Source organism: Mauremys reevesii, linkage group 2 (assembly GCF_016161935.1).
Source record: "Mauremys reevesii isolate NIE-2019 linkage group 2, ASM1616193v1, whole genome shotgun sequence".
In the NCBI taxonomy this organism is placed as follows: domain Eukaryota; kingdom Metazoa; phylum Chordata; order Testudines; family Geoemydidae; genus Mauremys; species Mauremys reevesii.
In genome coordinates, this window is record NC_052624.1 from 58205579 (window position 1) to 58266526 (window position 60948).

At 44.3% G+C, this 60948-nt stretch overlaps 1 pseudogene; it reads left to right on the forward strand.

Moving 5' to 3' along the window:
* Nucleotides 1-28461: 28461 nt before the first annotated feature.
* Nucleotides 28462-60658, forward strand: LOC120397243 (annotated as a pseudogene).
* The last annotated feature ends 290 nt before the right edge of the window (nucleotides 60659-60948 follow it).

Genomic DNA, 60948 nt, shown 5'->3' on the forward strand with positions numbered 1-60948 from the left:
AGAACGGATGTTTCTTGAATGCCAGCAATCACCGGGACCATACGCAGCTATGCTTTGTCATGCAGTGATACCCGATTACTTGCTACATGCATGGCGTGGTAAAGTGTCCTACCATGGTGGACGGGACAAGGCTGCCTTGCCCAGAAACCTTCTGCAAAGGCTTTTGGAGTACTTCCAGGAGAGCTTCATGGAGATGTCCCTGGAGGATTTTCGCTCAATCCCCAGACATGTTAACAAACTTTTCTAAGTAACTTTACTGGCCGCGAATGCATCCCAAGTCCTCAGGGCAAACCAATCATTAAAAAATGCTTGCTTTTAAACCACGTTTTATATTTACAAAGGTACACTCACCAGAGGTCCCTTCCATGGCTTCATTGTCTGGGATAGTGGCTTGGGAGGGCTGGGAGGGTAATTCCGTCTGGGTCAGAAAAAGCTCCTGGCTGTTGGGCCTAACGGAGTGCTGTGTGCTCTCTGCAAGGTCGTCCTCCTCACCTTCTTCATCGTCATCTTCCCTGTCCGCATAATCCTCAGCCATGGCAGAGATTACAACCCCCACCTCGGAATCCACGGGCAGGGGTGGGGTAGTTGTGGCGCAGCCCCCTAAAATTGCATGCAGCTCAGCGTAGAAGCGGCATGTTTTTGGCCCTGCACCGGACCTTCCGTTTGCTTCTTTGGTTTTCTGGTAGGCTTGTCTGAGCTCCTTAACTTTCACTCTGCACTGCACTGAGTCCCTGCTGTGGCTTTTTTCCATCATAGCCTTGGAAATTCTTTCAAATACTTTTTCATTTCGTCTTTTGGAATGCAGTTCTGTTAGCACTGAATCCTCTCCCCATATAGCGATCAGATCCAGTACCTCCCGTGCAGTCCATGCTGGAGCTCTTTTTCGATTCTCAGGGGACTGCATTGTTAACTGCTGATGAGCTCTGCGTGGTCACCTGTGCTGATGAGCTCTCCACACTGGGCAAGCAGGAAATGAAATTCAAAAGTTCGCGGGGCTTTTCCTGTGTACCTGGCCAGTACATCCGAGTTCTGATTGCTGTCCAGAGCGGTCAGTGGTGCACTGTGGGAAACCGCCCGGAGGCCAATACCGTCGATTTGCGGCCACACTAACCCTAATCTGATATGGTAATACCGATATTAGCGCTACTCCTCTCGTTGGGGAGGAGTACAGAAACCGGTTTAAAGAGCCCTTTATATCGATATAAAGGGCCTCTTAGTGTGGATGGGTGTGGTGTTAAATCGGTTTAACATTCCTAAAACCGGTTTAAACGCGTAGTGTAGACCAGGCCTAAGACACGAGAAGTAATTCTTCCACTCTACTCCATGCTGATTAGGTCTCAACTGGAGGATTGTGTTCAGTTCTGAGTGCCACGTTTCAGGAAGGATGTGGACAAATTAAGTCAAATATGAAAGTGTAACTAGGAGACGAAAAAAGAATTTGAAGCACAATTAGCAAAAGACACAAAAACTAACACCAATTTTTTAAGTACTTCAGAAGGAGGAAGCCTGCCAGACAATCAGTGGGGCCACTGGATGATTGAGCTGCTAAAGGAGCATTCAGGGAATACCAAGTCATTGCAAAAAAACTAAATGAATTCTTTGCATCGATCTTCTGTGCAGAGGATGTGCGGGAGATTCCCACACCTGAGCCTTTCTTTTTAGGTGACAGATCTGAGGAACCGTCCCACATTGAGGTGTCAGTAGAAGAGATTTTGGAAGAAACTGATAAATTAATAAGTCAACAGGGGCAGATGGTATTCACCTAAAAGTCCTGAAGTAACTCAGATATGATGTTGCAGACCTACTAACTGTGGTATGTAACCAATCACTTAAATCAGTCTCTGTACTAGGTGACTGGCAGTCAGCTAATGTAACACTGATTTAAAAAAAAAAGGCTCTAGAGCTGCAATTACAGGCCAGTAAGCTTAACTTCAGTACCATGCAAATTAGTTGAAATTCTAGTAAAGAACAGAAGCATCAGACACCTAGATGAACATGATTTGTTGGGGAAGAGTCAACACACCGATCTACTAGAATTCTTTGAGGGGGTCAACAAATATGTGGATAAGGTTGATCCAGTGGATATAGTGTACTTGGACTTTCAGAAAGCCTTTGATGAGGTCCCTCAGCAAAGGGTTTTAAGCAAAATAGGCAGTCATGGGATAAGAAAGACGGTCCTCTCATGGATCAATTAAAAGATCGGAAGCAAAGTTTAGGAAAAAATGGTCAGTTTTCACAGTAGAGAGAGGTAAATAGCAGGGTCCCCCAAAGATTTATACTGGAACCAGTGCAGTTCAACATATTCATAAATGATCTGGAAAAGAGGGTAGATAGTAAGGTGACAAAGTTTTGTACCTATCTGTAATTATGGGAGGAAGCAGTACATTACAAGGGGAGCAGGTGTTGAATGTCTGGTATTGCAGGAAGGGATTGCTGGGTCAGAATACCAGCCCCTAGGAATAGTCTTTCGGGTCCACCTCGAAACAAAACAAAACAAAAGAAAATGGGACTCAGACCCCAAGTGCAATAGGGAATAAATGGTTTCGAACATTTTACAGGAATGTTGCTGGTGAGTATTTCTAGGATGAGGAGAAATCCATTTCCTGGTTTTTGGAGGAGTAGTTGCAGGAGTAAAGCTCTGAAAAGCAGGGTTATTGTTGTTGAGTATATAAAATGGGAAAGTTATTTGTAGATTACAGCAGCAGTAGCACCCAGAACATTTTACAAGAATGACTGAGTGAATAACCAGAGAGCCTGGGATACAGATTTTTCTTTTCTCTTGGGTGTGGTGCTGGGACATTATTTTGATCTTTGAACAATTTTAAGTAAAACTTCTGTTTAAAACAAACATGTCCTGTGACAATTCTTACCCACACCTTGCCTGGTCTTATGAACCTTCCCCTCAGGTGATACGTAGAATCTCATTTTCATATCTGCTATTCATATGAACACACCTGGCAATTTAGTTTTTTTGTTGCTTCAGAGAAAACTGGATCAAACCACTATCACTTTATGCAGCATTAATGGGCTTAGTGTTTTATTTACTATAACTGAACTGCATATCACATCGTCAACAGTGAGCGTGAAAACAAAAATTTAATGGGTCACTTATGATGCAAGAGTGAAGTGAAGAGACATCTGTCTGTAATATGATTTACTGTTAATACTTGTCAAAGTAGTTTTAGTTGGAGTAAACAGAGTTCCCTATTAAGACTCATGTTCCTATTTTTTTTAACACTTTCTTATTTCACCCATACTTTGAGACCTGAAGCAACTCTTTCCATGCCTTTGTGCCAGTCCTTTTAGGGGTTTTCCACTGTTATATTTTTCATTCCTCCCCACCACCTTTTAAATAACATTTGCAATTGTTATTCATTCATGCATTCAGTTTCCTGTCATGGCAGTGTGACTTGACACTAATAAAATCTTTCTGCATCCATAGTAATTAATTACATTTTAGTAATCATTTAAAATGTTCCTACTATATAAATATATTCATGAGCTTGCTTGTTACTAGCAAATGTCGGATACATCCTTGTGAAGCAGACATAATCGCTTTTGGAGAGGTGTACACATTGAAAAAGTTTTGTAAATAAACAAAAGTTGGCTAGTGACGAGCAGGTGGGAAGGGAGCAAATGGTTTGATGAATCATTTGATGAATCATAGGAAATTCCTACATTTTTTCAGTGGATTCTTTTAATCACACAAAGGGTCTTAAAAAAGTAATTAACCTTTGTTATTACAAGTTGTCTATTCAGTCTGGTCAGCTGTGTAAACCATCACACACAGATGTCATGTGAACACATGCCAACATGATGTTAGTTACCCAGGAGCGGCGCCAGGGTTTCTGGCACCCTAGGCAGAATTCGGGGGGCGGCATTTTGTGCGCTGCCCACAGGGCGCACGGGAGCTTACGGTTCCGCTCCCATCGTGCCGCCGAAAAAGGACCCTCCACCGAAATGCCGCAGGCAACAGCGGCTGTCATTGAGCTCAATTGCTCAATTTCCGCAGCACATCGGCAGAAAGTCCTTCTTCGGCAGTGCAACAGGAGCGGAACCGGAAGCTCCCGTGCGCCCCGTGGGGAGCGCACAAAATGCCGCCCCCCGAATCCTGGAGCCCTAGGTGACCGCCTAGGATCGCCTGATGGAAGTGCCGGCCCTGTAGTTACCCATACAGAGCACATCTATACAGCAGCTGCGAGGAGTGATTCCCAGCTCGGGTAGATGTACACATGCTAGCTGTGCTTGAGCTAGCTCCTAAAAATCACAGCATGGTCAGGGCAGCTGCCTGAGTATGTACCCAGGGGGTTGGATGGGATTGTACAATTAGTTGAACCAGTGCTGCCTCTTGTATGTAAGCCCTGATGACCAGCCCTCCTGGGAAAAGGTCATATTCCTGCACTTACATAGCCAAGCTAGTTCATTTCATGATGGGGATGGAGGAAATGAAGGAGCCTAGAATTTGTCCCTTGGCTTTATGGGAAATTGCATAATAAAAGGCTGCAGAATTCAACCCTAAATCTTCAGAAAGCATTTCCTGCCACAAAATCAGAGCCTCTCGTGTGGTCTCATTTCTTTGCCCACAGACTTTCCTTCTTCCAAAAAAAAATACAGCTTTGCCTAGAAAGTCACATATTTTCATTCTCCACTCAGCCATCCCACAAACACACAGCACCTATAAAGTACTCAACGAAAACATGAAGCCCAATTCAGATCCCAGCTCCTGTATGCCACTTTAGTGGCATATAGGGGACATAAAGGAACCACAACTGACTATGGGAGGATTCTCCCTCTGCAGGAGCAGCTTAGGACCACCATATCCCATGAGTTCAAAATAAAGAAAAATCTAATGTCTTTAATAATCAGTTTAATCTAATATAGGACCACAGATACCAAACCACAATTTCTTAACCATAATGATGCGTTTATTACCTGCTACAGAACAAAGTAAGATTGCTTGAGTGCCTTACCTGAGCATTTCCACACTTTTAACAGGTTTTGATTTTTTTTAAATGGAACTTTAGCTATGACTTTTTTGAGTTTCTATTGCTTGTTTTGAGAACAATGACAACATCCCTAGGAAGTATTTTACCCTAAATTACTGCTATGAGCTCTCATCCGTAACCCCATCTTAATGTAGTTTTTGTCTCAGAGTAATCGCTCATTGTCATAGTTTTTGATACGCTGTTTAATCAGATCTGATTTAAATAAAGTCCTTACTACTCAGCATAGTATGAGTAAAGACAAATATAAACTAGTTTTAGGGTGGTAGCTGTGTTAGTCTGTATCAGCAAAAACAACGAGGAGTGATTGTGGCACCTTAGAGACTAACAAATTAATTTGGGCATAAGCTTTCGTGGGCTAGAATTCACGTCATCAGATGCATGGAGTGAAAAATACAGCAGCAGGTATAAATACATGAAAGGACGGGGGTTGCTTTACCGAGTGTGAGGTCAGTCTAATGAGATAAACCAATTAAAAGCAGGATACCAAGGGAGGAAAAATAACTTTTGAAGTGGTCAGAGTGGTCCAATACAGATAGTTGACAAGAAGGTGTGAATAACAGTAGGGACAAATTAGTATTGGGGAAATTTAAGTTTAGGTTTTGTAATGACGCAGCCATTCCCAGACTTTATTCAGACCTAATTTGATGTTGTCCAGTTTGCGAATTTATTCCAGTTCTGCAGCTCTTTTTAGTCTCTAAGGTGCCACAAGGATTCCTCATTGTTTTTGCAAATATGAACTGGTGGATATTCTAAAATACTGTATGTAATATACATACAGTATTATTGACATGGATTTGCACTGTAGTGTAAACAACTGTACATACTGTTATTTTTTTTTATTTTACATCTTTTTGTATTATTCTGTACATTCTAAATATGAAGAAACACTCTGGATCACACACTGTGTAATCCCCAACAGCCAGTAGTTCTTCAGTTATTACCCAATAATTCAATTTCTTGGATGTTTGCATAGCCCGAGTCTGACATGAAGAAAACATGCTGCCTCTGATAACATGTGGCTACTTCCAGCAAGAACAGTCTGAGTCTACACACTATCACAGCAATGCAAAAGACAAGACAATCCAAAAAACACTTCTGAAAATAAAACATTTGTTGGTAACTTGTGCTTCTGGGTATTTCTGTACATTATTGGGGAGACCTAAAACTGCCTTGATTGTGCCTTCCAGCAAATATAGGTTCAGAAAAAATATTGTGTTATGTTTCATTTAGGGCCAGATCATGCCGGTTAGCCATAGTCCACGGCTATGGGAAGTGCACAGCTGCATCAAAACAGAGCAATCACCATGAGGCATTCTGCCTTGGGATGGGCGAATTCCCTCCAGAGCTCCTCTGTAAGCAAGGGAAGTACACCCACTTCTACATCTCTTAACAGAGTGCAGCCTGCTCACAACCCTCTCCCCAACACACACACATAAACTGCTCCTCCTCGGAATTTCTTAATGGAGAGCAGCCGGGTATGGTGGACTTCTTCTGGTCACAAAGGGAGTTCCACACTTTGTTGAAATGTTATCTCAGCCTTTTGAAGCCAATGACAGTTCTGCATAAATGCAAAATTAGGCCTTTTGCCTGTTTTCCCCATTTCTAGAGAAGTCATTTGGTATTGTTCACCTTGTCTAGAAAAAATAACTTCTTGTGGGAAAAGATAAATATAAATACTAAGATGACTAAATTGGACAGTTCTGAAAATGTCACTGTAGTAAGTCGGTGTGGCTCCCCTCCTGCCCAGCAGAGGGAGCACCCCTGCAGATACCCAAGTGGGCGGAGCCACCGCCACCTGTTCCCGCCCCCCGGAAGTCAAGGGGCGGGACAGGAAGTATAAAGGCTAGCCATCAGAGCTCAGTCAGGGCCCAGCCGCCGCAGGGAGTAGACGTGCCGCTGGGAGCTCGTGACCAGTAACCCTCCAGGGCTCGAGGCAGCTGCCCTGACTGGCTGGAGCTTCCACGCACCCGCTATGAGGAGGACCCGCCGGAGCCCCCCCGCACCCGTTACTGGGAGGAGCCGCTGGAACTTCCCCGTGCCCGCTACGAGGAGGAGCCGTCGGAGCCTCCCCGTCCCTGCTGTTACCCCGAGGAGCTGCCCGAGCATGCCTGGCCAGATTTCCCCGAGGAGCTGCCGGACCTGCCACCAAGCCCTGGTCGAGAGGAGCCTATGCTGGTTGACTGGCCTGGACCCAGTGCCACGGACGAGGTAGGCCCTGAGGGGGAAAGTGGAAGTAGCCCGGGGGTAGCTGACCTGAGTCAGGCTGCAGACACATACGAGCCTATGTCAGTGTGTTGCGGTCAGGACCCCACTGACCTGCAGAGGTGATAGCCGCTGCTAGGGCCCCGGGCTGGGACGCAGTGGAGAGGGTGGGCCTGTGTCCCCCCTGCCACCCCACTCATGGGTGGCAGTTTTCCCCATCACCCAACGCTCAGGTGCAAGGACCTGGGCCTATATACTGACCTATTGCTGCTCAGCCCCTGCACCAAAGGGCCTGAGCTCCTTGTACTGTTTCTTGCTGCTCAGCCCCTGCACCAAAGGGCCTGAGCTCCCTGAACTGTTTGCTGCTCCGCCCCTGCACCCAAGGGCCTGAGCTCCCTGAACTGTTTGCTGCCCAGCCCCTGCACCCAAGGGCCTGAGCTCCCTGTACTGTTTGCTGCCCAGCCCCTGCACGCAAGGGCCTGAGCTCCCTGTACTGTTTGCTGCTCAGCCCCTGCACCAAAGGGCCTGAGCTCCCTGAACTGATTGCTGCTCAGCCCCTGCACCAGAGGGCCTGAGCTCCCTTGACTGTTGATTGCTGCTCAGCCCCTGCACCAGAGGGCCTGAGCCTCCTCGTACTGTTTGTGGTTGCTCAGCCCCTGCACCAGAGGGCCTGAGCCTCCGTGAACTGTGTGCTGTTGCTCAGCCCTTGTAACAGGACATGTAGTGAGTCGGGGTGGCTCCCCTCCTGCCCCCAGGAGGGTCGAGCCCTGGTGCAAATGATTACACTTGGTACCAGAAGTGGGGATCTCAATTCCCTGCCCCTGTGAGAAGGGGCCAGAAAGGGGAGCAGCGGCTGCCCCCCCTTCCCGGTAAGGAATGGATATGGAACGTTTGTTCCAGCTGCTCGTGGAGAGTCAAGAGCGGCAGCAGGCGGCCCAACTGCAACAGCAGCAGCAACAGCAGGCCGCCCAACGTGAGCTGCAGCAGCAGCGGGACGCCGCCCACCTCCAACTACAACAGGAGCAGCATGCGGCCCAGCTTGAACAGCAGCAGCAGTTGCTGCAGCAACTAGGGAGCCAGCTGCAACAACTGTTGGTCACACTCCCTCGCCCTGCGGAGGGGCCAGCGGGGGAGGGTGTGGGGGCGCCACATTTAGCTGCCCCCCTCCGACTGACCAAGATGGGCCAGGACGATGACCCCGAGGCCTTCTTTGTCACCTTTGAGCGCGTGGCCCTCGTCGCAGGATGGGCCGGGACCAGTGGGCTACGCTCTTGGCCCCATACTTGACCGGGGCCACCCAGACGGCCTACCGCGGACTGGCGACGGAGGAAGCCCGGGATTATGACCGGGTGAAAGCCGTGATTCTAGACGCCTTGGACGTCAGCCCCTAGAGCTTCAGACAGCGGTTCCGGAGCCAGACCTACCCCCCGGGCGCCCGGCCACGGTTGGTGGCCCAGACTTTGAAGGAGGCCTGCCGGCGGTGGCTACAACCCGATGTCCGGACGGCAGAGGAAGTGACCGAACAGGTCATCTTGGAACAGTTTATCCACACCCTGCCCTCCCGAGGAAGGGCCCAGGTGCTCCGCCACCGGCCAGCGACGCTCTCCATGGCTGTGTTGCTTATGGAGGACTTCCTCGCTGCCAAAACTGCGGTGGGCTCCACCTTTCGGCGCCCCAGTGCCGGGTCCGAACCAGCCCGCACTGAGAAGAAGGGGAACACCCTGAGCGAGACACGGCACTCAGGCCGCGAACCTGATTCCCACCCGGAGCCCCGGGTCCGGCGCCTGGAGGCGGCCCCATGGACTGGATCAACGCCCCCCCGGCCAGGGACCCCCGAGGACCCGACGGAGTCCCCCCCGGAGCCCGAGCCGAGTGGCCTCCCGGAGCAGGCGGCCTGAGCTCGGTCCCTGTTTCGGCTGCTGGAAAATGGGGCACCTCCAGTGAGACTGCCCAGACATGGACTGTAGCTATGGGCAAGTTTGGGCAGGGCACAACCAGGCCCGGCCGCCTCTGAACCCCAAGCTCACAGTCCCGGTGGTCGTGGGGGACCGGACCACCCAGGCCTTGATCGACTCCGGCTGTGGCCAGACATTAATCCGCCAGGACCTGGCACCTCCGGCCGATTCCTGCTTAGGGTCGATCCACTTATAATGTATCCATGGGGATGTCCGGCCCTATCCAAGCACCCGGGTTCCCCTAACGATCGCAGGCGTCACCCGGAGTTTGGTGGTCGGCCTAGCCCCCCGCCTAGCGTATCCTGTTATCCTGGGTCGGGACTGGCCCGCCTTCGAGGAAATTCTTCGAGCCACGCCGGCCCTAGAAACAGACCACCAGGGGCCCTTGCCCAAGGCCACCAAGGAGGTCGCGGTGGATGAGGCGGAAGATACGGACGTCACAGGGCTACAGCCAGAGCCCATCATTGAACCCCGTCTTGACACCGACTTCTGCCGAGACCAACAGGCGGACCCTACACTCAGCCGCTTTTATGAGCAACTCGCGGCGGTGGATGGGGCCGCCATTGATCCTCAGCGAGCCACCCAGTGGCCCCACTTTGAGCTGCGCCAAGACCATCTCTACAGGGTGGACCAGGACCCCCGCACACAGGAGCCGCAGACACAGCTGCTGGTCCCCCAGTGTCACCGGCGAGTCGTAATGAAGCTAGCCCATGATGTGCCGGCCGCCAGGCACCTGGGGCAGGAGAAGACCCTCGCACGGATCCTAGGACAGTTCTTCTGGCTGGGGATCTACCAGGACATAAAGAGGTACTGCAATTCCTGTCCGGAGGGTCAGCTAGCTGCTCCCCCCGGGGTGCCCAAGCCAGCCCTGGTCCCCATGCCCCTGATGGAGACACCATTCAAACGGGTCGCCATGGACCTCGTGGGCCCACTCCCGAAAAGCGTGGCCGGATTTCAATACGTTCTGGTACTCGTGGACTACGCTTCCCAATTCCCGGAGGCCATCCCTTTGCGGAGTATTACCGCCCAGACTATCGCGGGGGAGTTGGTGAAGATCTTCGCGCGAGTAGGGCTCCCCAGGGAGATTTTGACCGACCAAGGGACTAATTTCACCTCCCGGCTGTTACGACAGGTGTGTGCACTCTTAGGGATAAAACAGCTCCGCACTTCAGTCTATCACCTGTAGACGGACGGGCTGGTGGAGCGATTTAACCGGACCCTCAAGGGAATGATGCGAAAATTCCCACTGGAAGAGCTCCGCCACTGGGATCAATTCCTGTCCCCCCTGCTGTTAGCTGTCCGGGAGTTCCCCCAGGCATCAACAAAGTTTTCTCCGTTCGAACTGCTATACGGACGCAGGCCGTGAGGCCTCTTGGATCTAATGCGGGAGACCTGGGAACAGTCGGCCTCCCCAGCCCAGGGCCTCCTGAAATACGTCCTCCAATTGCAGGAGTACTTGGCCCAGGTGGGGGCCCTGGCGCGTGAGAATTTAAAGATGGCACAGGAGAGGCAGGAGCAGGCCTACAACCAGGAGGCACAGGTCCGGGAGTTCACGCCTGGGGATCGAGTCCTACTCCTCCTGCCTTCAAGTGAGTCCAAGCTGTTGGCCCGCTGGCAGGGACCGTATGAAGTAGTCCGGAAAGTGGGACCAGTCACCTACGAGGTTCGACAACCGGATAAACACAAGGGGACCGAACGTTATCATGTGAACCTGCTGAAGCCTTGGCGTGACCAGGAGGGTCTCTTAATTAACCCTTACCCGCCCGAGCCGGAACTGGGACCCCGTGTGCCCCAGACGGAGGACCCCGCGGCACCCCTGCTGGGCGAGTCGCTTACAGAAGAACAGCGCAAGCAGGCCAACTGTCTCCTACGGGCCTTCCAGAAAAGCTTTACGGCAGTCCCAGGCTACACGACTCTGGTCTGCCACTCGATCCAGACCGAACCCGGGAAAGTGGTCCGAGAAACAACCCGTCCACTGCCATACAGGATGCGTGAAGAGGTCGAGGAGGAGGTTCGGGCCATGCTGGCTTTGGGAGTCATTGAGCCATCCCAAAGCGAGTGGCGCAGCCCGGTGGTCCTGGTGCCCAAGCCAGATGGCACCCGCCGCTTCTGTATAGACTTCCGGAGGGTGAATGCCATCTCACGCTTCGACGCCTACCCGATGCCCCATGTGGACAAGCTACTGGGCCGCCTGGGAGAGGCCCAGTTTATTACCACCCTCGACCTCAGTAAGGGCTATTGGCAGATTCCGCTCGACGAGGCCTCGAAGGAGAAAACCGCCTCTGCCACCCCGACCAGGCTATACCAGTTCACCCGAATGCCTTTCGGTCTCCATGGGGCCCCTGCGACCTTCCAGCGACTGATGGACCACCTGCTACAGTCCCATCACGACTATGCGGCCGCCTACCTAGATGACGTTGTCATCTATAGCCGCCACTGGGAAGACCATCTGCCCCAGGTCGCGGCGGTCCTGAGATCCCTGCGGCAGGTGGGTTTGACGGCCAACCCCAAGAAATGCCGTATTGCCTGGCAAGAAACTACCTACCTCGGCTATACGGTTGGGGGAGGGCGGGTAAAACCCCTTGTAGGTAAGGTGCAAGCCCTTGTGGACTGTCCTACCCCGACAACAAAAAGACACGTTCAGCAGTTCCTGGGCCTCGTCGGATACTATCGATGGTTCATCCCGCAGTTCACGTCCATAGCAGTGCCCCTAACTGGACTGCTAACTAAGGACAGTCCCCAGCAGGTGTGGTGGACCCCGGAGTGCGAGGCAGCCTTCTGGACCCTCCAGAGATGCCTCTGTCAGTAGCCAGTTCTGTACAGCCCGGACTTCAATCGAGGGTTCGTTCTTCAGACAGACGCCTCCGAGGTGGGGTAGGGGGCGGTCCTGTTCCAAGAGGTGGATGGCAGGGACCACCCCATGCTGTACTTGAGTCGGAAGCTGTTTCCCCGAGAAAAGAACTACACTGTGGTAGAAAAGGAGGCACTCGCCGTGAAATGGGCCTGCAATGCCCTCCGCTTTTACCTCCTCGGTGCACCCTTCACCCTGGTCATGGACCACGCCCCCCTCCGGTGGCTGATGCGCATGAAGGACAACAACGCCCGCATCATGCGCTGGTACTTGGCCTTGCAGCCCTATGCCTTCACCATCCAGCATTAGGCTGGCAAGGACCACGCCAACGCGGACCTCCTATCCCACATCGGGGGGATGGAACAGCCTGACCCCGACAGGAGGGAGCCAGACTTAAGGGGGTGTGTGTGTAGTGAGTTGGTGTGGCTCCCCTCCTGCCCAGCAGAGGGAGCGCCCCCGCAGACACCCAAGTGGGCGGAGCCACCGCCGCCTGTTCCCGCCCCCCAGGAAGTCCAGGGGCGGGACAGGAAGTATAAAGGCCGTCTGCCAGAGCTCAGTCAGGGCCCAGCCACCGCAGGGAGCAGACGTGCCGCCGGGAGCTCGTGACCGGGAACCCTCCAGGGCTCAAGGCAGTTGCCCTGACTGGCTGGAGCTTCCACGTGCCCGCTATGAGGAGGAGCCGCCGGAGCCCCCCCGCACCCGTTACTGGGAGGAGCCGCTGGAACTCCCCCGTGCCCGCTACGAGGAGGAGCCGTCGGAGCCTCCCCATCCCTGCTGTTACCCGGAGGAGCCGCCCGAGCACGCCTGGCCAGATTTCCCCGAGGAGCTGCCGGACCTGCCACCAAGCCCTGGTCGAGAGGAGCCTATGCTGGTTGACTGGCCTGGACCCGGTAGGCCCTGAGGGGGAAAGTGGAAGTAGCCCGGGGGTAGCTGACCCGAGTCAGGCTGCAGACACATACGAGCCTATGTCAGTGTGTTGCGGTCAGGACCCCACTGACCTGCAGTGGTGATAGCCGCTACTAGGGCCCCAGGCTGGGACGCAGTGGAGTGGGTGGGCCTGCGTCCCCCCTGCCACCCCACTCATGGGTGGCAGTTTTCCCCCTCACCCAACGCTCAGGTGCAAGGACCTGGGCCTATATACCAACCTATTGCTGCTCAGCCCCCGCACCAAAGGGCCTGAGCTCCCTTGAACTGATTGCTGCTCAGCCCCTGCACCAAAGGGCCTGTGCTCCCTGAACTGTCTGTTGCTCAGCCCCTGCACCAGAGGGCCTGAGCCTCCATGAACTGTGTGCTGTTGCTCAGCCCTTGTAACAGGATGTGTAGTGAGTAGGGGTGGCTCCCCTCCTGCCCCCAGGAGGGTCGAGCCCCAGCGCGAACGATTACACTCACCATCTGAAGAGACAGTGTATAGGACCTTATCCTTGATGTCATGTTAAACACACTGCTGGTTATTATTATTAGCGCTGTCAAGCGATTAAAAAAATTAATCACGTGATTAACAAAACTAATCACGGTTAATCGTGCTGTTAAACAACAATAGAATACCATTTATTTTAAATATTTTTGGATGTTTACTACCTTTTCAAATATATTAATTTCAATTACAACACAAAGTGTACAGTGCTTACTTTATATTTATTTTTTATTATAATATTTGCACTATACAAAACAAAAAAAAATTGTATTTTTCAATTCACCTAAAAAAAGTACTGTAGTGCAATCTCTTTATCATGGAAGTTGAACTTACAAATATAGAATTATGTACCAAAAAACCTGGATTTGAAAATAAATCAATGTAAAACTTTAGAGCCTCCAAGTCCACTCAGTCCTACCTCTTCGTCAGCCAATCATTCAGACAAACAAGGATGGTTACAATTTGCAGGAGATAATAATGCTTCCTGCTTCTTGTTCACAATGTCACCTGAAAGTGAGAACAGGCATTCGCATGGCACTGTTTTACCTGGCATTGTAAGATATTTACGTGCCAGATGCGCTAAAGATTCATATGTCCCTTCATGCTTCAACCCCCATTCTAGAGGACACGCATCCATGCTGATGATGTGTTCTGCTCAATAACAATCCAAAGCAGTGTGGACTGATGCATGTTCCTTTTCATCATCTGAGTCAGATGCCACCAGCAGAAGGTTCATTTTCTTTTTTGGTGGTTTGGGTTCTATAGTTTCCGCATCAGAGTGTTGCTCTTTTAAGACTTCTAAAACCATGCTCCACACCTCGTGCCTCTCAAATTTTGGAAGGCACTTCGGTAGAGTGCTGTAGCTATTTTTAGAAATCTCACATCAGTACCTTCTTTGCGTTTAGTCAAATCTGCTGTGAAAGTGTTCTTAAAATGAACATGTGCTGGGTCATCATCCGAAACTGCTATAATATGAAATATATGCAGAATGCCAGTAAAATAGAGCAGGAGACATACAAGTATCCATCCAAGGAGTACAAACACAAATTTAATTGATGCATTATAATTTTAATGAGCATCATCAGCATGTCCTCTGGAATGGTGGCAGAAGCATGAAGGGGCATATGAATGTTTAAAATATCTGGCATGTAAATATCTTGCAGTTCCAGCTACAGAAGTGCCATGTGAATGCCTGTTCTCACTTTCAGGTGACATTGTAAATAAGAAGCAGGCAGCAGTATCTCCTGTCAATGTAAACAAACTTGTTTGTCTTAGCGATTGGCAGAATAAGAAGTAGGGCTGAGTGGACTTGTAGGCTTTGACGTTTTACACTGTTTTGTTTTTGAGTGCAGTTATGTAACCAAAAAAAATCTGCATTTCGAAGTTACACTTTCATGATAAAGGGATTTCACTTCAGTACTTGTATGAAGTGAATTGAAAAATACGATTTTTTTTTTCTCATTTTTACAGTGCATACATTTGTAATAAAAAAGAATAGTATAAAGTGAGCACTGTGCACTTTGTAGTCTGTGTTGTAATTGAAACCAATATTGAAAATGTAGAAAAAGGTTCACAAATATTTAATAAATTCCAATTGGTATTCTATTGTTATAAGTGTATTTAATCACGATTAATTTTTAATCGCATGAGTTAACTGCGATTAATTGACAGCCCTAATTATGATGATTATTATTATTATTTAGATTATGGTTGCATCCAAAATATGCTAGTCTCTTTCCAAAAACAGAGTTTTGGCTCAAAGAATAATCAATCTAAAAAGACAGACACATGAGAAACATAATAAAATGAACATACACAAGTGGAAATGTTTCCAAATATTTTCTCAAAATTCACTTCTGCTGTAAAACTTTTTAAAAAAATTATCCAACCATCGATGACTTAGTTGAACGACAGTCAGGTACAGGTGATTTTCACATGTTCAACAGGGGAACAAAGCTACTTGAGATGATTTGGAAGTTGTGTAGGGCACTAATGGTATACCCATGTATCCTCTCTGCCCGCTTCCCTCCTCTTGTCTGTCACACCCACTTTCCACATCTTGGCTGTTTGGGATAGGAACGGTCTTTGTATGTGTTTGTACAGTACTTAGCACAATGCAGTTTCAATCCTGACTGGAGCCTTTAGACACTTGCACAACACAAACTATTATTCATTATTCATTATTATTATTATGAATGATAAAGCATCTAGGTTAAGCAAGTCCTGCAGCTGAAAGCAATTGACAAAGTTCTACCCGGCATTTCCACATGCAGTGAATAATAATCTTTGGGAAAAGCTTTATGGGGAAAGATTGAAAAAAGAGAGAAAATCGCTGATGGGAATTGTTGGTCACCCAATGACTAGGAAGAGAGATGTCAGAAGGCTGCATATTAGTAAGAAGCCTTGTTCTCTTTGGATCGCATGGCTGGGAGTTTTTTCATTCAGTGACAGCAAAGGTGAGCAATGTGTTAGTTCGGTTCCAGCTTTTAGAAGCATGAGAGTGTGTCAGCCTTTTTCATAAAGCTCCCCTTGACCTTCATGTGGTCTCTACAGGAAATTATACAAATGCCATTAACAAGTGAGTCGTAGGGGAACAACAAGGAGATCTACATAGGTTGAAGACCTGGTTATTTTGTTAGCTCTTGCAGGATCAGTACTAGACTATGTGTCAGAAGCTGCAGACCCACTGGTGACAGGCTGCACCTGGGGTGGGAGGGACCCCTCACAGGGAGGCAGTGAGAAAGAGTGTTCTGCTCCGGCTCCTCATTTCCCCCTCTGTACTGCACGCAAAGGGACAGTGTGAGCAAGCTGAGCTGAACCTCTCGCTGTATCTCGAAGACTCAAAACCCTTCTGGCTACATTTTGCCACTTCCCAGCACTGGGGCACCAGCCCAGCCACACGCACACAACTGGTGGGATATAAATGAAAAGGAAGATTTAAGAGGGAAAAAAGGGGCCCAAGGAGAAAGGCATTAAAATACTACCTAGAAAGAGGCTGTGGCTCCTGCCTGCCAGGTCCCTTACCTGATGCTCCTATTGTAGCCCTTGGCTGAGGAGTTTTTCCACCCCTTCCTGGTGGCTGTTCCGGCCTAATCAGCCTTTTACCAGACCCTTTCTGACAGGGGTCTGCAGCACCTGGTTGGGCTTGATCTAGGGCCCGTCCTCTCTTGAGGACACTGCTCTGCTCCTTCACAGCAGATTACGCCCCTGAGCCGCTCTCATCTTTTTCATGGAGCTGCTTTCCTGTCCCCAAATGGGGCTTCCTCTGGCCCCTTTGCGAGGCTGATCCACTACCACTGACCAGGGCTTCCTTTGCACTTCCCCCGCCTACCCCCCGCTGCCCACCTCCTGCCTCCACTGGGGTTTTCTGTGACACACGCCCCCCCCCCCAACCTTCCTGTCACCTGCTGACCTCAAGAACTTTGTGATTTGAGCCAACCTCTGCCCAAGTGGCTCCTGCTGCTCAGGTGAGAAGATTCCTTCTGGGTCCCCTGTCACTTTTACCCTCTCCGCCTGATGGCACCTGTTGCCTTATTGTGGCAGTTCCCTTCCCTCAATTCTGGCACTGCCGCCCTGCCGCTCAGAGCTGCCTGCTGCTTTGTGCTCCTGCTGCTTCCTCCCTTCGCTCCACAACGTTTCTCTGCACCTTCAACCCCACAGCTTGCTCAAAGCTGCGCTAATGTACGTTTCCCTCGGCTGGCCTCCTCTCAGCCTCCCTACCAGCCCACTTCCACACCCCAAATAGTAGCTTTTTATTTCAGCCAACATACAGTTTTAATTATAATCCCAGAGGCAGGAGGAAAAAATTATTACATAGGGAGGAGGGGATAAACCTGAGGTGATTCTCAGGGGCCCATGGATGTGCTTGAATCAGTCCTGCACTAACGTATATAAATCAGGAAGCAAAGCAGGTGTTCTAGCAAGAACCAGAGTTAGTGATGCTGGATTGCATCCCCTCACAGAGGTTGTCTAAATCCCATTTTCATCATTTAATAAATGGCAGCAAGAGATTAGCAGCTAGTATCAAATAAAACTCCACTCTTACCCACCTCCTAAAGAAAACCCACAAACCTCTCACTGCCTTTTAATTCTTCAGCAGACAGCTGAAAATATTTTAAAGTTGCCATAAATCAAGGAGATGTTTTTAGTCAAAATAAATGAAAGTGGTGCTTTCCTGAGAACTCTCCAGGCATCCCCAATCCAGGAAATGTCCAAGATTCCTGAGGAAAGAAGAACTACAGTGGAGGATATTCTGCAATTTTGTAACTCCACATTTTGTTATTGTGAGGAAACCAATTATCAACTAAGAGTTCAATCTAAAAGTAATAATTAATTAATTTAGGACACTTTAATGCCAGCCCCTCCAGCCTGAGATATTCTGACTTTTGAAATATATTTAACTATTCACTTGTTTATTGTTTTAATTAGTAACTGGCAAATAAATTTAAAAACATCTTAACCCTGAATCAAATCATTAACTTTGTTACCAATCCCCCCCAAAACAAAACAACAACATCACAAATATTTTGACATTATTTTTTCTCAATAATAAAATTGCAGGGGGAGTTACAAGACAGAATTAATTATCAGTTGTTTTATCATGGCTAATTTAAATTGTGATTTCCGAATGTCAGTGACCTATCTACACAGATTTTCTTCTCCAGTCTTCAGAGAGAAAGAGACTCTTTAGGGACACAGAGGCTATTGCAGCCTCCAGGCTTAGCATCTCCAGAGTAACTTCATCATCTGATGAGAAAGAGTCCACCTCCCTCAAGCCCCCATGGAAATACCCAGCACACAAACCAGTATTTGGGTTGTGTAGGGAATGGGAGGATTCAAGATGAAATGATTTGGCAGGCATGATGAGGAGTTTTTTAATGAGTCAATGCGATGAGAAGGAGTTATTAGTCATATCTATTACCCCTGTGCCATAATTAATTAATAGAGAGACAAGGTGGGTGAGGTAATATCTTTTATTGGACCAGCTTCTGTTGATGAAAGACACAAGCCTATGAGCTACACAGGTTATTCTTCAATACTGCAAATAATAATTAGCTAATTGCTTCTCAGCCAGAAGAAAAGAACTAAGAGGCAGTAAGTGATGCTTAATGGACACCTGGTCCTCATAAAAGGGAGAGAAATTTCACTGTGAAGGGAAGAACCACAGAGAAAAGAGGGACTCCTGGAAAGGAGTTGAGTGGGTAGGAAAGCCACAAATCTCAGAAAGTCTTCTCTGGTATTGGAGGAAGGCGACTGAAGACAGAGTCCAAAAAAGGGGAGATTTGTTGAGAAACTTTGGATGCTGGTCTGAGTTTGTGTTGCCCTGAAGGGTTGGGCTTAGATGCTTCTCAGTTGGAGGGCTGGATTGTGTACAGACAGAAGACCTGCAGGTGGCTCTAGAGGCTAAGATTCCTGGAACATCCCACCCTGACACAGGGGGTGCCCTAATGGTGTGCCATAAGTTTGCTTCTGACAGTCTTGGATCCACATTGTTACAGGTGTGGAATGGACAATAATCTAATGAGATGCAGGGAATTCAGGGACCCCCCCCAAAATCTCTGGGATCTTATGAACAGCATCCTGGGATGCAAATGTTGGATGCATTGGTGGGATCAAAATCTGCCTTGTGTTATACCTATCAGCCTTACTGAGAGCATGTTTGGCATAAATAAAAAGAAAAAGATTGGAACAAAAGTATTAAGGCATTTTCATGCCAGGAATAAAAAGTGGATGACTCATTAGAAAAGAATGAGAGAACAAGGAGGACAGGACTAGTAGTAAGAAGTTAATGGTAGTAGCAGTTTCTATTTCTGCAAGCCCCCGGCCTGTAACCAGGGCCAGAGGAAAGTGTGTGTTTTGAAATGAGCTGGTCAGAGCAATTCAGCGAGAAATTAAAGTAGCGATCAATCTTTTATTAGAAATACCAGCTCCCTCTTTTGGAGGACATGCTGTTTCTCCATACAGTAAACTGAATTTACCATCTGATTACTGAGACAGCTGTGACAGAGGGTATTGCTGATAGCTTTGTTTGGTGGCCTTGCCAAATGATCTGTGCTAAATGTGGCTCTCAGTTACCTACATGCAGCCCTATTGGCCTCAGTGAGTGCAAGTAGAAATCTGCCCCAGTGAAGGATACCTTGGCTCATTTATAATTGGTGTAGTGGAGTGTGCCCATACTATGATAAGTGACTCTAACATTGACGTTGTGGGGGCCATTGTTTTTCAGTAATATCAAATCACCAGTTTACAGTTAAGGTGTTTTTTCAAGCTACCAGCTTCACAAATTAAAACGAGATCAAGGGTCCAGCTGTTTTATTTTTGGCACCATCTGAAATATGGGACTGGTTTAACAATTCTGTAGGTTGTGCATAAGCCTGAAGACCATCCAATTCACATTCCTAATGTTGTGTTGGGTAGCTCTGTTGCAGTAGGAGTAGCTAGATCTACAGGGGCCAGATCTGTAGAGTAAAAATGGGGCCCTTTATATAGTGACTTTTCTGAGCCCAACCATGCTGTAGTGTTTGCAAGAAATGTGTAAGTGAGATGGCATTACATACACATTAGTGACCTCTAATGGTTCAAGAAGGTACCCTGCACTTGTTTTTTTTTTCTGTTTAAAATGTCTATAGTAATTTTTAGGTGTATTATCAATAACATGAATGTGTTTAGCAGTCTGTCTTTAACTAGCAGTCTGTCAAATAATAGTATTTAATAACTTAAAGTAGAATACAACCCTGGGAACTAATCCCTGCAGACCAGCAAGATCCAGACATAAGTGCAAGCTGTTTGAAAACTTCTATAGGAAGGAGCTGAACTTATGGTCTTACATATGCAGGCTCTATTTTCACTGTAGATTCCCTGATTTCAAGGTCAGAGGGGACCACTGTGATAATTTATTCCGACATCCTGTATAAAACAGTCTATAGACCTCCGGAAAATTATTTCTGTTGAGCTAGAGTCTATCTTTCTATGTGAAACAAATATACCACAAGTAGTTTATATTCTTGCAATTCATCTGTTTGGGAGAAAGTTGGCTAGAATCTCCCCTTCTCCCCCTTCCCTCCCCCCATGTTTGTTGTTTGGTTTAAACACTTAATGAAATCAGCTAACCCAAGAAGAGGAGTAAGGACAAACCATTAAATCCTTTTTTCCTCTCTCTTTGGGAATCTCTGGTATTCCATGGCCATATAGCGTGCGAAGGCTAATGTGACAGGGTAGCCCATCCTCTTAAGACTGATAGGAGCTGGGGTCAGTCCACCCCTGTTCTAAGATTTTTGGAGGTCTTATGGATGCAAGGACCTAGGAAACAGGAGCTATTGGTGAAGGGATGCAGTTCCAGGAATAAGTTTTATTTTAGGGATAAACAAACTCATTCCTATTACTTTAAGGGCCTGGGGCCAGAAGAGCCTTGCAAAGTAGGTGGGGAAAGGCCCCCCTCACTTCCAGCCAATCAGGATGAGCTCTTGAAAGAGGACTAGCGTCAATTCTGCCCCCTTCATCCTAGCAAGGGTGACGCCAGCAGGAAAATTTCTGACTGCTGAACCTTCCAAATCTGAAGGTAAAGAAACTTACTTGGGCTGGAGAAGCTGGCTGAATCCCTGCAGATGGCTTGAAATACAACCCAGCTCCACAAGAAGGGCTGAGGGACTTTTGTACTTGAGCGGGGAGAATAGCTGACTGTTCAAAGTTTAACCCAGCTCCAGGAGGACAACTGAGTCTTCTGAACAGAGAAGGAGAGCTACGGGGAATCTTGTATGGACTGAGAGCATGCATGAACTTGAGACTAAAATCAGTGGTTTGGATTCTGTAACTTAAAAAAAAAAGTTGTTAAACCAGACCCCATGAAGGGGACATTTTGTTTGAAGGAATCAGTCTCTGGTCACTGATTGGAAGAACCTGAGCAGGTGCTGAGTGTACCAACAGGACTACCAGCGGGGGCATGCCCTAGGGCAGTCCCACTGTCACTGGTACCAGAAGTGGGATCTGAAACCCCCTACAGTCAAGAAGGGGTGACCGAGCAGCCAGGCACAAACCCGTTCCTTGGCTGTGAGGTGTCCACCCTCCCCAATCAACATATGGAGGCTTACGATGACTTCAGGGGGTCCAGTTCCCATTTGTGGAAGTTCCTGCACAGCCACAGCAGGAGCTATAGCAATTAGAAAGAATTGGCTGCTGCACATGTAGAAAGGGAAGAAGAGGGGCCCTACACCTAATCTTGTGCACTGAATGCAGGCAAGAGGGGCACGTACAATGGGTCTGCCTCTATGAGAGCACCTTGCTGCGGGGGCCAGGTCAGACCCAGGGGCCAGAAGGAGCACCATGCAAGAAGGATCTGGCCATGTTCTGTGCACTGCAGCTCCAGGCTGAGGGGTGGGCTTCAGAGCCCAAGCCATGATGTCTACACAGCTGTTTTTAGCATCATAGTGTGAGCCCGAGTCTGTAGACCTGGGCTCTGAGACTCTCTGCCACAGGTTTTAAAATGCAGCATAGACATACCATGTGTACGCATGTTTACAGTTACCACGCCTCTGTATGGCCCCATAGGAGCTATGCACTGTACTGGGGTATCAGAGGGGAATTTAAGGGAGGTTTCTTTTCTTTGTAACACCTGAGTGGCACAAAGGGAGTGAAGTGGGGGGAGAATCTGCCCTCATTCCTTATGGATAGGATTAGATGTGAATTATTTTATTACTTGGCACCTCAGTGGGAGACTGATCTGCAAAGCGGGAGAGTTGACATAATAGTGCACTAGTGAAATGGACAGAGAACAGGGGAGGGAAATAGGACCATATCCAGCTTAGTTCCAGACCTAGCCACCCATGTTATTCCAAGTCACACAGGATTCTCCAAACCACCCAAACAAAGCTCTGTTCTATTACAGGAATCCTGGAGTTTGTCTCCTTCATAAAAACAGCTTCCATTTTTCAACAGCTGTTCAAAGCCGTTAACGGGAGATATGTCATTTTGTAGAAATGTCAATTACTTTCCCCCACTTATTACATTTTTAGTCATAAGATAATGTACTACAGTTTCTCTTTATTTTTACCTCCTTGGTGCAGAACTCAAATCTTGCTGATGTATAAAAGAGTTTAACTACCAATTACTCTCTGTCAAATCATACTATGTGTGATGTTAATTATAAATGATACCCTTTCAGATACTGTTGATTCAGAGAAATAAGCTTAAAATGACCTGAAATGTGTCTGAGGCTGGAAGGTGCTCGAGTCAATTATTCTCTAAATCACTTCACCAATTCCTTCTCATCCAACATAATGTTATGTCATCTTCCTTTTTATGAAATCATTTTTTAAAAAAAATATTAAAACTCAAGAGACAAGTTGAGTGAGGTAATATCTCTTATTGGACCAATAATATCAGGGTCTCTAATATCCTGGGACCAATGTGAAACAAAATTGCAAACAACATGTTGACACTAATATATTTATTGAATAACCTGCTCATAAAGCAAGATTGTTCCTAAAACCTAGGGAGGTTGTGGACTCCCAGTCACTGAAGATTTTTAAGAACAGGTTAGACAAACACATGTGAGGGATGATCTAGGTATACATGGTCCTGCCTCAGTGTGAGGAGATTGATTAGATGACCTCTTGAGGTCTCTTTCAGCCTTATATTTCTATGATTCTACTATTTATGCTGGCCATTTTGGAAGGGGCACAATTTCATTGCCTCAAGTCGGTGGGAGTTGTGTTTGTTCATGTCAATGAGAGCAGGATTGGGCCCTAAATGAAAAAAGTTAAACAAATTCAGTATTTGCTTGTTAACCACAACACACACTTGTTTGTTATTAATAGATTTAGGAGTATGGGAATTACCATACTAGATATGGTCCAGCTAATCCAATATCCTGGCTCTGACAGTGAGTGGCAGATTCTAGGAAGGTGTAAGAACCCCCATATTGGAAGATTCTTTCTAAACCTTATCATTCAGAGGCTGGCTTATGTCCTAACCTAAGAGAATTTGAGCCTGACTGAATGTGCATTGAAGTCAGTGTAATGAGTCCCACTGATATCAATGGGCATTCGATTGGGAACTATGTGTGGGCTAACTTTAAAAAAAAAATCCCATTTAATGTAACGGTTGATGGTCTCACTATCCATATAAAGGCCTAATCATTTTTTTTCAAGACTAAGGTCTTGGCCAAAGTGATGTTTAATGACAATGAATTCCACAGATTAATTATGTTGAACTGAAATGAAATATTTCAGTTTTTGAATTTGCTGCCTTACAACTTAATCAAATGTCTCCTGTTCTCATTTTATGAAAGAAGGTAAACAGGAGTATCAGATGTAACTTTTCTGTAACAGTCATTATTTTGTATGTCTCTATGATGTCCCCTCTGACTGATCTCATTACCTGTCTCTGAACCCCATCTATTTCTATTTCTAGTATGTCCCTTTTTTTAGATTTTTGGCTACATGTAAAGCCCCTTCAGATGGGAGAGAATAAGGAGCCCAATTGCTTAGCAGGGATTTCCATGCACCATATTGTACTAGCATTATATAGATGGCACTGAATTCCTATTGGCTACTAGAGTCAATTTACACGGCAGAAAACAACCCTGTGGTAGTGAGTGAGTCTCAGTTGATTCAGGCTTGTGCAATGGAGCTACAAATAGCAGTGTAGACTTCCCCGCTCCAGCTGGAGCCCGGGCTCTGAAACCTAGTGGGAGTGGGCAGGTGTCTCTGGCTCTGAGAGATGCCCCCTTCACTGGGTTTCAGCACTCAGGCTCCAGTCCAAGCGGGAAAGTCCACCCTGTTATTTGTAGCCCCATTGTGAGAGCCTAAGTCAGGTGGCCCGAACCCCGAGACTCCCTGCTGTGGGGTTGTCTTTGCAGTGTAGCTGTACCCCTAGGCTCAGAGAGGCCTTATATTTGAATGCTCAGGAGCTGTCAGCAAGAAGCTGAGCTCAGCTCTGAAACTTACTTTCTCCATTAGTCCAAAAGAGCCTGAGTTTGTTAAATCAGGGCATGGCACCATGCCCATCTGCTTACTTATGGTTTTGCCTAAAGTGTATTATTCCTGCTTTGATGGTGAGTCCATTTTTCCTTAATTAACATTTGTTATGCTAATTTTTTGATGGATGCACTGAAAAATAGTAAATAAATACAATAAAAGGAAATATGTTGTAACCCTTCTGCCCCTCTGAGTTGGCAGCAACAAGGGCCAGGTTCAGTATCCAGCGGTTCCGTTTCAATAAAGCAATGCAAAACCAGCTCGAGCCCCCACCCAGTGACCTGGGACAATTACATACCACCCCCCCCTTGGGCACCTCTAGGAGGCAATACTTCCCCTCTTGAAAGCACAGAGTCTGAGTGTAGCAAAATTCTTTTATTAAAGGAGGGAAACAGTGCGGTCTTACGTTGGGGAAACACCACAAACAGGATTCATAACACAAACCAGGAGCAAAAGACCCACCTCCAAGTAAGTTTGGCAATGTCCCTTTCCCCTCATGGTCTTAAGTCCAAATCACCCCAAAGTCCAACAACCCAAAAGTCTCTGTCCCTGGTCAGTGCTGCCCCAGAGTTCAAAAGTTCATCTGCAGAGTTTTACCCCCCCAGCCTGGGTGGAATTGGGGGGGGGGCACACGGAATGTTAAGGGGCACCTTACGTGGGCCGAGGCTGACTGCCCCACCTCTCCGTGGAGGTCTGCAGCAGCGTTCACCACGAACGGCTCTGCTCCACCAGCCGCTCTGCTCCTCCAGCCGTCCCCACAAACTGCTCCGCTCTGCTCTACTCACTGTTCTGTGGGCAACTCCAACCATCCCACAAGCTGTTCCACTCCACCAACTGTCCCCACAAATTGCTCAGCTCCACTCCACTGTGCTCGCCGCTCCAACCATCCTGCAGACTGCTCTGCCAGCTGCTTAGCAATATATCTTCAGGCTCCCCCACTAGTTAACACAGCACTCAATGATTTCAGCTCAGTAATTTTAGCTCTTTTAGTGGTTTAAGCTCTTAGTGATTTCAGCTTGTAATAGGGGAGACCCAGTGCTGGTGCACCATTGGCCCAAAGTGAATTCAGTTCAGCAGTCTCTAGCTAGGCTCCTATTGGAATCAAAACACACACCTGACCCTCTGTCATAAAACAGTCTCATAGTCCTTCATTCACATAATCAGGGTAACAACACTTTATTCCTCCTACCCCAATAACTGAGAAATTGGGGATCGCACAGCTGCGACCATTTTGGGCTGCTGTGGGCTCATGCTAGGCAGAGTGGGTGTGCCTATGCAAACAAGATCAGCTCCCTAAGTTCTTTTCCATACTTGCCATAATTCACCACCAGATGTCAGGGTACAGCTCATCCTGACTCTGCTTACAATGTAAAAGATTAACTGAAAATAATATTCTTGGAAGTATTGTATCAGAGCAGAGAAATAATAACCAGGAAAAAATAGGATTATACATTAAAACAGTCCATGATAAAAGACAGGAAGTTGGTTCCAGCTGAACTAATATTTCTGTTGAAATGAGTTGCATTTGCTATTCACTGTTCATCTTCTGCATACCTGGGAGCTATTTCGGATGCTGCCCAGTAAAATCCTCTGAAGCTACATACTCCACTGCAGTATATGAGCTGAGAGTGAAATTTCTTATTCTTTTAGCACATCAGTGCAAAAGAATTGTTTCTGTTTATAAAGCATGCTGTGATTTTTTTTGTAAGTATGTGTTATTGGATAACTTGTTTAATATTTTCCCTTCCTGAGTGAAGACTAAAGCAAGAGGCATCTCTAAAACAGGGTACCTGGTACCATGCTTCTAATTTCCTCTGTGTGGGACTTTATGAAAAGAAATGGATCTCAAATTGACACAATTGACATACTGTACAGGCGGTTATACTGGACATGGTCCCTAAAACAACTTTGAAGCAGATGTTTGTGCTCCTAATAGGTGCCAGATTGATGAGCCTTTGTTTTTGTATTATGAGAGTGAGAACTTCTGTTTTCCTTATCCATCTTCTCTATACCATTCATTATTCTAATACTTTTATCATGGCCTCTCTTATTTATCTCCTTTCTCAGGGAAAGAATACCAACCTTTTCAGTCTCTCTTCATAGGTAAGCTTTTTTTCCTAATAATTTGTCATCTTTCTCAGTGTGAGCTTGGAATAATGTCATAGAACAGTGATTCTCAAACTTTTCTGCTGGTGACCTCATTCACATAGCATGCCTCTGAGTGTGACCCCCCCCATCCCCGCTATGAATTAAAAACACTTTTTTATATATTTAATACTATTATAAATGCTGGAGGTAAAGCGGGGTTTGGGGTGGAAGCTGACAGCTCGCGACCCCCCACATAATAACCTCACGACCCCCTGAGGAGTCCCGACCCCCAGTTTGAGAACCCCTGTCATAGAGCAAGTGTACTCCATGCACTGTACTTGTGTCTGTAATATTTGACATTTCTGAACCTATTGTGTCTTCTGCTTCCTTTGACTCTCATAGCTGCTTATTTAATTGAAGTTAGCAAGACAACTCATTCAATAGGGAAACCAGAAAAAAAGTGGTAATGCTGGAGAAAACACATGTAACCATGCCTCTGTGGGTCACTATTGAGAATACCAAATTGAGGACAAACTGCTGAGAAATAGGGTGGACACACCCCAAAACTGGAGATTATTCTCCCATGAGATATACTAAACCAGCATCAAAAGTAAACTTCTGTTTCACCACACTGGCTAACAAGAAGCCATAAAAGCAGTTTCCTTAGGCATACCTGTCCTTCTATCACCACTGAAAACACTAGACTTAGAGACGAGTGGTTCTTTAAAACCAGTCTCCTCAAATAAAAGGTTCTTCTGATCCCACAGGACCAGCCACACACCCAGGTCAATATACAACTCAGAGCTTACCCAAAAATCATGCTGAAGCCAATCCTTTAGTATGTAAAATCTAAAGGGTTATTTATAAAAAGAAAGAAAGGTGAGAGTTAAAATTGGTTAAAGGAGTCAAATACATACAATAAATGCAAAGTTCTTGGTTAGGGTGACCAGGTGTCCAGTTTTTGACTGGAACATCTGATTGAAAAGGAATCGTGGCTGTTCTGGTCAGCACCACCAACTGGGCCGTTAAAAGTCCAGTCAGTGGTGCTGTGGCACTAATGCAGGCTGGTCCCTACCTGTCCTGGGGCACGTAGCTTCTTCCCCCTCCCCTCCTCACCGGACCTGCTGGCTGCTTCCGGGGTACAGCACGGAGCCAGAACAGGCAGGCAGCCTGCCTTAGCCTCCCTGCACCACTGACCGGAAGCCGCCTGAGATAAGCCTGCACGCCAGCCCCACGGTACTGCCCCAGCCCTGAGCCCATAGTCCAGAAGTTTGAGCAGAAAAGAGGCTGGAGCAGGAAAGAGGCAAAATTGAGGTTTTCCAGGCTTCTTATATCTTCTGCCATGTGGAGGGAATCCCATTGTTCTTACTGTGGAAATTTACAGTAGCATGATGGTGTTTTGAGTCACATGTCCATGCATGATTTCGCCTAGTCACAGAAGTCCATTAAGAGTAGTTAGGCGTCTTCCAGTGTAAGTTAAATGTACTGTAATGGGCCATTCTACTTGAATAGTTCATTCAAGATGTGCAGGCTAAATACCTTTTGGGCGCTACCCCAGGAGCAAACATTTGAAATACAGGGACAGAGCCAATACTCATAACTTCAAATACAAAAATGATACATGCATACAAATAGCATAATCATATTCAGCAAATCATAACCTTTCCACAGACATCTTACATACCACATTTTGTACAAGATTTGTGGCAAATATATAACAGTGGTTGCAACAATGATCTATATGGTCATATTTTAATCAGATGACATCACAAAAGGTTAATCCTGTTTTTTAATAAATTTTTTAAAAGCTTCAATGGACAAGCTGATAATATATCTAATATAAAGTTGTTATGTTTGAGATTTCTCATTGGTGTTACCTAAACAAAGTGTGTCCTATATTGGATTTCATGGTGAGTAATGATATTAACAGCATGGCATTTTATTTTAGAATAAATAACCTATCCACATAATTATGGAAGACATTGACATAGAAATCGCTGGACAAGCACCAAAGTATTCTACTAATGTGGATGTAGATGACAGGTAAGTGTTTGGGTATCACATCTTGTCTGAGTTTGGCTTTGGATCTTGTTTGGGTTGATTATTTTTTTCAATAGCTCAGTGGGACAAACTGTCTCAAACAACCTTAGTATAGTTTTCAGAATGAAGCAGGTGTTGTAGCTGGCTTAAAGCCCCTTACATTGAGTGCAGCAGCCACCCTTCATTCAGGGTAAGAAACAATAGTGCTCTAAAAAGATGGGCTCATGCTCACCCAATGCCACTCAGGAATTTGAGCTATATAGGCAGAATGCTAGGCTGGGCATCCTTTGGCAAAGGGGGTGTGTTAAGGACAGAGAAGCAGGAGATAGAAGGCTGGTCTACACTGAACATTTACATCAGCATAGCTATATCTCTCAGGGGATGGAGGGTGAAAACCTGCACTCCTGAAAGACCAACCTAACCTCTAGTGCTAGGTCAACAGAAGAATTTTTCCATTGACCTAGCTACTGCCTCTTGTGAAGGAGGTGGATTAACTCGAGTGCCAGAATTCCTCCCATCACCGTAGTGATGTCTACACTGAAGTGCTACAGTGCTGAAGTGGTACTGATGTAGCGTTTTACGTGTAGACATACTGAGAGATGAGCAGACAGAGACAGGGAGAGACAGAGAAAGCTTGGACAAGCACAGGGTGTCCAGAGTGTGACCCAGGGAGAAGCCAAGACTTCTGGGTCTTCTGGGTCTGGAGAAGCTGGCTAAATAGGCTTGAGGTCATAAGCAAAGAACTATTTCAAATTTGATGACAATATATACCTCCAGATCAGTGGCACTGCTATGGGCACCCACATGGCCCCACAATATGCCAACATTTTTATGGCTGACCTGGAACAATGCTTCCTTAGCTCTCATCCACGCAAGCCCCTTCTCTACCTACACTACATTGATGACATCTTCATCATCTGGACCCATGGGAAGGAGACTCTGGAAAAATTCCACCACCATTTCAACAGCTTCCACCCCACCATCAACCTCAGCCTGGACCAATCTACATGGGAAGTCCACTTCCTAGACACCACGGTGCAAATAAGTGATGGTCACATTAACACCACCCTATACCAAAACCTACCAACCGCTATGCCTACCTTCATGCCTCCAGCTTCCATCCCGGGCACACCACACGATCCATTGTCTACAGCCAAGCACTGAGGTACAACTGCATCTGCTCCAACCCCTCAGATAGAGACCAACACCTACAAAATCTTCACCAAGCATCCTCAAAACTACAATACCCATATGAGGAAATAAGGAAACAGATCAACAGAGCCAGACATGTACCCAGAAGCCTCCTACTGCAAGACAAACCCAAGAAAGAAACCAACAGGACTCCACTGGCCATCACATACAGTCCCCAGCTAAAACCCCTCCAACGCATCATCAGGGATCTACAACCCATCCTGGACAATGATCCCACACTTTCACAGGCCTTGGGTGGCAGGCCAGTCCTCGCCCTCAGACAACCTGCCAACCTGAAGCATAATCTCACCAGTAACTGCACACCGCACCATCGTAACTCTAACTCAGGAACCAATCCATGCAACAAACCTCGATGCCAACTCTGCCCACACATCTACACCAGCAACATCATCACAGGACCTAACCAGATCAGCCACACCATCACCGGTTCATTCACCTGCATGTCCACCAATGTAATATACGCCATCATATGCCAGCAATGCCCCTCTGCTATGTACATCGGCCAAACTGGACAGTCCCTACTGAAAAGGATAAATGGACATAAATCAGATATTAGGAATGGCAATATACAAAAACCTGTAGGAGAACACTTCAATCTCCCTCGCCACACAATAGCAGATCTAAAGGCAGCCATCCTGCAGCAAAAAAACTTCAGGACCAGACTTCAAAGAGAAACTGCTGAGCTTCATTTCATGTGCAAATTTGACACCATCAGCTCAGGATTAAACAAAGACTGTGAATGGCTTGCCAACTACAAAAGCAGTTTCTCCTCCCTTGGTTATCACACCTCAACTGCTAGAAGAGGGCCTCATTCTCCCTGATTGAACTAACCTCGTTATCTCTAACCTGCTTCTTGCTTGCATATATATACCTGCCCCTGGAAATTTCCACTACATGCATCCGACGAAGTGGGTATTCACCCACGAAAGCTCATGCTCCAATACATATATTAGTCTATAAGGTGCAACAGGACTCTTTGCTGCTTTTACAGATCCAGACTAACACGGCTACCTCTCTGATACTAAGCAGAGAACTAACTCCTATTGTTTGATTCCTCCAGTATTCAGGGAAAACAGGACAGTCCTTGTAAATAAACAAACGTGATTCAAAGAAAACATCTGATTCTACCATCAGTTTTCCCTCCTAATTGGAACAACTTGTAACACCCTGAATTTTGCTAAGTTTTCAGGTCAAGAAGGGTAACGCACATATAGACAACAGCTAATGAGCCTTATTGTCTTCTCACAAAGGTTTTCTACTGGTTTAACTCCATTGACTTCAATGGAATTACTCCTGATTTACATCAGTTTAAGTGAGACTGGGTTCAGGCCCACTGGCTTTAGAGTGGATTTCATCTTTAATTCTCTGTTTTGTGTCATGTGCCCAGCAATGGATTGAATTTCTTGTTCTTTACAAAAGTGTTTGTTTCTATTTTAAGTAAACTTGTGCTAATCTGAGCTCCTGGGGACTGCTGCTGTTGGAACGGTTTTCCAAGTGTTCCATCTACACAGCCATTTTCTCTAATTTCTCATCTCAGAGGAACTGTGCAGGCTTTTTATTGATTTCTTAATAATTTATAAAAAGATATTCAATATGCTGCTCTGCTTTTGGCATGCACTCCAGTCTGGCGCCACATCTTAAAAGGGCAAGTGTCACAAGATGGCTCAGAGAGATATAAATTACAGCTCCCTGTCCCCCTGTAGCTCCCTAGTCCCGAAGGGGGTGTTCACCCTGAAGGAAGGTGTTGCCACCACCTATGCTTCTGTAGGGTTTGTTGAGGGTAGTCAGCTTTAAATGGCATAAAAGCCCCATTGAGGTTGAATCAGCGCATCCTGGCAACCCATGACTATGCGCCATCCCCAACTAATACCACCAACTTGTGGGTTGTGATGGTACCTGGTAGCCGCCTCGGGTTTGCAGTTTTTGGATGAACGCTACATCATTTCTAACAAAGATTGGCAGGGCCGCTGTCTATGCCAGCCACTGGGTTGAAGCTGGGCCATAAACTGTGGTTCTTTTGACTGTATCTTACATCTTTCCTCTGTGCAGTTAAAAAAATTAAAAACTTTGAAAATTAAAAGGTCACTGAGATAACAATTTAAGAGAAGCAGCACAGAATTCAGTCACCTTTTGTACCCTTTCAAGTCTAGGCTGCTGTGTGAGGTGGAGAGGCCCCAGGAGTAACTCAGCCCTGAGGGTCTGTCTAAATTACGAAAATCTCCCCAGGCTGCCCTATGGCCCGCAGCACTGTAGACTGCAGCCCCACCCCTGACATGCCTTTCTCACTGCCAGCTGGGGCCCAGCCAGCCTCTTCCTAAGGAGGGGGCCGAGTGGCAGGGTCACTACAAAAAATGCAGGGGCTAAAAGTCTATAATACTCTGTACAATACATGTACAGATAAAGTCTATACATGCCATGTTGCTGCACACTGACCTATGGAACTAGCTAATCAAGAGCTGCACAACTCTGCACATATGCTGCATTCCCAATTTCCTCATCGCTAGGATCCCACTTTACACATGCATTGCATTCCGAGAGGTGTGTGTGTGTGTGTGTGTGTATGGGGTTTCCCCTCACACACACACTTTGCATTGTCATGCAGCACATGTGTATCTTCCCCAAACACCATCTCTCCTTCCGGAGTGGGCCTAGAAGTGGAAGGGGTGGAGGAAGCAGAGTGAGGAGATGGCATCTTGGGGTTTTGGAAAGCAGGGAGCTGGGTCCAGGGGTCACAGAGGCCAGTGTCCCAGGAGGGATCCCCCATCCCTGCTCCAGCTCATGGTGGTCACTGGCAGCTTCAATAGCTGTTTCTTCCCCATCTCCAAGGACTTGCCCTGGGTGAGAGAGACTGGCTGGTATCTCTGCCCCCTCTCTTTCTCTCCCACCAGAGAAACTGGGAGGACTGTTGCTTTTAAAGAAACAGCTATTAAAGTTTGGGCCTTAATTTCTTGTCTTTTAATATGATTCCCAGCAAACCAAGTTACATTTTTATTTCCTATTACTAACCCAGCTTTGGCGAAGAAATGAACATCTTATGTTACCTGTGCAAAAAAAAAAAAGAAAGATAGAAACAAAACAATAGTAATGTTTTTACTATCCTAGTTGTATAATTTCCTAATTTATGTAGATTTGCATCCCTTCTTCCCCAAAACACAAAACTGTGTGTCTCCCAAAGATAATACATAATTGCTGGGGTTGGAATTAATTTAGGTGAGGAGATCTATAGGTGGGTCTTCCCCCCCACACACCTCTTCCCCCTCTAGTCACATAAATATTCCCGCTGGAATCAATAGAATTACTCGACATGAATAAAGAGAGACAAGGTAGGTGAGAGAACCTCTTTTAGTGGACCAACTTCTATTGGTGGAAAGGACAAGACTGAGCTATCCACCAACAGAAGTTGGTCCACTAAAAGATATTACTCTATCTATGGTGTGTCTCTCATATCCTGGGACCAACACAGCTATACCAACACTGCAAACATCACACAAATAGAAACTACTGATGTGGATAAGAGCTTTTAGGATCATCAAGGTCCTGATACGGACACCACCTCCATATGGATGTAGGAATCCAGCCACATGGAGCACTTGCAGGATCATGACTTTAATTTATGTTGCCTCCTTACTACATCCTTTTTTTCTTTTGCAATTTTTGTTTTTTATATTTTACTTTAAGATCCCATTAAGGTTCAGTGGTTTAATAGTATTACCACATCTGCTAGAACAGCCCGAGTTCAAACGGTATTAGAGCCAACACAAATGGTCTAGTGGTTACAGCACTACTTTGTGACTCAGGAGACGTGGGTTCAGATTCCTGCATTGCTCTAGGCTTCCTGTATGACCTTGGGCAAGTCACCTAATGTGAACTCCTGAATGTGTTGAAGTCAATGGTGGAATCCTGAGAGTTTTGTCATTAATCTCCCTGTCTTTCATCCCCCATCTACAAAATGGGGATTATAGTACTTCCTTACCACACAAGGGTGTTGTGAGTGTAGGTACTCTTAAAATACTGTGATGCACTCAGATCCTATGGCAATGGGGGCTATGTAAGTACACAAGATAGCTAGGAAGTAAAATGATGTACATATTTGTGCCAATCTTGTGAAAGTGGAAATGTCCCGTGTTTAATTTCTATCTTTCAGGAGACACAAAGAAAAAGAAGAAAAAAGCAAACCATCTGAAATCGTTGGTCCAATCACAATTATAAGCAAGAATATACTTGTAATGATAGTAACTACATGTTGGTCTAGTACACATGTAGTGAAATGTGAGTTTTCATGTCTTCCAAAATCATATTATCCCAGGTTTGTTGCATTCATTTTTGTCCCTCGGCTGCTTTAGAATTGTAGTTAACTCTGTAACAACTAATTACAAATGCTGCTCTCCATCCATATGAAGCACTCCCAATGCCATCTGTAGGCATTTCACCACACAGGGTAATGTTGGAGAGATGCCACTTGAACTTTTCTATACCTCTTTTATATTTCCACTGATGATGATGTGATATATAATCCAAAATACTATTCTAATGTTAAATGAATCAAAGCATTAACTTCCTAACATTTTATTGTAAATAATTTATTTTGTTAACATTCAAACAACCAAGAAGACATACTGGTATCCACTGACTAAAATAATCTGATATTTACTTCTTTTACTCATTCCCATCAGTTTCGATATGCAGACGGGCTGGATATAACTCTTATGGTATTTGGAACAATAGCAGCACTACTGAATGGAGTTTGCCTTCCTCTGATGTCACTGGTTTTTGGTGAAATGCGCGATGGTTTTGTGAGTGGTTGTATATCCCAGGAGAGATTATGTAAGGAAACAGTTCATATATTTTATTTATTTTGCTTTTGTTCATGTTCCTTTCCCCTCACCCATTTATTTCCTTGTGATCGCCTTAGCTTTCCTGTGAAAAGAAGGGCTAAAAGTAAGTCCAATTTGTCTGGTTTTTTTGTTTGTTTGTTTTTATTCCTGTAGCAGAGCTTGGCTATGTGGGTGTTTTCATGGCTAAGTAATTATCATCCTTACCTGAGAGAAAAGTTTGGGAAGCAGTAAGTCTTCATGTAAACGTAGTAGATTTCTTCGGCTTCTTTCATTTGTTTAAACTTCACTCATCGTGGCCATTCATTTTATAAGTGAAATTCATCCCTTACTACAAATCTCACACAAGGATTAATAGTCCTTGAGAGGATTTAAATGGTGTTGCAGGCCTCTGCACAGGGATGGATTCCACCTTATGACAATGGGCAGCGTCTTCATGAAGAAATGCTTACATGGAAGAGTTACTAATTTTAATAAATTCCGATCCCACTTGATGTGCTGTACAGATAGTGGTGACCCGTTAATATTCTTCAAGATATCACTAGCTGTGTTGCCTATGGAAATAAAGGCTTCTGCTCTACTTTATTTAGGTTGATGGTGCTCGGTAACTTAATGTTATAACCATGGGCCTGGAACCTCTCTCCCCACTTCATTTGTGCAGGTAGAGAACAATGAAAAAGGGCAGAGCTGGGATGGGGAGCATGAAAGCAGGGGGAGGGGGCATTTACTTCCCTCAGTGGCTTCTATCACCCTCAACATTAATTTTTGTTCTGCATCGGGACAAAACTGAGACCTTTCCTTTTTTTTTTTTTTTGCAAAATAGAGCATGAGAGACAGAACTGCCAATAGCCAGATGGTTAGGGTACTCCTCTGTGATGTAGGAACTATAGGTTCAAGCCCCTGCTCTGATTTGGAGCAAGGATTTGAACATAGGTTTCCCACATCTCAGCTGACTGCCTAATCACTGGCTATTCCGGGTACTCTCTTATTATCACCAGAAATCCCATTCCGGACCTGAGAAACCTTCTGGACAAAAGCTTGGTTGAAGCTAATATGTTTCTGTGAAAGGTTCTGCTTCAATGAATCTGTTTTCTGTTGAAAAATTTCTGAGCAGCTCCAGTAGTAAGTTTGAAGCTGGAGTAAAAAAAAAAAAATACAAAAAATATTGAGCCTGAAAAAGATATATGTAACGGAATTCGGTATATTTCTTAGTCTCAAATTTCTTATATTGTTAGCGATGGTAGTAGATTTGCAGTAGCACCTGGAGGCCACAAGCAGTATCACAACACTATACTACTAGGTGTTGCAGACATGCGCGCGCGTGCACACACACACACACACACACGTAACAAAAACATAGTCCCTGTCCCAAAGACTTCACAGTCTCAGTAACAGATTATTTATACATTTTAAGATCTCAAAAACAATGTTAAAATCATAAAGGCATGTGTTTAGGAGGACCACTACCAGTTACAAATAAATTTGAGAAGATTCAATAGCCCTCCCCTTCTGGGTCTAGCATTTTTCTCCTGGCCTCACTTAGCCCAGAGCAAGGTCTCTAGGTGTGGTGTTGGGAATCCTGATTAATGAACATCTCCGCACTCATCCTGTTTAGGTAGGTCTAGTAGACTGCCGGGACAGAGTTATAAGATCACAGATATTTATGCTTCTAAGTTATATTCCATAACAAGTTCTGTACATATGGAACAGAATTTTAAATGTTTCTTATGGGTCCAATTCTGTAAACTTTACTGGGATAGTGAATACTTACATCAGCACGGTAGTATTTGCAAGATTGGATACTTGATCAGACACAGAATAATGACCCAGGCAGCACTTCTAAAGATCATTGTGAATCTGGCAGTTCTTTGCTTGGAGAAATAACATAATAAATATGAGGTATAGAGCTACTCTCAATTTGTTTGAGAAGTTCACTTCATTCTGCTCCCATTGACTGTAGATGATCATCACATTAACCAGTAAGGAGTTAACAGCCTATGCCAAAGCAGGCGCAATAGCAGAAGAAGTCCTGTCATCAGTGCGAACTGTTGTAGCCTTTGGAGGACAAGAGAAGGAAATCAATAGGTCTGACTATCTCAATAGTTAATGTATTTTTTAATGTATAACTTTGTCTGCAGCCACAATGACTAACATGTTTGTCTTTTTAACAGATATACAAATAAACTAGGAGAAGCAAAAAACCTTGGTATAAAAAAGGCTATTGCTTCTAAGCTGTCTCTTGATTTTTTTGTACCTAATTATAAATGGATGCTACGGCCTTGGGTTTTGGTATGGAACTACCTTAATTCTTGATGAGAATACTGGCTATTTAATTGGGACTGTCCTGGCTGTAAGTGTCATATTTTCACATCAGTGTCTTTCTACAAACTCACTTCATTGTGAAGGTGATGTTGAGTATATGATATGTTGGCTAAATGCAGGGACAAGAGATATCATATGTGTGGAGAATCCGCAACTGCTCAGGAGCTGGGTTCTTTCTGTAACTTCCTGCAGAGCTGGTTGTGTTCTGTAAAATATAAGTTAAAATTAAGTTCCTTGCCCTTTTGATTGTGAAGTTGTGTTTGGATACCAGGGTAATGGGCACTAATATAAGAAATTTAGATAGGCAGAAGAGAATCTTCACCACATAACTGGTTTGTTGTTGTCTTTTTTTAATGTAACAATAAAGCAGATGTAAAATTTTCCCCCATTCTTCTCAGTGAAGTTTTCACTCTGAGGTCAAATAAAGATGACTTAAATCCACCTGATTTTGCACTTCACAATCATAGCTGTTTCAGCCAACATGCTTATCTAATAGAGTGAGGCAAATAGTGATTTCTTTCATGATATTAGTATGAATTTGTATAAAAATTTGTCTCTGCCATATTTGCGTCTCTTCTATGTTTGTTTTCTGTGAACATTCATGCAGTTTGTTTTACCAGCACAAATGTGCATAGAAGATGAATGTTAAATTTGCTTTCCAGAAGCATTCACACCAGATACAAGGATTATAATAATTACAGTCAGAGAACAGAAACAATACCATGCGACTATATGACCAATCAGAACTAAATAACAGTAAATGAAGTTAATTGAAAACGTATTCAGATCATTTAAAATAACTAACAAATTAGAAAAAATCATAATCTGCTCATGGATTTTCCACAAACAGAAGAGAAGGTGAAATTTGCCTAATAGATTCTTCCTCACAAATTATGTGATCAGCTGTTAGGTAGGGTGACTGCATGTACTCCTCACATCTTGTGTTTCTCTTCATTTGAAGGATATTCGACTGAATAAAGTTGAAAGTTTGACTGTGGAGTTTTGAATTGTTTGGAAAATTGAAACTCTATTTACTGGTTGCCTTAAAACTCAGAGTAATAGTGGGATTTATGGTGTAGTCAGCTAAAGATATGCTGGACTTTCGCAGTGTGGTTTGCGGGTTTTCTGAGTTTTCTGTAAAACTTGATCTAGCAGCGGTAAAGGCCATTGACTTTAATGAGCCAATAAATATTTTTGAATGACCTTTTTGTATTTTTAACAATATTTGGTGTTAAAATATACTACAATAGAGACAAATAGAACAGAAAACAAAAATAGTCCTTTTCTTTCTGTTTTATGTCGAAATTCCATAGAATTTTGCCAAAAACCCTTCTCAATTTCTATTGTTCCAGACTATAAGGTATTGTGCTGGAATTCCAAGGTTAAAACTTAATTCTTTCGATACTTAGGAATGTCTTGTGAATGACACATCGATGCTGGAGCTGATCCTGCGGTCTTTTCTGAGGCATAGCTCCAATGGTCAGAAATGGGAGTGTTGCCTAAATCAAGACTATAGGACCAGCCTTTAATTTTGGATTTGTTTTCAGTGTGGGTTTCATCTTCTTCCTCTAGGTTTTCTTCTGTGTAACTTTTAGTAGTTATTGCCTTGGCACTGCAGCACCACACTTTGAAACTTTCTCTATTGCTAGAGGAGCTGCCTTTAAAGTTTTCAAGATCATTGATCAGGTATGGACCCTTCTACCCTGTCCTCATAATTGGGCTATTATCTTATATGAGAGCACTAACAATGCCAATAGAAAAATAAAGTAGTAAAAAGCAAAAAGCCATGGTAATTTCCTTTGAAAAATAAAGGAGGAAAAAAATAGTGTTTGTCAAATGGAAAAAGACCAAACTGGCTTAGCAAGAAACATTATGTTCAGGCTCTTAAAAGGAAATTGCAAACAATAGAATCCAGTTACCAAAGCAAAGTAACTGTGGCAGTTAGTCTTAGATTGCAAACTACCCAATGCTAAAGTAGGTGTGGGGTGGGAGATGTTTTAAACTGTAGATTAAAAAATATGAAATATTCAGGCTATAATATCTCCCTCCCTCAATTATGCATTTGTAAATTATTTGCTTAAATTTTAATTTTTTCCACTCCCCAGAAACCCACTATAGATCGTATCGGAGGGGTAGACGTGTTAGTCTGGATCTGTAAAAGCAGCAATGAGTCCTGTGGCACCTTATAGACTAACAGACGTATTGGAGCATGAGCTTTCGTGGATGAATACCCACTTCGTTGGATGCATGTCTATAGATAGTTTTTCTTCAGATGGACACATACTCTGTCACATAAAGGGAACTCTTGAATTTATTAATGTACAATTCAGTTATCCTTCAAGACCAGATGTCCAGGTAGGAGAAACACCTATTCTGTGCTGTGTTGTAGTCACAGTGACTTCAACTTGAAATATGGCATGTTACTTGTGTATTATGCTAAAAGAGTTGTGTGCTTTAGAGGATAGGATGGAAGCACTGCAGTTTGGAGTCAGGAGGTTGATTTGAGTTCCATGCGTAGAGAGGAAACATCAAAGAAGGCATGGAGAAGAGTGTTGGAGAAGAATGTAAAAAGGGGTTGTTAGCCAATAGAATGTTTGAGCTGAGTGAGGCAAGAAAAGTGTGGCCTCTAAAGAGGAGAAGAGAAGAGAGATTTGAAGGAGCAAAGTTATGCAGGGTCCTAAAGGTGAGCCCAGGGGCTTGAATGTGATGCAGGAGGCATGCAGGAGCCAATGGAAGGACTTCAAGAGGGACTGAATGTGGTCAGAATCATGTCAGTAGATGACTTTTTGCTGCAGAACACTGGACAAATTAGAGTATGTGAGGTGTCAGGAAGGGCAGGTTCCAATGGTTGAGGTATGAGACAAGATCAGAGCCAGATTTTGCAATGGGAATGAGTGCGTTTTTAAAATGTATCAGGGATAAACCTGGCAGGATTTAGTGACAGTAGGGTGACCAGATGTCCCAATTTTATAGGCAGTCCCAATATTGGGGGCTTTTTCTTATATAGGCACCTATTTCCCCCCCACCCTCTGTACTGATTTTTCACACTTGCCCTCTGGTCACCCTAAGTGACAGAATCTCATTAATTTGAGATTGTTCTACATTTTATTTTATTTTTAACTACCACAAGGTTTTGAAAGGTCTCACTCTGAAAATTGACTGTGGACAAACGGTGCCATTGGTTGGAAGCAGTGGATGTGTTAAGAGCACAATGGTCCAGCTGCTTCAGAGGTTTTATGATTCACAGGAAGGAGTGGTGAGTACAGCCATTCTAGAGCATAGTACTGTTTGCATGGGTATTAAAATAGTAATATACAAAGAATTATAGCTATACAAGTCCTCAAGGAAAAAGGAGACAAGTGGAGCACAAAGCTGGGGATATTGTACCCAAATATAATACACGAGATTTTGAGCCAATCAGCCGCTGTTCTTCCCATCTGATGCTGGGAGATTTAACAAAAGTCTAACTCTTACAAAGTGAGCCTTACAGCCCTCAGAGTGTGGATCACTTGGAAGTTACATAAATCACTGGCAGCTTTTTAAATACTGTCGTGTGTTTTCTGTTCTGAGCAGCCTCACCCTTTACATTAGGAATTTGTTGCAGATGCTGGGCTTGGATTTAGAACACCCAAACACACACTTGGCTGGTGTCCTGAATGTTGGGTAGCCTACTTGCTTAACGGTGTTGTTTATAGGGTTTCCTGTGGAGGGTAGATATTGCCTTGAATTGAAATAAATATAATGTTTAACTATTAAATATTATTCAGGAGGCACCCTCTAAATGCAGATCTGTCCTTTGCTGGCAAATCTTTGCCAATGAGTCTGGTCCCAGATCTCAGTTTGAATCACCTGCTACCTGCTATTCAGATCTAGCTCCAGTAGATCTAGCTGATCAGATCTACACTCCTCCAAGGGACCTGGGGTCTCATGGTATTTAATACAGTATGTGATGAGAGGAGAGAGAAGCTATTGTTTTTTAAGCTTAACTACTTTAGGGGTGTTCATATGCCATGCTGATAGGGCCATATATGTATCTAATTTGATTGAGGTAACATGACCACATAGGAAGGTGAGGCCACTGATTATCCATACTTAAGTTACTCCATCCTTGCTGCTCACTCCAGAACCTGAACTTCTTGTCCTGGTGCTGTGAATTGGCAAGCAAGTTTTGGAGAGATGGGTCAGGGTCCTGTCAGGACAGTCTCTGGGCTTGACCTTCTCACAACTCTGTCCTCCAGGCCACTATGTAATGGTGATCCCCCTCATGTGTGAAATGGGAAAAAACACCACTGTAACAAAATACAGCCAAGCACACTCCACCCCGGCTTCAGTGTCGCACAGTCCTGTGAGAGTGCACGTAGAAGACTGGTGTTGGTCTCAACGATTGCCTGACGCTTATATCTGTCCCCTCCTATTTGCTATCCAGACAAAGAATTTTCTTGGGCATTTCTGAGCACAGCTAAAGTGTAAAGTGCCAAACCTTGTGTTACCTCCTTCACCGTATGGATTACCTGCATTGGACTGATCTCCCATTTAAGATACATGATGGTTGTTCTTTTCCCGTCTATCCTCCTTGCACCATGCTTCATGCAGGCCTTAGGGTTGTTGCATCGCAGGCGTACATGAACAACGCTCAACAATCAGTGTGATTGGCAGCAAAGTCCTTTATTTCTCTCCAGCATGCTCTTATATACAATTAAGGCCAAGCAATCAAGCAATTGCTAATTGGTTAACAAGGTACACACAAGCACAGCTGTGACTTCATAGGGTAATTGTCATTCTGTCCCACTTTCTAATTTATTATCCTGTTTACTGCCTACTAGCAGATAAGAACTAGCCTCAACCTTGGAACTTGCATGTCAGTTTCTCACACTCTCATGCACAACAATCCCACACCTCCCCCCTTTTCTCATAATAAAAAGGGAAGGCACAGTAAAACATTCCCAGCTCATAGCATCACATTACTACAATCTATTACACAGCAAAACTAAAAGCAAATCTAAACACCAGCTGCCTAACTAAACCGTAACAATATCTTCCGCAGTGCCCTACTTTTACCTATACATCCCTCCTCCAGATAACGCAAGTGGCCCAAGGGGCCAGGAGGGTTCTGCCAATGTGCAAACACCCACAAAGCAGGTTTCCAATAAGGGCTTCCACTGCAGCAACATGGGGCAAGCAAAAGGCCGTAGTATTTATGGCACTCTGCGCCAAAATCAGCCAACGCCGGGCCCACTTCGCCGGAATCCACCTGGGACCTTAAAAACAATCTTAGCTAGGCCACCTGGCATTCCCCTACTTTCTCATAACAACTTTATCTCATCCCTCTATTCTTGTAACCACGCTGCTGTAATTTTCCACCAAGGCAGCATAGGGAAGATGCAACCGAACATCTCCCCCCTATTCTTAAACACACAAAAAAATTAAAAACATCCAAGAAACTACTCCAAACTGTATAGCAAAAGGCATGCAAAACAAAACAAAAAAAATAATATATCTTATGCTACAGGGCTCACCTATAACCATGCAAATTTTCAACATATAACACCAACAACACCAAACAAAACAAACATAAAAAACCAAGGGTAAAACAAATAAATGGTGTAAATTCTGCAGGGTTCCCCCCTTCTCTACTGCTCACCAAATTGTGACAAATTTCTGTTACCAATTCATCCCTCAAATGTCAGGTGATCAAACTAACACTGAGGGAGGGGGGGGTCCTAGAGAAAACACAACATAAACCACATAAAAATCTTAACAACACAACAATAATTCTGGCCAGAAAAACAAACACCACAAAACAAAACATAAAACACAAAACATAAATTTAAACTCTATAAATAAATGCATGGTACATTAAATGCTATGCAGCTAACACCAATTTTCTTTAATATCTAAAAAACAAAAACAAAACTACCCCTACTGGGCAATTAACCATTACTTAAAATATACCAAAAACCCTATATAGCTTGCAGGCAAAACAGGGAAATTACTTCATCAGGTAAATCATTTACAATAATACAATTGCTTCCTAGCTTACCTCTAAAATCCAAAGCTAATCACAGCTTAAAATTCTTACTATTAACTTCTACTATTAAACACTAAAAAAAAAAAATCACCACTTATATGCCCATAAAACCTAATACAATCTCAATTACATAGCACTATATACATTCTTCAGCTAATGCAACAAAATTATTCATAGCCAAACAATTACAAACTAATTTCTTTGCCTAAATATTTTTACAAACATTTCAAAAACACCAAAAACTTTTCTCTTTAGCATCTTTACAAAATTCAACTGCTATTCCCTCCAGCAACCACAGAGTTAACTTTTTACTCTGCCTAACATTACTCGCTTGTAGTTAATTACCTTTTCTATCAACTACACCCTCAAGGTTATCAACCAGTTTTCCAAGCTTATTGTCTGTTGCCTGGCCGCCTGGGCCCGATCCTTTTTTCCTTTCCAAGTTCTCTGTCTATTGCCTGCCTGCCTGGGCCCGATCCTTTTTTCCTCTTGCTAGACCGTTCCTTTCATAAACACTAACTTATCCCACTATCAATTTAGCTAGGAGGGTGTACTTCTTAACTAGCCCCTACCCTTCTGGTCTCTTCTATGAACAATTATCTATACTTTCCCACCGTGGGGGCTACATTCTCATGCATATAACTTTAATTACAACATCTGCATTCAACCTATCTATTATAATATTGGCTACATCTAATATCAAGCAATCTACAACAGCCAATAATCAGCACATAACACAAAATTAACAAAAATCTAATAAGGCTAACAAAAGCACTTTACATAAAGGTACTTCGGGTTACATAAATTCAAAGCCATTCTCCCAAATTACCTAAATTTATGCCTAAATAACCCACAACTCCCCCCTTAAGAATACTCAACAAACCTTTTGGCTGAGTTTTCTCAAACTTTAAAAACAAAAAACAATTAAACTCTAAAAAACTGGGGTTAGTAACGGGGGGGGGGGGTAACATCATTTACAATCCAGTTGGGGGGGGGCAATACATGCTAAAATTTTATCCAAAACACAGGGCGCAGCCTGTAAAATAAACCCCAAAATCCAATCAATACCACATTTTTTAGCAGGAGTCCCAAATTTCTTCCTGCCAGTGTACAATTCTTCGTTTCTTCACCAGGGTCAGTTCTCAATGTCCTTTTAGTCAGGAATTTCTGGACTTTGGCAATATCAATGATGTGAGTGTTTTCTCTTCTTTTCCACCACCGTCGTGGTTCAGCTTCTAAGGGGGAAATAATCAGGACATCATCCTGTAGTAATTTTGCTTCTGCCAAAAAACAACAAAAAAAAAATCCAATAACACAATGGGGGCTGCAGCGGACAAGGGAGAGGTCAACCAGCACGTTACCTTGTCCTTTTTTCCTGCTGTTTAAAAGCACAATGAAACTAAAAAATAATTAGGCCAATCATCAGTAGAAAAATTCTCCTGATGTGAAGGGGTCTTTTGCAATAAAATCATGGGTCCAGGCAATCAGTCTCCTGGTTGCAAAAATGGCAGGGCTGCTAGGATCTTTGGGCAGCTCTTCCATACCTGTGAAAGGAGACAGCTAACACATTCCGTTAGTGCCTGGCAGGATTTTGCAGCTCTCATTAGCTTTTTTGGGCCCAGTCAAGCTCTCTTTAGTCTGGGCTGTTCGCCAAGTCTTAGCTGTTAGCAATGTGTGTCCTTGACTGGGGCGAGAAAAGAATGAGCTTTTCTTCGGTTAAATCATTTTGTTCTCTCTCCTTCCCTGCTTGGCTTCTTTTAATCTGTGCAGCCTGTGTCAGAACACCCAGCTGTTGCTGCTCATACCGGAGAAGCATAACGGTTTTCCCGGCACTGTCCCCGGCTCAGACCAGCCAGCGTAGGACGCCTTCCCCAGGCTCCTGCCAAAACAACTTACTTGCTTGTAGGTCCGAACGACCTCCGGGGCCACGGCACGAGCCTCTGCCTGCGCCGTGCACTCCAACGTCTTCCCGTCCAGGGCTCGCTTCCAGCGGAGCACCTCCTCGTCCTGTGCCCGAAGGCCGGTCAGGAGGAGCCTCCCCAACTCCCCCTCTCTTCTTAATAAGTAAATCAGTGCAGCAGGGGAAATCTTTCCCCCCTGTCGGTTCATAATGTGCAAATAAAGCTTCTGTGTTATCTTTTCTTCAGCTGATACAGCGGTACTCACGTTAGCTGCTCTGCCCTTCTCCACCGCGGCTTATAGCCGCCCTTCTCCTCCGCGGCTTATAGCCGCCGCTTTCCTCCGCGACTTATAGCCGCCCCTCTCCTCCGCGGCTTATAGCCGCTCTCCTCAGGGCTCAGGTGCGCCTCTCTTTTCGGACGCCTGGGGGCTTCTCCAGCACTCCCCGCTGCAGCTCCTCCGCTCGCCTCTGGGCTCAGGCTCCTGGCCGTTCGCCTCTGGGCTCAGGCTTCCGACACTATCATCATTCGATACGAGTCACGTCAGGGTCCGGGGGCTTCTCAAGCACTCCCCGCCGCGGCTTCCAGCCGCCCGCCTCTGGGCTCAGGCTCCTGGCCGTTCGCCTCTGGGCTCAGGCTCCCGACACTATCATCATTCGATACGAGTCATGTCGGATAAGCACTCCCCGCCTCTGGGCTCAGGCTCCTGGCCGTTCGCCTCTGGGCTCAGGCTCCCAACACTATCATCACTCGATACGAGTCACGTCGGGGTTAGCCGCTCACCTCTGAGGTCAGGTGCGCCTCTCTTTTTGGATGCTCGCCTCTGAGCTCAGGGCTTCTCCGCCTGGGTCAGGCCACCGACACTTTCATTCGATACGAATCACGTCGGGGTCACCATTTGTTGCATCGCAGGCGTACATGAACAAAGCTCAACAATCAGTGTGATTGGCAGCAAAGTCCTTTATTTCTCTCCAGCATGCTCTTATATACAATTAAGGCCAAGCAATCAAGCAATTGCTAATTGGTTAACAAGGTACACACAAGCACAGCTGTGACTTCATAGGGTAATTGTCATTCTGTCCCACTTTCTAATTTATTATCCTGTTTACTGCCTACCAGCAGATAAGAACTAGCCTCAACCTTGGAACTTGCATGTCAGTTTCTCACACTCTCATGCACAACAATCCCACATAGGGTGTGTGTCAAGAAACCATAATACCATACGATTGATAAGCAGAAATGGCCTCTGCTGGTTTCAAGTTTTCCTCTCCTGCAAAAATGAAAAATATCTCCAGCCAACACTATGTAAGGGATGGAAGGATTCAGATTGAGGGCCCCTTCCTTTTCCCTTTACTTTGGCCTTACTGCAGATGTGGTGCTGGCAGAGGCAAATCTCCACTTGGTGTATGGAAACATCTGGCCAAGGACTATTTCTTCATTGAAACAAAAATAAATCCTCACTTTTCTCATGAATCCTAAATCTGCCCTAACAAACCGAATGGGAAGATTTTGTCCTAAACATCTGTAGGTTTAGAAAGATTCAAGAACAGGAGTGTCTTTTTGACCCGTGTTTGAACAGTACCTAGCACAATGCGGTCATGGTCCATGACCAGGGTTTCTAGGTGCTACAGTAATACAAAATAAGAAGAAAAATAATAATATACAACCTCAGGCTCTCATAGTCTTTTTCTTTCTTTAGATCACAGTGGATGGACACAACATAAAGTCCCTTAATCTGAGATGTTACCGAGAATTCATTGGTGTGGTCAGTCAGGAACCTGTTCTGTTTGGGACAACAATTAGAAACATTATAAGATATGGTCGAGAGGATGTAACTGATGAAGAAATTGAGAATGCAGCAAAAGAAGCAAATGCTTACGATTTTATCATGGAGTTTCCTGATGTAAGTATGGTACTTAAAATAACCTGCATTCTTAGAAATGAACTGAAATAAAGTGAGATATTGAGATATGACCATAAAAGAAACCATTTTTTGTGTGTGTGTGACAGAAGGAATTTCCAGCAATTGCAATGTTTCTCTAAATTCTCTGAAACAGACATCTAAGGAAATGGAAACAAATCTAGGCTGGGGTCAGGGGAGGGATAACTGTGAATCCAAAAGCTGGAAGCATGGATGACTCTGATATAAATGCATCTTAAAAGTAAGAACTATGGTTGTCTTTCCTTCAATCTCAGCCCCAAGTTGAGGGACAGCTGCCCCTCTGCAAAATCACAGAATATGGTAACCAAAACTCAGCAGCAGCTGATAAATGTAAGCACAAAACATTGTTTTTTACAGCCACCGTGTGGCCAAGAGTGGAATTTGCAGTGTCATTCAAAATTTGTATTTTTAGGCATATAAGGTGGTGATCAGTAATAGCTTATGGCACAAAGGCACCAGTTCAATAAGGCACTTGAGCATGTGCATGACTTCAGGCACATGAGTATCCTCACAGTCAATAGAACTACTTACATGCTTCATAGGGTGACCAGATGTCCCGATTTTATAGGGGGCTTTTTCTTACATAGGCATCTATTACCCCCCTAGCCCAAGCCCGATTTTTTACACTTGCTATCTTGTCACCCCAGTGGTTCAAGTTATGCAGGTGCTTCAGTACCTGGCTGAATCAGGGCAGCAGATCTGACATGTATTTTTTGAGGGGTGCTGTGGCTGAGTGAATAAGATTTGGGTCTTTCACATCAGAAACCTGTGTTCCAGTACCAGATCAAGCAGAAACTCCCTCTATCGCCTTGGGCTGCCCCTCTGGTCCTTAGTACCCCATCTGAAAAAATTCCATGTCCACCTACTTGTGGGAACATTTTTGCTACTGAAAATGACTTGTGTAGATTTCATTTCAAATGGGATTTGTGTCCTGCACTCTGGGGATCAGACAATATATAACCTTAGCTTTCATTTCTCTAGGGTGCTCCCGTAATACACAATTATCTTGCTCTCACTGTAGGCCTGATCCAAAGTCCATTGAAATCAAGGTTGGGGGGTGGCGTGTCTTTCCATAGACTTCAATGGACTGTGGATCAAGCTCTGTTTAGTGTTTAATTGTCTATACTGCAAAACTGATGGTGTCTCTGCTATTTTCTCAGAAATTCAATACCCTTGTAGGAGAAAGAGGAGCACAGATGAGTGGTGGCCAGAAGCAGAGAATAGCCATAGCTTGAGCTTTGGTTCGCAACCCTAAAATTCTCTTGTTAGATGAGGCCACATCTGCCCTGGATACCGAAAGTGAGTCAGTAGTCCAAGCCGCACTGGAAAAGGTAAATGCTGGGTTACTGACACAACCTCTACTTCCATCTTCTTCAATCAAATATATTTTCTTTCAAAACAAGGAAGAGATGAATAAGATTATTATTGTACTGCAATGACAGGGGTGATTTACTCAATTACTGCCAAATGCTGCCCATTGTTCAGCTGTAACAATGCTGTAGCCCCATTGGGAACAACAGTACCACATGGTAACTCTGACCAGGGCCCAATCCTGCAGTGAGGCTCTGTACGGGTAAGCCCTCAGTGCAAGACTGGGGTCTAAATCACTAAGATATAATGAATGTATTGTTATGTGGTTATGGGGCCCAAAAGTTGCCCTGATGCACATGCAAACCCATTGGCTACCACCAGATTGTAAATAGGGTGCAAATCGTTGAGGGCAACATTTGCCCTTTGGCAAATAATTTGTCACTGTTAGAACTTTTAGAATCAACATCTTGTCTGTTTCTTGAAAATCAATTTTAAATACACAAACATCTGAATTGGTACAATAAATATTTCTGTACTTTCAGATCATCAGACCAATGCTAACAAAAATGCCAAATGGGGTATTGTTAATCTTTTGGGTGTGTAAATCTTGATACCTTCTAGTTAATGCTTTTCATAGAGATGTGCACTGCCAAAGAAGTGTGCATTGATTGTTATTCCACTGCATGTCACTCCAAAAAATAGATCCTCAGCACTGACGAACGATTTGTCTACATTGCACTGGCAAAGTGCACCAAAGGGATGTGATTTGTGAAACATGGTAAAGTGTTGTGCTCTAACTGCCCTTTAAAAGATACCTAGTTCATGTTTTATAGATTCATAGACTCTAGGACTGGAAGGGACCTCGAGAGGTCATCGAGTCCAGTCCCCTGCCTCATGGGAGGACCAAATACTGTCTAGACCATCCCTGATAGACGTTTATCTAACCTACTCTTAAATATCTCCAGAGATGGAGATTCCACAACCTTCCTAGGCAATTTATTCCAGTGTTTAACCACCCTGACGTTTAGGAAATTTTTCCTAATGTCCAACTTAAACCTCCCTTGCTGCAGTTTAAGCCCATTGCTTCTTGTTCTATCCATAGAGGCTAAGGTGAACAAGCTTTCTCCCTCCTCCTGATGACACCCTTTTAGATACCTGAAAACTGCTATCGTGTCCCTTCTCAGTCTTCTCTTTTCCAAACTAAACAAACCCAATTCTTTCAGCCTTCCTTCATAGGTCATATTCTCTAGACCTTTAATCATTCTTGTTGCTCTTCTCTGGACCCTCTCCAGTTTCTCCACATCTTTCTTGAAATGCGGTGCCCAGAACTGGACACAATACTCCAGTTGAGGCCTAACCAGTGCAGAGTAGAGTGGAAGAATGACTTCTTGTGTCTTGCTCACAATACACCTGTTAATGCATCCCAGAATCACGTTTGCTTTTTTTGCAACAGCATCACACTGTTGACTCATATTTAGCTTCTGGTCCATTCTGACCCCTAGATCCCTTTCTGCCCTACTCCTTCCTAGACAGTCTCTTCCCATTCTGTATATGTGAAACTGATGGTTCCTTCCTAAGTGGAGCACTTTGCATTTGTCTTTATTAAACTCCATCCTGTTTACCTCAGACCATTTCTCCAATTTGTCCAGATCATTTTGAATTATGACCCTGTCCTCCAAAGCAGTTGCAATCCCTCCCAGTTTGGTATCATCTGCAAACTTAATAAGCGTAATTTCTATGCCAATATCTAAGTCGTTGATGAAGATATCGAACAGAGCCGGTCCCAAAACAGACCGCTGCGGAACCCCAATTGTTATACCTTTCCAGCAGGATTGGGAACCATTAATAATGACTTTCTGAGTATGGTTATCCAGCCAGTTATGCACCCATCTTATAGTAGCCCCATCTAAGTTGTATTTGCCTAGTTTATTGATAAGAATATCATGCGAGACCGTATCAAATGCCTTACTAATGTCTAGGTATATCACATCCACTGCTTCTCCCTTATCCACAAGACTTGTTATCCGATCAAAGAAAGCTATCAGATTGGTTTGACATGATTTGTTCTTTACAAATCCATGCTGGCTATTCCCTATCACCTTACCACCTTCCAAGTGTTTGCAGATGATTTCCTTAATTACTTGCTCCATTATCTTCCCTGGCACAGAAGTTAAACTAACTGGTCTGTAGTTTCCTGGGTTGTTTTTATTTCCCTTTTTGTAGATGGGCACTATATTTGCCCTTTTCCAGTCTTCTGGAATCTCTCCCATCTCCCATGATTTTCCAAAGATAATAACTAGAAGCTCAGATACCTCCTCTGTTAGCTCCTTGAGTATTCTAGGATGTATTTCATCAGGCCCTGGTGACTTGCAAGCATCCAACTTTTCTAAGAGATTTTTAACTTGTTCTGTTTTTATTTTACCTTCTAAATCTATTCCCTTCCCCTTAGCATTCACTATGTTAGGCATTACTTCAGACTTCTTGGTGAAGACCGAAACAAAGAAGTCATTAATCATCTCTGCCATTTCCAAGTTTCCTGTTACTGTTTCTCCCTCCTCACTGAGCAGTGGGCCTACCCTGTCCTTGGTCTTCCTCTTGCTTCTAATGCAGGGGTAGGCAATCTATGGCATGCGTGCCGAAGGCGGCACGCAAGCTGATTTTCAGTGGCACTCAGGTCCCGGGGCCTCTGCATTTTAATTTAATTTTAAATGAAGCTTCTTAAACATTTTAAAAACCTTATTTACTTTACATACAACAATAGTTTAGTTATATATTATAGACATAAAGACCTTCTAAAAACGTTCAAATCTATTACTGGCACGCAAAACCTTAAATCATAGTGAATAAATGAAGATTCGGCACATCACTTCTGAAAGGTTGCCGACCCCTGTTCTAATGTATTGATAAAAAGTCTTCCTGTTTCCCTTTGTTCCTGTAGCTAGTTTGAGCTCATTTTGTGCCTTTCTAATCTTGCCCCTGCATTCTTGTGTTGTTTGCCTATATTCATCCTTTGTAATTTGTCCTAGTTTCCATTTTTTATATGACTGCTTTTTATTTTTTACACCATGCAAGATCTCATGGTTAAGCCCAGGTGGTCTTTTGCCACATTTTCTATCTTTCCTACCCAGTGGAATAGCTTGCATTTGGGCCCTTAATAGTGTCTCTTGTTAATATAGTCCTGTTTCAAATGGGACTACATGAATGTGAACCAGGTACCTTTTAGGGTATGTCTACACACCAATTAAACACCTGTGAGTGGGCCCATGTCTGCAGACTTTTGCTTGTGGGGCTCACGCTGTAAAACTGAGGGTAGACATTTGGGCTTGGGCTGGATCCTGAACTCTGGGACCCTCCCCCGTCATAGGGTCCCAGAGCCTGGTTTCCAACCTGAATGTCTACCCTGCAATTTTAAAGACCCACAGACTGAGCCCCATGAGTCTGAGTCAGCTGACCTGGGCCAGCCTCAGGTGAGATATTGCAGAGTAGATGTATCCTGGGTGTCTTTATGCCACTCTGAAGCCTCTTACACTTACAGAAGCCTCAAGAAGACAGTTGAGAGCTCCCACAGTTCAGGAAAACTCCTGGGAGGTGTGAGACTAGCGTAGCCAACTTCATGCTACCTGGACCCCTATACAGCGGCATTTTGGGGCAGGCCCAGAGCACATGTTGCTCCATCTGAGCCTCTGCAAGGAATCAGTCCCTATGAGACTGTTCTACATGGCATAACCTAAAGCAGCTCAGAGTTTAGCTTTTCTAATTTTGAATAGAATAATTAAAAAGAGAGAGAGACAAGAAAATCAGGCGAAGCAAAAGAAGCTTTCTGAGTTTGCTGAGTGTGGATGCCGGGAAGCAGGTCTCCTGTAGCTCAGCAGAGACAGGACCAGGATATGAAAGGTTTTAGTTGCCAGCTGTGGAAAAACTCACGGATTGTCAGGATGTTTAGCAAATGAAATCGATGGGAGGAACTACAGTCTCAATATGACCAATTAGAGTAAATTGCACTAAATCTCCAAGCCACAGGGGACACAAATGACAATTTGGTTGTTTGTTTACAGGCCAGCAAAGGTCGAACCACTCTTGTAATAGCTCATCGGCTTTCCACCATTCGGACTGCAAATGTAATAGTGGCCATAGCGGATGGTGCTGTGGCTGAAGTAGGAACACATTCAGAGCTTATGGAGAAAAAGGGGTTATATTATTCACTTGCAACAGCACAGGTACCTTACAAAGATACCAAAGTTTTGCTGTAAAAGTCCTTGTTTGTGACATATCAACTTCATTTATTGAAAATAAGCAGGTTACGCATACACTAGTACATGCATTAAGTTCTTTACTCTGCCAAGAAGTGAGAGGCACGATGGTAACTAAAAGCCAAATCACCGCCTCCTGCAAAAAACCAAGATTGTTCTGTTCGTACATGTCGCTCCTCCCCCCATGCATCCCCAAACCCACAGATACCTCAGGATGTGCTGAAATCAGGCCCCCTTCCCCACCCTCCAGCTTCCTTGTAGCATAGCTCCTTTGGCAACCGCTGTGTGTGGAATCCCAACTAAAGGGGTGGATGGAAGCTTTCACAGCACAAAGGTGGTTCCAAAGAAAAGATAACAGTCTAGTCTAATTCTATTTCCTAATTTTGATGTTGGATCCACACTATGCACAGAATCTGTCAGAATCCAGATGCCCCCTAATGGCTAGACAACCAGGTGCTTGTACAATTACAGTTGTAGTGCAGGTGTGTATATACACCATTTTCAGCCTTTTTCCTCACTGTTGCTCTAGCACCCAGAGCAACTTCAATGGTAGAAATTGTGCTAGCTTACTGTAGGCAGAGCACAGGCATTTTTACTACCATGTTCTCTATCCAGGGTTAGAATAGAGGCTGATCTACCTGATTCTGTCATCATTGCTAGTCCAGCTGTGAGAGACGTGCTAGTAGTTTTGTTTAATGCAGACAAGGCCTGGACTGGCACTAAGGTTGTGACAGTGGAACAATTTTAAAGCAGTTTTTTTCATACCATTCATGTTACCATGGTTTTAAAACCACTCCTGTTAACAACACAGTTTAAGAATGGCCAATAGATAAAACTAGGCTGTTTTTAAGCTGTATTTTAGAAAACTGTTACATAACATAAGAACATAAGAACGGCCCTACCAGGTCAGACCAAAGGTCCATCTAGCCCAGTATCTGTCTACCGACAGTGGCCAATGCCAGAGGTGCCCCAGAGGGAGTGAACCTAACAGGCAATGATCAAGTGATCTCTCTCCTGCCATCCATCTCCATCCCCTGACGAACAGAGGCTAGGGACGCCATTCTTACCCATCCTGGCTAATAGCCATTTATGGACTTAGCCACCATGAATTTATCCAGTTCCCTTTTAAACATTGTTATAGTCCTAGCCTTCACAACCTCCTCAGGTAAGGAGTTCCACAAGTTGAGTGTGCGCTGCGTGAAGAACTTCCTTTTATTTGTTTTAAACCTGCTGCCTATTAATTTCATTTGGTGACCCCTAGTTCTTGTATTCTGGGAATAAGTAAATAACTTTTCCTTATCCACTTTCTCAACATCACTCATGATTTTATATACCTCTATCATATCCCCCTTAGTCTTCTCTTTTCCAAGCTGAAGAGTCCTAACCTCTTTAATCTTTCCTCATATGGGACCCTCTCCAAACCCCTAATCATTTTAGTTGCCCTTTTCTGAACCTTTTCTAGTGCTAGAATATCTTTTTTGAGGTGAGGAGACCACATCTGTACACAGTATTCGAGATGTGGGCTTACCATGGATTTATATAAGGGCAATACTATGTTCTCAGTCTTATTCTCTATCCCCTTTTTAATGATTCCTAACATTCTGTTTGCTTTTTTGACCGCCTCTGCACACTGTGTGGACATCTTCAGAGAACTATCCACAATGACTCCAAGATCTTTTTCCTGACTCGTTGTAGCTAAATTAGCCCCCATCATATTGTATGTATAGTTGGGGTTATTTTTTCCCATGTGCATTACTTTACATTTATCCACATTAAATTTAATTTGCCATTTTGTTGCCCAATCACTTAGTTTTGTGAGATCTTTTTGAAGTTCTTCACAATCTGCTTTGGTCTTAACTATCTTGAGTAGTTTAGTATCATCTGCAAACTTTGCCACCTCACTGTTTACCGCTTTCTCCAGATCATTTATGAATAAATTGAATAGGATTGGTCCTAGGACTGACCCTTGGGGAACACCACTAGTTACCCCTCTCCATTCTGAGAATTTACCATTAATTCCTACCCTTTGTTTCCTGTCTTTTAACCAGTTCTCAATCCATGAAAGGACCTTCCCTTTTATCCCATGACAGCTTAATTTACGTAAGAGCCTTTGGTGAGGGACCTTGTCAAAGGCTTTCTGGAAATCTAAGTACACTATGTCCACTGGATCCCCCTTGTCCACATGTTTGTTGACCCCTTCAAAGAACTCTAATAGATTAGTAAGACACGATTTCCCTTTACAGAAACCATGTTGACTATTGCTCAACAGTTTATGTTTTTCTATGTGTCTGACAATTTTATTCTTAACTATTGTTTCATCTAATTTGCCCGGTATCGACGTTAGACTTACCGGTCTGTCATTGCCGGGATCACCTCTAGACCCTTTTTAAATATTGGCGTTACATTAGCTAACTTCCACTCATTGGGTACCGAAGCTGATTTAAAGGACAGGTTACAAACCTTAGTTAATAGTTCCGCAACTTCACATTTGAGTTCTTTCAGAACTGTTGGGTGAATGCCATCTGGTCCCGGTGACTTGTTAATGTTGAGTTTATCAATTAATTCCAAAACCTCCTTTAGTGACACTTCAATCTGTGACAGTTCCTCAGATTTGTCAACTACAAAAGCCAACTCAGGTTTGGGAATCTCCCTAACATCCTCAGCCGTGAAGACTGAAGCAAAGAATCCATTTAGTTTTTCCACAATGACTTTATTGTCTTTAAGCGCTCCTTTTGTATTTCGATCGTCAAGGGGCCCCACTGGTTGTTTAGCAGGCTTCCTGCTTCTAATGTACTTACAAAACATTTTGTTATTACCAGTGATGAGCTGCCAAAATCTTAAGAACCGGTTCCCTATAAAAAGTTCCGATTTAAGTGGGGGGAGCGGGGGAGGGGCCAGGAGAGACATACCCATGGGCTCGGGGGCCCCTGCAGGGCCTGGGGCAAATTGCCTCACTTGCCCCCCAGCAACCCTAGAACTTGCAGCACCCTCCCCCCTTACCTTGCCGGCAGCTCAAAGCAGTAGGACACTCAGGAGCTCAGCTGAGCTGCCCAGCTGCTGGCCATGCTGCAGCTCTGCGTGGGGTGGCTGGGGCGAGACATCCTCATGGGGCCACGGGCCCCTGCAGGGCCCAGGCCAATTGCTAAACTTGCCCCCTCCCCTCTGGCCAGCCCTGGAGCTTGCAGCAGAACCCCCCCACACACCTTGCCGGGACTCTCAAAAAGTGGCAGCAGGACGATTCCGGAGCTCAGCTGAGCTGCCCAGCTGATGCTGGCCGCTGGCCACGCTGCAGCTGGGGGGAAGTGGGGGAATGGCCGGGGGAGCCTCAGCCTCCCCAGCTGGGAATCCTGGGAGCAAAAGGATGGTCTGGCCTGCAGGCCAGAGTTCTTTGCCCATTCTCTGGCCCTTTAACAACCGGTTCTCCACGGAGGTCTAATCTTAGCAACCGGTTCTTGGGAACCTGTGGGAACCAGCTCCAGCTCACCACTGGTTATTACCTTTGGAGTTTTTGGCTAGCCGTTCTTCAAACTCCTCTTTGGCTTTTCTTATTACACTCTTGCTCTTAAGTTGGCAGTGTTTGTGCTCCTTTCTATTTGCCTCACTAGGATTTGACTTCCACTTTTTAAAGGAAGTCTTTTTATCTCTCACTGCTTCTTTTACATGGTTGTTAAGCCACGGTGGCTCTTTTTGGTTCTTTTACTGTTTGTTTGTTTTTAAAACAGTTTCAAAACGAGTATGGCCTGCTCTGACCCTGGAAATAGTGTTTTAAACCATATCAGTAGGAAACTTTCTTATATGCTATACTTTAGAACTGTTGTACTGTCATGGATTCTTTCATCTGTGCAATTCAGAATCAACCCACTTTGATACTCTGGGAGTGCTGGTATAATACTAATAAAATAATACCAACAGGATCTTATAAGAGGGATAAGGCAAAATGCCGTGTTTATTGTAAATACAGAGAAAGAGAGATAAATCAGGATATGCAGTTCAATATTATTTCACTACTATTCCTTATTAATTTACATACTTATTTATACAAGTTCTGCAGAATTGTTATAGTTACCAGCCTAGAGTACTGGCCAGGTAGCCTGCACACGAGGATGGAGCCGAGTCCTTGTCAGATGCGCATCTGATGCTCCTGGAGGGTGGTTGCCGAACCAGACTTAAAGTCCCTGAGTTTTTGGTTCTGTTCTTATAGGATCTTGTCCTTATACAAGTCTATGGGAATCGCTTCATCATGCTGATGTTTGTTTGAAGTGATAATTAATCAGCAGATGGCAACTCTTATTACCTCCTCGAACAGACTCTTTGTCTGTGGCTGTGCTAATACAATTAGCAAGTTGTCCTTGTAACTTTTCACATAGAGATACAGGGAGGATAGTTTTAATTAACTTGTCCTTGGTGCTCAAGCTTCTATATTCCTTTCTGTTGGCTTGATTTGGTTTGGGGCCTAAAAGGGGATCTATCTATACCTATGAAATTACAAAACCATATATAAAATAATCAATATCTCAACATGGGAAGATAAACTAGAAGGAAATTCAGAAGAAATTGTTTCCAAATACTAGGAATGAAATCCTCCCTCTATCAAAGTCAATAAGAGTTTTGCCGCTGACTTCAATGTGGCCAGGATTTCAGCCTAAAATGGGAGAACACACATGTATTCTCAAGAGTTTTGCAAACCATTTGAAAAACAGAATTAAAACAATATGTCAAAGTATTTTTGAATGTATTGTTTGCTTACAACCTTTTGGGCCCACTTCTGAAAGAGGCAGAGAAGCCTCATTTCTCATGGAAGTCAATGGAAGCTCACAGGACTAACTGCACAGGATTAGGCTCTTTGGAAGAAAGTGAGCATGGCTTCCTTAATGCTTGGCACAAAATGTTAGCTTTTTGTGTAAATATGTAGAGAACACAGAAGATGCCTGTAGCTGGAGTTCAGGACGTGAGGAGTGAGAATCCAATAACTAGGAGAAATGTTCTTATGTTTCTCCAAATAAGGGTGTGAGTAGCAAATTCAGAGGACTAAATCCAAAATAGCAGTCAGGGTCTCACAGAACCTACATGAAACTGCAAATGGAAGTGGAGTCTACCTAGGGTGACCAGATAGCAAGTGTAAAAAATTGGGACAGGGGGTGGGGGGTAATAGGTGCCTATATAAGAAAAAGCCCCCAAAATTGGAACAGTCCCTATAAAATCAGGACATCTGGTCACCCTAAGTCTACCTAATGCAACTACACTGACCTTTTGGATGTATTTGTGACTGAATTTATGTTGTGTTAAAGTCTATTAAAACAGAAGACCATGAAGAATCAACAGAAACTATTACCTTAAAAGATCACGAAGAAGTGTTCCCCATCAATGGGTTGATTTCCAAAAGAGCAAGCTCAAAACATGTTCCACAAAAAGAGGCTGAAGAAGAAGCTGCACCTGAAGAGGTAATGGTTTACTGTAGCGTAGTCGAGATTTTTTTGTTTTGGTTTGGTTTTGGTTGTTTGGTTTGTGGGTCTTTGTTTTCATCCTAAAAAGCTTCAGCAGTTCAGTGGTAAACCTGCACAATTCTTCCAGAGAGATCAGAACATTTCTGAAAGGTGGTGTACATCAAAAATGATTTCAGTGAGAGTCAAGAGGACTGTGTCCTCTTCCTAAAATTGAATCACTGATTCAATGTACAACTTTCAGCAAATCACTTCACTTCTGAATGTGTCATTTCCTCATCTATAAAATATAGGTAATACATAACCTCCTTTGTAGAGCTTCTTGAGATTCTTGAGTGAAAGGTGCTACTGATTGTAAGTACAAAGTATAATTATCCATGTAAAGTTTGCTGTTAAGAGTATTCCAGAGTGTTTTTAGAATGGATTTTTGCCAGTCCTGCCACTTGTAGTCATTCCATTTACCTGCCTTGTTCTCTATTAGTCCAGGGTTCTTAAACTGAACTCTTCTTGTAGGCACCTGTCATGAATTTACAGCTAACGGTAGCATAAAATCCCTCCTTTACCTGTAAAGGATTAAGAAGCTCAAATAACCTGGTTGGCACCTGAACAAAAGTACCAATGAGGGAAGAAGATGCTTTCAAATCTGTGGGGGAAGGTTTTTGTTTTGTCTCTCTGTGGGTTCTCTCCAGGTCAGCGAGGAATCAGGGCAGGGAAAATACATCTCCCAAAGCCATACCTGAACTAACCATCTAAGATTACAAGTTGTAAGTAATAGGAAGGAAATGCATTAGTTTATCTTTTGTTTTATCTTGTGAATTGTCCTTATGCTAAGAGGGAGGTTTATTCCTGGTTTTTTTGTAACTTTAAAATTTGGCCTAGAGGGGAATCCTCTGTCTTTCGAATCTTATTACCCTTCCATCCTGATTTTACAGAGGTGCTTCTTTTACTTTTTTCTTTATAATAAAATTCTGTTTTTTAAGAATCTGATTGGGTTTTTAGTGTCCTAAAAACCCAAGGGTCTGGTCTGTGCTCACCTTGGTTACCTATTTGGTTGGTATATTATTTTCAAGCCTGCCCAGGAAGGTGGGTGAAGGGACTTGGAGTTCCTGTTTCCACAAAATATCCCCCCAAGTGGTCCTTTTCCTAAATCTTTGTCTAATTCACTTGGTGGTGGTGACAGTACCCATCCAAGGACAAGGAAGGATTTGTGCCTTGGGGAAGTTTTTAACCTAAGCTAGTAGAAATAAGCTTAGGGGGTCTTTCATGCGAGTCCCCACATCTGTACCCCAGAGTTCAGAGTGGGGAGGGAACCCTGACAGTACTATAAAGCAGCTCAGCTCTCTTAAAAATGTAAAATTGAATTGTATTTGACAAAAATAAAAGATCTGATTTTAATCTGTTTTTCTTTTCCAGGAACACCTTCCCAAAGTTTCTTTCCTCAAGCTTTTTAGAATAAGCAAGTCCAAGTGGCCTTTCATTGCACTGGGGACACTAACTGCTGTTATTAGTGAAGAATTTCACCCTATCTTTTCCATCATATTTGCTAAAATTATAACAGTAAGTGCAGTACTGACCTTTCCGTAATGTAATTGTAGAAGGAGGCTACTTAAGTTGACCTGGTTGTTACCGTTGGCCCTATGTACACGTCAGTGAAATCAGGGGAGTTAGAATCATTTTTATACATAGTTCTTCAAAAACATATACTAGCGTAGTTTCACCACTGTTTCTTGGGTCACTGAGCGCCCAACATAAGCAGATTATAAACATGGTTTGTAAAACAATTCAGAACATGGGAATACCATGTTTACATCTTTCTATTTGAAAATGGTTCTGGCTAACATAGTTTCTCTGTAGTATATTAATCCTTAGTATTTATATTGCACTTTTTCCCATTCACAGAGCATTTTATGAATATTAATGAATGAGTCCTCACAACTTATCTGTGAAGGAAGGAAGGAAGGAAGGAAGGAAGGAAGGATTATCCCCATTTTACACAAACCGAGGCAGAGAGATGTGAGTTGTCCAAAGCCACAGAGGATATGATTGTTGGAGCATGTTGTAGAACCGAGAAGTTCCCATTCATGTAGTTTCATCATAGAATCATAGAATATTAGGGTTGGAAGAGACCTCAGGAGGTCATCTAGTCCAATCCCCTGCTCAAAGCAGGACCAACCCCAACTAAATTATCTTGGCCAGGGCTAATCGCTGGCTCACACCTTCTTTTCCTCTCTCTAATGTGGATGGGGGTCTTTCTGCGCTGAATAGGGTGAAATAGGGCCTCTTGTAGTGCTCCTGTTCCTGAAAGATTATGCCTATTGGAATATCATCAAGAAAAAAGGTTTCCTGATTGCATCAGAGGGCCAACTTCTATTAGGAAGCTACTGACCAACCAGTTGCTAACAAGATTGCTTTTTTCATTCCTTCTAATTTTGACTTCAGTGCTGTGTCAGCGTTCCAAAGCCAGGGAATGGGCACAATCATTACTGCAGTGTCTGACACCAGTGGGTAAAGGTCTGAACAAAGGTAATTCTCTGTAGCCAGGCAGCAGAGGTACAGCGCCATGACTAGCAGGAGGGGAGTGAGTGTGAGGCAGAAAAGTCCATGTGAGGCTTTTAAAAATGTAACCCTTAGTCCTCGTTAATTTTAACCTTGAAATATTCATTCATATAAATGCTCTCCTCTCTTCTTCCCCAAGTATGTAAGAAACTCCATTCTAGTCTATATAGTGTTATACAGCATCTATTAATAGGCTGGCTAACAAAATATTTGGATGTTTTTCCTTCTATTTTTGCAGATCTTTTCAATAAAAGATGATTGGGAGAAGATCCGGCATGAAGCTAACATTTTCTCTGTCACATTTGCTGTTATAGGTGGTTTTTGCTTTATCACTTGAGTTTTGCAGGTAAACTCTCATAATCAATAAAACAATTGGTTGGAACAGCAGTTTGCACTCTAGTAACTGCTTTAATCAGCTGTGGATTTAAAGTTGGCAGCTGAGTGATCATGGAATGACGGGATGGGGGAATGTCTGTCTGGTTCTGCAGCTGTATTGTTCAGCTGTGGTTGTTTTTTTTTATTTTATATTCACATCTCACCATTTTGTGCTATGCTTGTAATAAATGACTGCACTCGATGTATAAATAGCATCAGACTGCCATTTAAATTACAAGTAGTAAAAATTCA